This window comes from Brienomyrus brachyistius, chromosome 3 (assembly GCF_023856365.1).
Source record: "Brienomyrus brachyistius isolate T26 chromosome 3, BBRACH_0.4, whole genome shotgun sequence".
NCBI classification, from domain to species: Eukaryota; Metazoa; Chordata; class Actinopteri; order Osteoglossiformes; family Mormyridae; genus Brienomyrus; species Brienomyrus brachyistius.
This window is the reverse complement of record NC_064535.1, coordinates 9,514,399-9,586,487: the sequence shown is the minus strand read 5'-3', so window position 1 is coordinate 9,586,487 and position 72,089 is coordinate 9,514,399. Positions and strand designations below refer to the sequence as shown.

General features: G+C 39.7%; 2 protein-coding genes across 3 annotated transcripts; one reads left to right on the top strand and one right to left on the bottom strand.

The window, feature by feature from the left end:
* The first annotated feature begins 30,469 nt into the window (after nucleotides 1-30,469).
* Nucleotides 30,470-32,827, top strand: LOC125738606 (G-protein coupled receptor 26-like). The gene is made up of 3 exons (XM_049007764.1): nucleotides 30,470-31,134; nucleotides 31,779-31,892; nucleotides 32,596-32,827. The coding sequence occupies exons 1-3, from the start codon at nucleotides 30,470-30,472 to the stop codon at nucleotides 32,825-32,827; spliced, it is 1,011 nt and encodes a 336-aa protein (XP_048863721.1).
* A 4,527-nt stretch (nucleotides 32,828-37,354) lies between these two features.
* Nucleotides 37,355-59,508, bottom strand: LOC125739360 (inactive carboxypeptidase-like protein X2). Of its 2 annotated transcripts, XM_049009394.1 has the most exons (14): nucleotides 59,022-59,508; nucleotides 55,553-55,654; nucleotides 51,828-51,937; nucleotides 51,129-51,268; nucleotides 48,396-48,480; nucleotides 47,796-47,946; nucleotides 47,302-47,390; nucleotides 45,341-45,464; nucleotides 44,763-44,959; nucleotides 43,980-44,159; nucleotides 43,086-43,383; nucleotides 41,972-42,111; nucleotides 40,653-40,752; nucleotides 37,355-37,938 (listed from the first exon to the last, which is right to left on the bottom strand). In XM_049009394.1, exons 1-14 carry the CDS (start codon nucleotides 59,308-59,310, stop codon nucleotides 37,697-37,699), a joined length of 2,247 nt encoding a protein of 748 aa, XP_048865351.1. In that variant the 5' UTR covers nucleotides 59,311-59,508; the 3' UTR covers nucleotides 37,355-37,696. The 2 variants fall into 2 exon arrangements, with proteins under 2 accessions (XP_048865351.1, XP_048865352.1); XM_049009395.1 differs by lacking the exon at nucleotides 55,553-55,654.
* Nucleotides 59,509-72,089: the final 12,581 nt, after the last annotated feature.

Sequence of the window (72,089 nt, the reverse complement as noted above, 5' to 3'; positions counted from 1 at the left end):
GGGGTGGGGGGTGTGATAACAGGACATAAAAATCCCACCGTTAAATAGACCTTTGCCTTTATTCTACTTGTTTGTTCGATTGTTTGTTTGCTTGCTTTTTGCCTGTTTTATTTATTTGTTTGTCGCCTATATTATTATGCTGTGTCAACTCCAATATCAAAGTATCTCCCGCAGCATCGCTAACAGCAAACAGTTAGCAATCATGAACACTGAGGTTGCCTGTGATTTGTTATACAGTTAGTAGTGCTGAAGTGGTAATTATGCAGCTAAAGTTTAATTGTTAAATTACTATTTGGTATGTGAGGGGGCATAGCTGCCCCCCCGCCCCCCATGTTATTTGTAATAGTAAGCAATTATAAAAAGAACTCTTTCAGTAAGTTGTTTTTGGTGCTGCCTGGCATAATGAAACGCTTTTATTAGCCAGCCTGAAGCAGCTGTTATTAGGGAATAATAGGTCATTTTAGCCACCAAGAGCTTGACTGGCTGGCATTCATCAAGGGAAAAAAACTACATATATTATATGCTGAGCCACCCGGAAGAGGAAAGAGAATGAATCCACCAATGGAAATATTTCATGCATTGTGGTCTGAAAGAGAAAGAAAGGAGGACTTTGCTTGGAATGCATATCCATCCATCCATCCATCCATCCATCCATCCATCCATCTATTCATCTACCCATCTATCCATCCATCTCCTGAATCCACTTGGGCTGTTAAGAGTCACAGGGAGTGTGGAGCCTATGGACACCCAAGGCAGGGAACAACCCAGGATGGGGTAACCCCAATTAACCTCAGCATGTTTTTGGACTGTTGGGGTGGGGGGGGGGGGGGGGGGGGGACTGGAGGAGACCCTACAATGACACGGGGAGAACATGCAAACTCTGCACCCAGAGCCATGGTGGAGACTCAAACGCTGGTCCCAGATGTGTGAGGTAACAGTGCTAACCACTGTGTTACCGCTCTGCCCCTTATAATCCATATGATACATCCAATAGAATGGAACCAAAAATCAATATTATGGTTCTGAAGGTGTCCTGAATGCAGGCTCAGTTAGAATGACTAATTTGCTCATGCTCTATAATGGCCTTGAGTGAAAAATAATACAGAATTTTTTATTCAATAAAAATGTAAATAAATGCATTAACAAAATAGCAAAGGATACGTCAGTCTTTCCGCTATTTTAGTTTCTTTACAGTATGTTTCCTCTACAAAGGGAATTCTTAATGAACACATTTAAATATATTTTCTTAATAATATTGATTATGTCCTTGCATGCATAGCTACAGCAACAGTACAGTTAAACCTCTATTTCCTGGGCCTTCAGGAAAAATTATATTTTTTTACAGCCGGCTGTTCTGACGGACTCTTGGAAGGCCATGTGAGAATTCTGAGTATGGACAGTGCCTTTGCAAATTCCGCACGCTTTCCTCAGAGAGTCTTTCTCAGTGAATTTAACATTTTCTTCTTCGTAAAAAAGTAACAATACTTTGGCATTCGTCTTCCTGTAATTGATTGCAGCCAGACTGCCCTGTAACAAAAAAAAATAATTGAAAAAGCGAAAAGTGCACAGGATGTGCTTAGCCAGTGGGAGGGCCATTTATTAGTGAATCTGTAACAAATTTTATGGAATATTTTAAATGTCTAATACATTGTGTTACTGACATTGTGTCAGATTTTCTGGGGTTCTAGAATTTGTGTTTAACAGTTATTCATTGTAATTAAGCTGTAGGATAAATATACATCGGTTTGAGATCACTTCTTGCCGCCAGATTCCAGATGTTTGCTTGAAGTGTCTCTGCGAGTGGATATAGCTATTTTCTACGAGCAAACTATCTTTGTGCATGACTCAGCTTTGAGTGACCAGTCAGAATGAAAGCGCTAAGTATGAGAGAAAGTTCTAAGAACCCCATTCGCGCCATTCTGGATTTCACTAGTTAACAAGGTCACTTGAATCTGTAGACATCTGTCTCCCACGTGCAGAAGACACCTGGAAATGGTCCGACCTTCCTCTAGTCTGAGCACTTACAGTATGTTAATGTAATTGATTGAGTGAATCATAAGTATACGGAAATAGGGAATTTTGGTTCCACGTTTCCTAGCATTTTACTTTAACATTGTCATTGAACCTCTATAACAATCTTAGATTTTTGACTGTAAGGGAGTGAATTCTTCCACGCTGGCAGGCCTTTCAGTGTCTTTGGTCTTCAACATTGTACAAATGGCCAATTTTCATCAATCCGTTAGTATAGTCACCAGTCAGGTTGTCGATAATTACCTTCAAATACTGCTTATGCTAAGAAGAAGTAAACCAACAAATACATATTAATGCCAGTTGCTTGTCACTTCAACATGCTGTCTGTTGCAGTGAAAGGGCCTGAAACTGAGCTATTTCCAAAACTGAAGAAGCTATAATAAATGTATTATTGGAGAGCTGAGCAACAGATAAAGACACAGGAGATGGTTTCAGAAACGTATGTCTATTATATTATCCTATAGATAAATTATGTTATATTTAATCTTTGAAATATTAAATGTAATTCCAATAATATTCTTAAACATTTTAAAATATATATTCCAATGCACAGAATGACCCTGTATTAGGTATGTAGTTTGGACAGATGGATGTCCTTTATTAGAAATCTTAGAATCCTGTATGTGAATTATGGTTAACAATTGGTATTTTCAATTGGAAATGAGACAGGTGCTATCCAAATAAATAGCTCCACAGAAATGCTGCTTCTAGTAAATCATTGTTTTAAATGAGGGGTTTATAAATTCACAGTTAAAGTTAGACACAATACCAGCACTATTGAGAAGATGCTACAAACAAATGAGTTCGTTGATATTTAATTTGCGTAACGGATAATGTATACTATGTCCCCCTGTAACATACAGGGGGTAGGCAAATCTCAGGCAAATCTTCTCTTTTCAAGTAATACATGGTAGATTTTACCTTTTAATATCAACATCAAGACAGAAAAACTCTGTGCATTCATAGCTGTCATCATAGAATCATCAAGTATAATCATATATACATGCCCTTTGCACATTAATACAAATATTTTATTGCAAAGAGTGTAAAATACATCTATGCACATATCAATAAAAAGACATTTTGTGCAGTGCCTGTTTCTGGCCTTCCAGGTCTGATTTGCATTAAAACTGCAGCACAATTTCTAATCAGCTATACCAATCCTCCTTGTTTTCTATTTTTTTTTCAAACTTTATTACTGTTCTATTTAATTGCAGTGAAATATATGTAAGCTTACAGCATTAAAAAGCAAAGCGGTTTTCCATAGTTTCCGAACGTTAACATCATCATAGTCACTCGTGTAAAATTAGGCTTGCTACTTGTAATGCATATTTATTGTTTGTGTACGTTGCTTGAGTCACTAATTTTAAGCATATTCTCTTATTTTAAATTGCAGATTTCTAAAGGATTCTTAAATAATTCCACATCAGGGAATGAAGTTCAACAGTCCAAACAGAAATTTAATTTAGAGATTTGTGACCCTTACAATCACATTGGTACAAAATTGGTAAGAATATTGTGCATGAGTATCGTGCTCATAGTTGTGGCAATAATGAAGGCATCGTTTATGGGGTGTATTAGTTTGGTCCGACTGCCTCTGTGACCTGGTGGCAGCGCACAGTTAAAAATAAAGGCTTTAGATGGACTTTCATATGCTTTCTTTCATACTAAAGCTCAGTGGTTTCGCCATTGTAAACTGCTGATAAGCATCACACTCTGCAAGTAAGGCTTTGATTGTGGTCTGCATGTTGCTAAATGGCAGAAGAATGTATTGATGAATAAATAATGGACTGGGGTAGATGAAAAGACCTCTGCCATATCCCTGTTAGTTGTCTATTATCCTCAGTCTCCTGGGTGCTACTAAATGGGGGGCATGTGTTATATAGACATTTATCATGTAATTACCGCTTTAGGATCAGTTTCTGATGGTCTGTGATGATTACTAATAATTACTGCACATTTCACGCCTCTAAAAGGCCCAGATGGGGTTCCAGGGCAGAGGTACAAAGGGAGATTTTTTTTTTCACCTCAACCTTTAGAGGTGCTCATTAGCTAAATGAATTGAACCATATGTGTCCAGTACCTAATTAACAACACCGTGAAAGGATGAGGAGTGACGTTTCAGGCACGGCATGGGAGGTTACCCACTCTGCGACTATAACGCAGTGATAGTAGAATTTCTCAGGTATGAAACCCAGCAAATCCTGAACATGTTTGCTTATTTCAGTATAATCGTGCGTGGATGTTTATACACGATGCCTTTATATGCAGAAAATCATAATTGGATATTATGGTCATCAGCAGGTGGTCATGGAAATTCTTATAATATGTGTCTCTGTGGTACAGCAAAGCAGCTTATTACACTGCATTTAGATATCTTTTGCGAATTAGTAAGCAATATTTTGTGAGAATTAACATTTGTACAGTCGCTTTGTAGAATTTTCGCACAAAAGAATATACTCTTAGAAAATGTTTTGGTAACCCTAGGATACTTCAGAGTAGGATCTGTGTTGCTTTACTGAAGACCATTGTCACATTTACAATGGATTCATTGCTAGTTAATATACAAGTAGTATTATGATTTTAAATTTGGAAGCAAATATAACAATGACTTCCTTTTTTGATTAGATTAAGATTAATCCTTAATCTCTTAGATTTTCAAATGTATACAAATTTACTGACTGATATCTCTTTGTTCTAGAAACCTCCAGTTTGATAAACCTGACATTTGATCCTGGAGAGCAAATGCAGTCTGCTTTTGTCATCTAAGGTTCCTGGTATAGCCAGTCACAGGTCAGCAATCTTTTGAAACCTCGTGTCTGTTAAAGGTTTCTTTGAATCTAGTCCCATAGGGTAGTTATTTACATGTATATTAAATAAGGAGAAAGTCAAAGCATAAAGGAAGCACCGAACAAACATGCAGAGAAGCTAGAATTTTGCTAGGCGGGTTGCCTGCTCGTTCTGTAATTGACACATATCTGTCATTTTTCCCTAGTTCGGAAAAAATCTGAGACTACTGTAATGGGGCTCACCCTCAGACGCTCTCTCTAAGAAGCTGTTTTACTCACTCATATTTGCAAAAGGTGAGGTAAAGGCCAACTTAATGCAGGATTTAATAAATATCACAACAAAACATATCCTGCAACAGATGCTTAAATTCTTAAAATATACCACTCTGAACAAGCTTCTAAAATTGTGTATGCCGTTCTGAATTAATTCTGTGCAATATCATACAGATGTGACATAAAAATGATGAGCAAGTGGAAAAACAAAACAAGAGGAATAAATGAATGAAAATGAGTAGAAAATATCCCCTTGTGAAAACAAACCTCTTGTTTCTGTCAGGGTATATGAGCGTGCCAGTGCTTTGGGCTCGGCCAGTGGAATTATAGTGGGGTATCATTGTATTTCTGTTCGGTGGGGTCCAGTATAAATCAGAGAGGTCAAGCAGCCGCAGATGGGATCTCGCCAAACCGGGGGGGGGGAGCTGGGGGGGGGTTGCAGCCGGCAGGTCACAATGAGCCGCTGTGACCCTGCTATGAACTGGGGGGAAAACGAATCGCCAGCAGGTGCAGCCCGATAGTGCTCAATGTTGCATTCAAGTTTACTCTTTTTACAATTCTGAGAACGACGTGGTGTTGTGTTTTAATCCAACCCCCCCGGGGATCTCTCTCTCTCTCCCTCCACATTCTCACAATTACCTGAACAAGAAACAAGGAATTCTTCTCTGGGGCCTGCAAGCCTCCCGCTCTCCCAACCCGGTCAAGGGTAGTTCACATTAAAGACTCTGACTGACACAGGTTACCGTAGGACAAAAGCCAACAAAATAAAAAAAAATGGAACCGTCCTGTTTAATAGAAACAAATTGCTCTCCACTTCCCGGTGACACAGATAGCGGCCCATTTCTGCTTGCTGCCCTTTGTTGGGAACAACAGAAAGGAAATGTACTCATCCTGGGAAGGATAAAGTTCAGGCTTTTTGTTACACTTGGTTATCTTAGCCTCCCGAACAAGCACAGCGGTTAAGTAGTTCAGGTGCCTGGTACATTCTGCGAGATTAAAGGTCTGTAATTCTGGCCCAGGTAGGAGCAGCTCAGCTGTGGGCGAAGGTCCTGTGAATAGGAGTCTTGTTGGAACTCAGCGAGCGAGACGTGGTTTGAACCCGCCTATCTTCGGCGAGCCTGAAAAGAGCCCTGTTGAGCCTTAGATTCCCTTCTGTTGAGGAAGGACAAGAGCCAGTCCAATCTGGCAGGGGCCTCGTTTCAGGAGGTCCCTCTCAAAGGCATTTTGAAGGGAGGAAACTCGGCTCCTCTGGAACATACATCCAGTTGGACACTCTATATAGAGTGGCGGGAGGTATCTGCATTTCTTCTTAATGGACACCTTTCATCTTCCCATAGGGGAGGGTCACGCACTGAGGGACACTGACATCCAGCTCTGTTTTTCTCCTCATTTTTAATTAACCAAAAGCGAATTCTTTTCGTTTTCTAAGTCTTATCTCCGTTCTATTTAATTTCATACTTTGAGAGAAAATGCAGAACCGCTCTAACAAGGAAATTTATTCCATTCTCGCTGTAGGTCGCCATCAAGAAGATCTGAAATTCAATTGCAATTGAGCTTCTCAATAGAACATACTGCTGCAGCAGTGATTCACACATTGTCTATGCTTGCTTGCATGGATGTGTGTATGTGAGTAGGTCGGCCAGTTATCGCTACTGATATGTCATTATTATTGTATCTCATTCCTCAGCAGTTCACAGCTGAGCTGGAAGTTGGACCGTGCCCAGAGGTACAATCTGCCCTCTACCTGCCTTGTCCTTCTACTGAACCTGAGGCTGGTCAAGCAGAAATGTGGGTCAGAGACTGAGCAAGCTCTGCTACTGCCGGTTTATTCACAGGGTGAGAGGTCAAGTGTAAGTGTCAAAGGTCAGCTCTGAAGCTTCGATATCACTTTACAGTCCGGCGGTAAAGATGGGAAAAGGTTGGAGGGGGTAGAATCCAAGATCAGTCAAATTCTCCCAGACCTGAGAGAATACAGGAAAGAGAGGGAGAAGAATATGGGATTAGTGTTCTGTTGTCTGCATTTACATTTCCTAGGGCTGTGCCAGAATCGACCCTCTGTTACTCCCTGTACTGCAACTCTACGCTTTGATAAAAGTGATACCGATTACAAAGAGGAGTAGCTAAAATTACCGCCGCAATAAATAAATCCCAGCGTTATTTAAATATTCACAAATGGTTATTGTGACAGCACTTCTTTAAAAAAAATCACACGGAGAACACCTAAAGAAAAGTCTATTTGTCCAATATGATAAGTGCCTTTGTGGCATGGGGCACTCTCCACGCTCTGTATGACATGGAAGTAAATGTCCACTAATCCACATCTTAATCTTCCACCTGCGCCGCTTAGCTTAGAGACACTGATACTCCTGCGAGTGCCCCGGTGACCTATTGCGTTTCCTTTACAATCTGCCCCCCACCCCCCCTTCTGATATTGCAGTGGAATGTCAGATAAAGGCTATGCAAGCAAGAGAGGAGCAAAGTTTCTCTGGAAGAAAAGTTTGCTCATTCCATTCCGGCCATTTCCCCGAAAACGTTCATCTGCTCTTTTCACTGGTGATTGAAACACGAGAACATATCAGTGGTTAAATAAATACTCCTAATTTTCATATTAATAATTTTTTATAATTAAACTTTTAATTTGTATTACTTGAAGAAAAAAATATAGAAATAAAAAAAATTTATTTAGAGAGTTGGGCTGTAGCATGAGTATTGCCAAATGAAGCCTAGATTGGCTCTTATGAAACCAAAATAACCTTCATGTAACTTGATGTTTCAATACTCAATAATACATAATAAAATCACGTTGTTACCACTTTGTTATCATTACCATCAAAGCTTGTTAAATGACATACAATAGATAAATTATACCATGGTATTGCAACACTTAACAGAAAGTTTCCAGTCGATAATGTTTAGTGTTTTTGGAAAAGATTGACATAATAGCCTGGGTTTAAAAACAGGACGACTTTGCCAAGGGCAACAGATGCTGTTCATTATGCTAAAAGGCTAGAACAATGCTACCGTGCTGCCGATTAATCTGGTCTGAACACCTTTTGCAAAAGCAAAACAGAAATATGCAAAGTTCTTGATGACAGTCAATAGCAAAAAAAGTATAGTTGTAATCTACATAATCACCACCCGGCAGTTAATTAATTAGCCTGTATAAATGGAGTGTAAAAGAAGCTTCAAAATTTCAAGAGCAATCTTCCACACTCAGATGTGTGGATGCATCTTTTTTTAGACGTACAAAGCCTCTAAGGACTTCTTAATGAGCATGTTTAGTGGCTGTAAACACAGCTGCATACACTACACTGGGAATTAGCAAGTGCCTCAAAGATCACCAGAGCAACCGCCCTTTAAATGGAATGATCAGACATTTAAAGGGTGGTATCTTTATGCCTATGTAACAAATGCAATGTACATAAATGACACAAGATTCTACCCCATCAGCTTCATATCAACCAACTAAAACGGCTATGACTTAGTCTGTGGAGCTTATGGATGATATCTTGAAATTGTTTGTTTGTTTGTTTTTTTAAGTGACATTTACTGTTGACGCTTAGCTACTGAGTTGGCGATTCAAATTCCGTGTCATTTCCTGCCTCGTTCTTCCTGCAGCCCAATGACATGCAGCTGGGCTAGTTGGTGTTTCTAAATCGCCTGTAGTGTGGGGGTGCGTATTTGTGGCATGCTATGACCTGGCGTTTGACCCCGACCTGATCTACTCAGACTGGCTCCATGCAACTGTATCACTAAATAAACAACCAACTAAACAACCAAATAACAGCATGTCATTTAAAACAGTTACTAGAATTTGACGTAGATAAAATCTAGATGGTTGGAGATGGTTGGGCATTTGCTCTTTTCATGATTTCAGTGACTGTGACAGGTAAAGTATTGCAGAACGCTGCCACCTACAGGTCACAGTAACGCAGACATGTTGCTTACCACACCTGTGTAAGCAAAGGCTGTTTGTGAGATTTTCCAATAAAGTTAAACAGATGCTTAAAAGAGACACTCTGTTATGATCATGTGGAAAAGATTGATCTCATTGTTCGCACCGAACCATCAGTGATAATATTTGAGGACACGGACTTAAGATAATAAGAGATTCAAAAGGAGATAACAGAAGCAATATGAAAAAGGACAAACAAATAAGCAAGTGTCATCAACTCGCAAAAATATCAACTGTACAAATATGTTCACATTTTTATTAAAAAAATCCAGCTGCCTCCCCGTTCTCAGAAACAGTTACAATCAGACGAAATTAATTTGTATAATGTGACAGCACATATTACAGCGGGCCCAACTACTGGGTCTGCATAGCATACAGCACATAACAACGTTTAAACTCTGCGTCTATGAATAAGCACATATTAAGGGAACCTAACAAAGCCCTTTTTTATGTGTAAGACAAATATGCGTTTGTTCATGTTCTAAGTTACATCTGCATATACTTTGCATGAAAACTGCATTTGCATTGTCATAGACAATATTACTGCTTTATCTAGCATATTACTTAACGGTATCTGGAGACTATAGATTTATACAATAGAACACCAACAGCACATTTTTGTAGAACAATTGAAGCTTAAAAAATGCAAGTATATAAAAACAAAATTCTTCAAAATCATTTAATCGCCATGCTTTGAAATGGAAGGGGTTGGCGCAGCTGAGTAAGTTCTAACATTTCCTTGACGAGTATTCGTGGATCTTATATGTAATTGCAAGTATAACACAGTTGTTTCTGAGTGTTCTTATTAAGCTTATTAAGCTATTGATATATACTATTTTTATATCATTTGTAATATGCCAATCACAATTATCACACTGAAAAAATTGCAGTCTGAGCAACGATTTTCGGCCTTTAACATTTTATTAAAACTTGCAGCTCAATCATGAAAGAAACACATAGAATACAAAAATGACATTTCCCCTGGGGAAGACTCTAATAAAGGACTTAATACCAAAATCCATGAAGTATTTCAGACAAGCACCATGTTCATAAAATGCCCAAAAGCCCTTTCATGTGCATCTGACTCAAGCCTAACTTTTTTCCAGACAAGGCTGCGATTGTGGTTGTCACCAAACAATGACATATTTCTTTTCTTCCCTTAAATTCTCTGTATCATTCTGCATAGGCCAGCAATTTGTCTGTCATGGGCCTGAAGCAGCTAGCCCACTCGGGCCCCATTAAACTGACAGCACTCTTATTAACGGAAAACAGAGCCAGCGACCAATGAATTTAACCACTGTTCAGGAGCCCAACTGCCGCGGTTTGGGCTTTTTTTTTCAGTAATTAATTTGATAAATATATTAATTATGAATTGGGTTGACAGTACAATCAGATTGTCCGCCTTCCAGACAGCCTTTTGTGATAAGTCGCTTTGTGAAGAGACGCTCAGGTTTCGGGAGCTGTCATCCCCGAGCTCAGCCCCTTATCACCGCCTTGCCTATTCACTGGGTAATTTCCTGTGTGTTGTAATTAAATGGTGGCTTTCTGATTGCACGTTACTCCCTCTGACGGGCCCCTCTTCGGTTTCAAGCCGCGGACAGTAGGGCAAACTAACGCTCTCCTGGCCCCTACAGGAAGCATAAGGAAAAGACAGTCATTTCTTTGCAGAGATATAATACAATGACTGACGTGAACCATTTTCAAAATAGTCTGGCATAGCAGAATGCCAAATACAAATTCAGTATAATCTTAACCAGCATATTATATCTGTTGATTACCTTCAATAGACATTTTTAGCCTTTTTCCACTTTTATTACAAACAGTGTTAACTTGTGTACATTACAGATTTGAAAAACTTGCTAAAATCAGTTTTTTGGGTGAAATTATGCTGTTAGTGTCATAGGATCTGTGCAGTATAATTAGCACTGTGAGATTAAAAGGTTGACCTTCAAAATCACTCAATTTCCATATTTTTTCCTATAACCTTTGATGGGTTTAACTTAAGATGGGGGGGGGGGGGGGGGGGGGCGGGGTGATTTCGGGGAAAGTCAAGCCCCTCCGCACAAACTTAGGCGGCACGTCACTGGGTCTTGTCTGACAGAAGTCCAGTCCATGAAAAGACAGTGAACTTCATCTCTGCTCCTGTCAACAGCCCCGCAGGACCCAAGAGAAAACTGTAGGGCTACTGTTTGCCTGTCATATCGTCCACCTTATTACAACGGCAGGAATGGAAAGTATTTAAGTTCCTTTGATGTCTGTATCAAATTGAACTGTTTTGATGGCCCAGGTACAAATACTGAACAGAAAACCCATTTCAGTGCATTTCATATATCCCTTTTTTTAATACATTATCTTAAATACCCACTATATTACAGATATATTCTATTCACATTTGTAAATGTATAACTTAAATTTAAGCCCCATGCTTATATAATTTTATAGCAAAATTTTATATTTTCAAGCCCCCTATAAAATGCAGGGCTCCCTGAATCTTTCAGGGTATCCATGCCCTGATTATAGGTGTATAATCGTATATAATTTTGACAAAACTAATGATATAAGTTCCTTGCATTTTGTATGGGGCTAATAAAATGCTAATCTCACCATCTACAGCATCACATAAAATTCTAAATAAGAATTCATCAAACTCATATACTTTGCTTAAATTTTTTTTCCCCACTCAACCTAACAATCGTCAAAATTAACATTTCACTATTTTTGCTTGTCATTGTGAATTTCCCTCGTTAACTGAATTCATAAAGAATTGTATTCCTCAGACTGGGAATGCACATTCATTTTCAAAATAGAACCTAATGATTCTTAAATTACAACTTCTTTTAATGTCGAAGGCTCATTTAATTTCCTGCCAAACAAATCTGCTGGGAATCCTCTGAATCACCATCGTAAGGATTCTGGATTCACAGATAGTCAGAGCAAAGATGCACCAGCATCTTAACATCCCTCAAGAGGACCTGTGTGGTATGTTAATGCCGTCTAACCCTGCTCTCCCCAAGCATGTCCGGTGAGTGTAACCCTTTACCAGGTACAATGCCCAGACAAGTTTACCGCTGGCCAAGACCTGCTGAGTTTCATTTTCTCTGCTGCCACCTGTAACCTGTAAATAAAAGAGCCGAGGTCTGCGGGGGAGCCACAAGGCCGGCCGGCGATGACAGCAATTTCTATCTGTCAATCTCCCTCTGGATATTGTTGCAGAGCTGGCAGACAGACAGCCAAGGGTTTGTGAAGCGATGGATCTTTTCTCTCAGCAGGTTGTCATTTCCAATTAAATCAAGAGCCTTTCATGTAAATGTACAGTCTGCTCTACTCTGCCGAGTCAGTTAGCTATTATCTCAAATAAGAAATGAATGAAAACAAACAAAAAAAAAAGATCTTAGACTCTTTTCACTCTTTTTATGAAAACTGGAGTGGACAAAGTGTACATCCTTATTTAAGTTTATGAAACTGATGATAAAAACCATAGCCGTGGTCATTTGGCCCCTGAACACTGGTTAAGCAGTTAATTTATTTGAGTTTCACATGTATGAGATATTATATTTGGCAGAAAATGTTTGATCAAAAGATATTTTAAAGTTTGATTTACTGATTTGCAGTTCCCTGGACAAAGTTTCCATCATTTTTATTAAATATAAGAGCTAAAAGTATTTACACTTGAAGAAAAACCTTTAAAAATATTGACATCTAATGTCTTATTACAACAAAAAATAAAGAACCGCAACGCGCTGTAAGCCTCAATCAGTCAAGGGACTGTTTCGTAGTTTTGGCTGAATATTCTTTCTTCCTCTGAGGTGCTTTGTGAAAGTAGTGAAACCTTGCAATGCTTATCAAGTCTGCTAGATGCTTCAGGATTAGTTCACTTTAAAAACTCACCTACATTGCAGGTGAGCATTCAGATATCATGATACATATCCTGTGATTTTTGCATCAGTCATGGTCCAGTCTAAGTGAAATATGCAGCTACAGTACAGTGCAGCTATTGCTATACAGACCTGCAGCAGGTTTGATTTTGTATCATTCTCAAAATCAGGACCCAGTAAGTTACAGTAGAAGCTGCAACTGATACCCAGCAGCAAATCCGTTCTGACTGTTCTGGCATGCGAGCACACTTTGCGATCTATCTTGTTTTACAAAGAGAGGCTTTAAGTGCAATTCAACACACAATTTCCTCTTTTAGCCCTACATTAAGGTATTCTTTAACTTCTGTAAAGCAAACCCCACCTGTTTCCTGCTTAATGATACAAAAGTGTACACTATTAAACAGTCAAGAATTCAGATAAGCATAGCATTAGACTCAACTCCCCCCCCCCCCCCCCACCCCCCACCTTAATCCTCCTTAACCGGACAATAATACTTTATTTATTTGGTAGGAAGATAAAATTGTTCTTCGGTGAGACATGGTAGGGCTTTCCAGAATGCTTTCTTAGGTTAATCCCTAGACGGGGTGAAAAAGTATCCTTTGTGGGGAATGCAGTGCTAATCTCCTTACTTTTAATGGTTTTGAAATGGTATGAAAAATTAGATAAACACTGCTTGATTAATAGGAAAAGAAGTCAATTGGGCATAAAACAATTTCCAGATTCCCATGTGCCTTTCCTGCCTGTTTTATCCTTTGCTGGCTGCCAAAAGAGACGACAAACTTAAAATGCATTTCTGGCCTGCAAATCGAAATCAGAATTATGCGTGACGACAGTGAAACTCGTGGAGAAATGTGCATAGTTTTGTTAAGATTTATGTTCACTCCACTTTCCCATGAAGCAAGGCTAACTTAGAATGATAACTCGGAAACAAAATAAATGATTTTATTGTTTTTATTGTTCTGGGTATTGATAGATATTTGCCAAAATATTAAGGGAACCTAACAAAACCTTACCATAAGCAGACAGTACTGTATCGTGACAGCACTGCTGAAATGCATTGGCATTTAAAACATGGATAAAATTAATATTCACATAGTATTTTTGCCACTGTATTTTTACTACTGTAAAATAATATATGAGTATTGCTATTTACTGGATTTTAGGAGAAGAAATTGTAAAAAAAGAATAAAGTATTAATTTCAGGAGGTATTATAATACAAGTCAAACCCCACATTATTCCAAGTGACTGTGACTGTTATTACCTTTTGTCATTTTTTCTCAGTTCAGTTTAATTTTAAAGGTTTTGCATACTTGTCTAATTCTAATAAGCTTTAAGCAACCGTTTAATATCTTCAATGAAAACGAGGGGCCGAGAGTAATATATTGCGGTAGTATACTTTAACGACTTCATAGGAAATTTAAAATGTAGATTGTCGTAATGCAGGCAGGTCGCGGTGTGGGCCAGGTAAAACAAAACAAAAAAACAGATCATCTGATTAATTTGAAAGCTTCTCCTTTTCCTGTGGTCCAGTATTTTAATTATACCTGTAAACCTACTCATGATGCAGAGAGTGCTGAATTAGCATAAAACCGAAGCTCCATCTGAAACGCAAGGAAAATATATCGTTCGTTTTGTAAAAATTATATATGATTATACCCTTATAATCAGGACCTTTTCCTGTGATCCTGCATTTTATAGGGGGGGGGGCATGAAAATATAAAATTATGCTATTAAATTATAAACAAGATGGCCTAGAATGTCTAGCTAAGCCTCTGGTATAACTAGACTTCCGCCATGATTATAGCGAGATGACGTATAGCGACCAGTTCACTTCCTGTTACAGCCCAGGCCCCACTCACCACATCACCTGCTGCTCCACTGAGCCCTACCTGTTAATCCTGCCACAGTGATGCCCTTCTAGAGCGGGTAGTCCCATGGATGCCCCCCCCCCCCTCCCCCAGTTGACCCCTGCCTTCGTACTGCAGCTCGATTGGCTTCTCAGTGACCCATTCAAACTGTGTCATCTAGCTGAGATGATATCCCTTAAAACAGATAATCTGCCCCAGACTACAGCTGTGGGGGGGGGTGAAAGTACAGCAAGACTCCTTATGGGATCATGTCTCCCCCTTTGGCTAGGAATCGCAACCCCCTTCAGGTTTTAATCATATTAGGGAGGGCCCTTCGGTGTGCCCTGAATGTATTGTTGTGTCATGCTACTTTTGTGCATGAGGTGATACACAGATATAACACTAATGTCATATAAGTGCCAGCAATTCCCCTCTTAATTCTTTTAAAAGTAGAACTATGGCATGAAAGCTTAACATGCCACATTCATATCCAGTAGGGATGGTAAGATTCACCAATTAGCACTGGTGCACTGGCATAAAAGTCCATGATGCAGCTGCCCCGATAAAAAACAGCCTGCACTGGATCCAGTTTGATTTCTTATGACCAGATGCACTGATAGGTGATGAACACCGATGACTTTCTACCCATTCAGGATTTATTCTCTGCAGACACTTGACATGCAACACATAACAAACCTAAGTTTCTGAGAAAGCAAATAACAAAACTATATCTACTGCGACCGCCATATGCAGAACCCAGCCTGCACATATAACATGCAAATATCAGCCTATATGAAATATGAAATCGTGAGTCACGTGACGACTCATCATCCTTTTTAAACAAGGAAAGGCAGAAGTGTGGCAGCTAAGGTGATATGTTCCAGCCGAGGGGGGGGGGGGGGGGGGGATCTGTAGGGCACGTGATCTGAAAGTAAATGCAGCATTCGGAATCATTTCAATGGAGGGGTTACAAACGGAAGAGGTACGCAATGGCATAATAAAACAGGAGGCCTGCATGAGGAACAGTGCCCCCATAAAAGGCCAGTTCTCCTCCAGTGCCACAGGCAAATGAAGCGACGACTCCTTGGCGCTCATACCTGTCTGCTTGCTCTTTATTGTTGGGTCCACCGTAATGGAGAAAGAGGGGCTAAAGGCCAGATTAGCTGTCAGATTCATTCCAGCCCATTCATCCACCGCCCACCCTTCCTTTACCTCATCCCTTAATCCTCTTTAGGGATATTACTTGTTAATATATCCAGTCATAAGGTATTATCTCCAGCTACCTCTTCCTACCAGGTGCACTAGAAAGAAAATAATCCATTTCCGTCAGACAGCCGAGCTATTAATTCATCTTAAAATGTAATAGGGTTAACTGTGGTTTGTCATAATTGCTGGCTGATGCGAGATTGCAAGAGATGAGTAAGGAGACACTAAGGGCCCTGCAGTCGATGTTTAAAAAGCTTTGAAGGCAGAATATGGTCAATATAGCTTAACGTGTAAATCTGTTTTCATGTTTCCTGGCTCAAATCTTAGTGTCTTTTTTCAGAGATGTGTAGTTTAGGTAGGATTTGTGCCATGAAATTGTTGGTAAAATGTAATGTGACTGTTTGCCCTGTAATTGACTGGCGTCCAAGATAAACTGGCCTCCCTGCTGGCTGGCAAGGACCTGAGATTCGCTGCGGCTGGGTTTTGAATAAGGAAAAAGATGCAAAGTTAAGGAATCAAAGTTATGCACTGAAAATGTGTCTAATGGCATTCATGTGTCTGTATGAAGAGCAAACTGTGCATGCAACAGTTATATCGTTACAGCTGACAATGTAGCTAAAGTTTGCCCCCTAGAGTACTTTATCATACGTTTACATGTTCGTAATTTAAAAGTAATTTTATAAATATTTGTTTTGAATTTCTCCATAACCACTTACTCAGCAATTCAGGATTTATTCTCTGAAGGGAATTCTCTGCATTTATTTATGTTAGGAAAGCTAAACCAGTAAGGATGGTAAGATTCACCAATTAGCACTGGTGCACTGATAAAAAGGTCCCCGATGGTGAGCCAAGGTAAGGAACACAGGTCTGGGAATATATATATATATATATATCATATGAAAGTTTTTTTCTGATAGTATATGTCATAATTCAATTGGCATTGCTTTTTCTTAGGAACCATGCCTTAACAAGTTTAATTAGACATTATACTTGAGACATGAATTGTGATCAAATCAGGGCCATATGGCATCCTGTAATGCACAAAATACATGGAATATGATTAAAAAAAAATATATAAATTCATGATTGAACAAAATAGAACATACAGTATACGACAAAACTGAGTACACCCCTACTAACATCACTCAAATGGTAAGGAAAGTCCAGTGCAATTACAGTAATACATTTTTATTTGTAGTCAAAGCTCAACAAGAATGAAACCAATTAATGTGAAAAACATAAATATTTGACTAATTAAGCAATAAAGGTCCATAATTAAAAACCAACAAACAATAAAAGTTAGTAAATTCTCAATCAGTGACATTCCGTCCATCTCCTTCCTCTTATTTTTTAAAATATTTTGTATAATGACCTTTATTTTTGCTGACTGATTCAGTCCTCCTGGCTATGCATGATACTTGTCCTGCACACATCAGTGGAGAAACTGTCCTCCATTCTTTATGGATGATTCTTTTCAGCTGGTCTTTGCTGGGGGTGTTTTATTGCTCTACCTTTCAAATACCCTAAAGTTGTTCCATTTGATTCAAGTCATGAGACACATTGGCCAGATCAAAGTTTAATTTTTTTTTAACTAACTGCATTATTTGCAGTCTGTTTTGGATCATTGCCATGTTGAAAGATGACCCCTTTGCCAAGCTTCCTGAGACTGAGAGGTAGACCAAAGAGATTGACTTCATGTAATGTCGCTTATTTTCAGTGGCCTATCAATAATTTCTACCCTTTCCCGTCTTTATGAAGTCTTAATCAGATTTCTCATTTGTTCATTCCTTACCAAGTGGACACAAGTTGCATTATACACAAACCAGGCAACAATTGTGACAGCTGTGATGTTTGCAGGCTATTTTGCAAGCTTTTTCATGGAAATAAACTTTAAAAGGAAATCTCAGATGCAGTCACCTTTGTTGCAGTTCTTAAAGATTTACTTGGTTTGCTACATTGGATTTGTACTTTGTGGTCCGTATTTTCAACGTAGTCTATATAAGCTGTTTGTTTTTAAGTATACATGAAATGAGATATCCTAGACTTTAACTTAAAAATCCATCCATCCATTTTCCAAACCGCTTATCTTACTGGGTCATGGGGGGTCCAGAGCCTATCCCGGAAGCATTGGGTACGAGGCAGGGAATAACCCAGGACGGGGGGCCAGCCCATCGCAGGGCACACTCACACACCATTCACTCACACACACACACCTACGGGCAATTTAGCAACTCCAATTAGCCTCAGCATGTTTTTGGACTGTTGGGGGGAAACCGGAGTACCCGGAGGAAACCCCATGACGACATGGGGAGAACATGCAAACTCCACACGCATGTGACCCAGGCAGAGACTCGAACCTGGGTCCCAGAGGTGTGAGGCGACAGTGCTAACCACTGCACCACCATGCCGCCCCCCAGTGCTAACCACTGCACCACCATGCCACCCCCTAACTTAAAAATAATAGAATTATTGAAAGATGGTACAATTTCAAATCATTTACCATTTTAGTGATACTGACTATGGACATACTCAGTTTTGTTGTATACTCTATATACTGGGTTTATATCCATCCATCCATTCATCCATCCCATAATTGCTGGTGAGGGGTAATGGAGGGCCTAGAGACTATCCTAGGCAGCACAGGACATGGGGGTGAGGTACACCCTGGATGGGATGCCAGTTATGTGCATTGTCAAATTTAATATACATTGACTAATTATCTTTGCAGGTACTCTGACAAAAGACATCCTTTATCTCCCCTTTACCATTCAGCATTGATGGTTGTATAATTAAAAACAGACTTACTAATGAGTTCACCAAATACAGTTAATCCAAAAAGTGGCTCAATAATGAATGCCATTCCTCTGGAGACACTTCAGGAAGCCGTAATGGTGCTGAAAGGCTTTGGCCGCCGCATCCCTTAATGGCCCAGGTGTGCCTCGTTATTTATTACCGTGAGCAGGAGTGGATCTGCTGGAACTGGCCTCCAGCTTTCACTTCAGATGGGCTTCAGAAGGCAGTGCACCTAGGGCCCACCGCTGGTCGAAGTTCATGTGTCGACCAGCTTCACTGCCATCACCTCACGTCCAAGACGTAGAGACGCTGGCTTGCTGAGTCAGCTCCCCCCAGCAGATGGCGCCCTAGGCTGTGTCACCTAATGGTACTGATCGGCCTTGCTTGGACCCATCCCATTGATCTGCTTCTGCTTCTTTCTGTACCTGAATGATTATAACTCTCTAACAGCCAATATGTCTCTTCACCGACCTTCAGTCCTGTCATGGTATCCTAATCGTGACATTGTAGGATGGTCCTCAGACACACAGGCACATGGATTACTCCATATTGTATTTGACAGGCTTCCCATCCAGGGTACTCCTTCCTGCTGCCCTAAGCCGACAGCAATTGGCTCCTCTGCCACCCTGAACAGGACAAGCATCTGAAGGGCCAATTAGAATCGACATGCATGCTGTGGTTTCTGCTTCCTACATACAGACCGTATGTGACATTCAGAATCATCAGCATCATTCCCACAATAAATGTGACAATTTGCTGACAATTTCACAAAATACCATTCCATAAAGCACTGTGTGTGTGTGTGTGTGTGTGTGTGTGTGTGTGTGTGTGTGTGTGTGTGTTTGTGAGGTCCTCACAAGGATCTGTAAATGCAATCAAAAAATTAAAAATGCCAAAGGTCTTGTATTTTGTTTAGTTATTTATTGTTAATGGTAGGACTGGGTGGGGTTGGGTTGTCATACGGGTATTAGAATTTCCCCCATAGAAATGAATAAAGAGTCCCCACAAAGGGGACACAATGTCCCCATAACGTGATAAATATCCGTTTTTTTTCCCTTATAAAACTCTATTTTATAAAAATTGGTGACTGCTATGAAAAAACTAAAAATGCACAAACTCTTGTATTTTGCTTGGTTACTTATGGTTATGGTTAGGGCAGGGTGGGGGTTAAGGTTGTCATAGTTAGCGTTAGCATTTTTCCCATAGAAGTGAATGAGCGGGCCCCATAAGGATAGGTATACCCTACACGTGCGTGTGTGTGTGTGTGTGTGTGGTCATGTATATGTTATATTGTGGGGGCAGCCCCACATACATGAAAACGTGTTATTTTTACGTCATGGGGACTATCTTTCCACTCCCCCAAAGGGGAATCTCATTTTATAAAGATCTATGAATGCATTTCAAAAACTAACTAATTAGAGATTAGGGTTATGCCCATCGAAATGAATGGAGAGTCCCGACAACGTGTGTCTGTGTCTGCATTGTGTAAAACAAATATGCTTGTACATTGCCTATCCATTTGAGTATAAACTAACCACAAAAAAGACCACATGAAATTAATAACAAGCTTCGAATATCAACACTAGAGGGTGGTGTTGTTTCACTGATGCGTTTCCCTGGAACCACGAAGCATCAAGTGAGCCTGCTTGCAGTACATGTACTGTTCAAGTACTGCTACATGAATGCCTGTGCATTTATACATGATTTTTGGATTTCTGTTACTATTTACCAAGGACAAAAAAGCCAATATTCAGATTTAATAATTTTTTTTACATGTGAGTGATCTGAGTTTTGCTGTTAATTTGGTTTAAAGATCAAAAAGTCCAGCCTATTCCATAAATGACCTCCTTAGTAGGACCTGCACTCTGTATTTAATGTTAGTAATCACCAGCATCAAGCTTCATTTCCCTTTTTAATGCATTTAGTGAAAAGGTAAAGAATGAACATTTCTGTTATATACAATAAATACTGTATGAAACACGCATAGTGTGCTATTGACCAATGTAGAAACACAGTTTAAAATCTGCATGATTAAGATGCAAACGTGAATTATGAATTAAACTATTACAAATTCATTTACACATGATACACTATTGGGCTCCTAATGCATGACTAATATTTTCTATTGATTTACCTTATGACAGCACTCACAATTTGGGAATAACTTTTATGGTTTGGCTCTCTCCAAAGTTTGTTTTAGGGCCAGTGTTTGGAGTTCTGCTTCTGCAATTACTTCATGTCAGAAAATTATGATGTTTTTTCCTTGCCTCTGTTTGCCAGTTCTCCTGACCATACCAGCATCTCCACAGCATTCTAATTACACTTCTAGAACAATATTTCCCAAATAGACTGCCAAACTTCGCCTCGATAAGTGACAGTGATTGGCGTATCCACTCCTCTGCCCTATTTATTCTGTCCATGTTAACAATAACATGTTATGTTATTGGTTTCTCTAAAATACCTGTTTTCACTATAAAATACAGTACATTTCCATAGACATAATATTCTACTAATGTGATCCTATTCAATTCAATCAATTAGATTATTGAAAATACACGGTCTCATTCATTCATTCATTTTTTTAAACTATAATAAAGTGTCTCAGTCCCACTAATAACTGTAGGAATACTTTCTAAGCTGAAACAAAATAGGAGGTTCAATACCAAGATTGGGGATTTACTTGACTGATCCTAAGAAGATGCCATATATTGTTGACTGGGGCTGTGCATCAATCTTCATTGTAACAAGGCAAAATATAAGCAAAAGCACAGTATTCATAATAAATCAGAGAAGTTGGACTATGTAATCGCCATTAAAACAAATCATTAAGTATGATGTGCTCATTCAGGTTAAATATAAGATTAAAGCACTCATTATTAATTCATATCTGACATCTACTTCTTAAACTTATGTGCATTGGCGGGCAGGTATGTTCTAGTAATTGTGAGCTGGCATTTCTATGTACGTATACATTACTCCTTACAGAATGTAATAGCTGTGTCACAATGTCTTCTGTATTTCATCAAATGAGCATGGCGAGTGGCGCATAATTAAAAGCTGAGCTCTGAGTATTCGCAGGTGTATCGTATGTCTGACAGAACATGCGGGGGGGGGGGGGGGGGGGGGGGGGGGATTGTTGCTGGGCTAAACGGAAAAGCAAAGTTATGTCACCCTGAACAGAAATCTGAGCAGCGAAATACAATCTGAGGCTATTCTTCCTTTTTCGACTCGTAGCCTTTTCAGTGCTTACCATTCCGAATCCATGCCGACCATAAACACATAAACACCAAGGATCCAGTTGGCAGTGTTGATGATGCCATGCATGATGATTACTTATAGCTATTTCACTTTAACACACACACCGTCATTTTCTGAGGAATAAAGTACATCTACGCTTTCAATCCGGCAGATGCGAACCAGTTTTTTCTGCCTGCATGTGTCACTAATGGGAACTTGATGAGCATCAGGCTGTAGGGATAATATTATTTCAAACATTTTCTTTGGGAAATAATCAACTTGCATAAATTAGGAGTGTAAAGCTGTAGGACATAATACCGTAAGTCACTTGCAAGAAAAAGGCTTCTAAAAAGACTGAAAGTGTTGCCCAGTTACTGTAGCAGCTGCATGGATTGATCTTGGATCTTCCCACCGTTAGTGGTGTCACTGTGCACTCAGGGCATAGTCAAGGAAAATAGCAGCACGTCTGCATTCTACATTAAGGTCCAAGTAACCGTGACCCACCTACATAGCAAAGCCAGTGCATGGGAACGAAAGAAGGTTTAACTTACACTAACTGTACTCACCTGCTGCTTAAAGACTTCTTATTAAACTGAATGCCAAATGCTAAAATGGTGACACAGTGTATTTAACGAGTGGCATCTTTGATGGTAGTAGCTGCTTTGCGTGTTCAGCAGAGGTCGTTTTGGGAAATCATGCACATGTTGGCAGGTGCTGCCAGACCATCTTGAACAGAATATTGCCTTCAGATGCAACAAAAAGGCTTGGAATTCTCTCGCCCCGAGACAATGGCTGTTGTGCTCTTTAAATAATAGGCGCATTGTGATTCTCAACACAAGTATGGTGACTGTTTATTGCACAATGTTTATTCTTTAATAAACTTCGGATTGTTCAGCTCTGGTTTCCACCTGGCTGTGCAAAAGTTTATGTAAATTGGGGCTGCACTCCACAGCTGAGACGGCCACTCTGGTCAGAATAGATGGAATAATGACCAGCTCCAAGATATTTTGGCAGTAAAAAAAAAACTGCTGACATTCTGTCAGAATGCTGAAGACAGAGGAATTTCTCCTTTCACCTTCACACAAAATTGTTGACTTCCGAATGCGCATGTCCATCGAGCTTGAAATCACTGTCACATTTACAAAGATATTGGGATTTTTAAAGAGGAACAGCGTAAATAAAAAAGTTTGCACATTTATGAATGGTCCAAAGCAGTTTGGTATTATAAGATGATTTAATCAGAACCTGGGGAGTTCGGTCTAATTCATTCCATCTATTCGTGCTGCTGTCCTTGTCAGCCACTGTAAGTAAGTCACTTCGGTGACATTGCAGGATGGCAAAATGTCCATTTTCATTAGTAACTTTGACCAGACATTCATTTCTCCAGTGGATGAGATGTGACGCTTTCATTTCAGTCCCATGTTTTTGAATCTTGACCTGTTTCGTTTGCTGCACTGCTGCAAAATATTACTTACAAACCACTCAGCTAGAGATAAGACCTGTGTAAGACAAAAAATTGTTAATAAATTGATGTTGTAATGCATTTTCATAGAGAAATTACGAATTAATAAACAAGAAAATTATTTGTAAGGATAAGCCGTTTTGATGCATTTTTAAATTTCAATTACGTGATCTATCCATCCACCTTCTTCCTCTTATTCGGGTCCAGTTCACCAGGGCAGTAGTTTAAGCAGGGTTGCCCAGACCTCCCTCTCCCCACCCACCTAACTTCAGCCCCTCCAAGGGAATACCAAGGTGCTTATAATCTCTCCAGCATGTCCTGGGTTTGCCCTGGGGTCATGTCAGAAGTGCCTCCCCAGAGAGACATCCAGGAAGCATTCTAGAAAGATGCCTGAACCACCTCACCTGGCTTCTTTCAATGCGGAGGACCAGCAGCTCCACTCTGAACCCCTTTCAAATGTCTGTCCCAGTTCCTCACCCAGCCTCTAAGGCTAAGCCCAGGCACTCTGTAAAGGTACCTCACTTCAGCCGCTTGTATGCATGATCTCATTCTTTTGGTCTTAAAGGGTAAGAAGGTAGATCGACCAACAAATCGATAACTTCGTTTTTTTAATTCCCGGCTACCAAAAATGGCTGTAGGGAGATGGAATGTAGCCTCTCTGGTGGGAAAGGGGCCTTAGCTAGTACAGGAGGTAAGGATATGATCTAGATAGTCTAGATAAATTCAGGCTCACCTCAATAAACAGCATGGGCTCCGGAACAAAACCAGTAGGGATTGGGCTCTATTCCATTCGATGCCTCCCATCGACCAAGTTGGGGGATGGGCTCTGACTGATGTCTGTGCTCATGCACTAAACACACTTTTTTTTTTTTTCCATCAATCCATCTATGTTTAAGATAATCATAAACAGAGTCAGACATTTCAGGTCCAGAAAATAAAAATCCAAACCAGGATTTTGTTTCAACCAACCAGTTGATTTTAATGTGCTGAGTTGCTGCTTTATTGGCTGATTAGATACTTGCATACACCATGCATACATTTTGAAGACAACAGCCTCTTGGGAGGCATCTATGCACCAGTCTCGGGAAATCTGCATCACGCGGGCTGACAGTAACTGTGGTTCCCTCCTCCAGATTTTAAACCATAAAGTAAACGAATACCAGTGTGAATGGGTGAACATAGCTCAGTCCAATTCCCAGGCATATTTACCATGCTGAGATAACATGTTTATTTACAGAGCTGGCTAATAGCGGCCCTGCCGAAACTGTGAGAACAGCTTGCTGTGATGGAAGGCATCGCTTTCGAAGTGAGAATCTCATTGGAATGTCATTTCTTACTCACTGCTGCCAACATGATTAATTTTGCATTGGACACTCTGATTAACACAGAACACATAATAATGGTTCAAATCTTGGCAAGAAATTGTCCCCCGACTGTGTGGTGTCTTTTCATGTAAAAAAATTAAATTAAATTTTTAAAAAATGCACATATATATTGGTCTATGTTTAGGCGTTATATAACGGCGAGAAGCATGCCCAGCACTAATCAAATACATAATGTTTCTTTGGTAAATTTAGCAGTTTGTCTAGCATTTGACTACTGCCGATCCCCTTGAACTTGACGGGCCTTCTTAACATACAAACCTTAATTATTTACAATATATTTATTCTCCTGTGAAAATGCACCTTAACTTATAAATGTCAACAATGTGCTTCTGTGAATTAGAAGATTTTTCTTGGTTGTTCAAAGAAAGTGCATGATCACTTGACGTATCCTGATGTTTATGATTACATTGATATTCTGAACTGCATATCATACGCTGCCATGTACGCAAAAAACATTGTTATATCGGGATGTGAAGTGATATACTGTACATTACTGTACTCATTGGCAGATCTTGGCAATATGGGTGTTTGCCTGGGGTGGCACCTCTGAGGGACCAGTCTACCCCCCCCCCACCCACCCCACACACACACACACACACACACACACACACACAGACACACCACCCACCCCCCTCTGCCCCAGCTGGCATCCTATACCATCCACTCCCCTCCCCCCATCCCCGGCATGGATGTATTCCTGGATTCACTGAATATTTACTGTTTGGTGACTCAGTTTCCTTTGTTTTCTCTTATTAAGGCCAAAGGACAGCCCTTACTACTCGGCAGGTGCGACAGCTGCGATATCATTAACATGTCGGGTAAACACAGCAACTAACTCATGATATTTCAAAGGCTTATTCAAAGGCTGAAAAGCAGCAGGAATAATTTACCGGTGGAGTTCACATTTACTTTTTATGCAATCGACATCCATGCGAGGGAATCTGGGGCTCGGGGATCAGGTTCAGCCCGAGTCTCTAGAGCTGCTGCGATTAAAGGTCTTTCTTCGGGACCCAAGGATGATGCGAACTCACAACCTTCTGGACAAGGGTGCATATCCCTGTGTTACACACCTCCCCCAGTTGCATTAGTGTTACTATATGTATTCCTGTCTCTTGTGTGTTTCGGAGAATTGCTATAGCACTTTGGACGAAAGGAGAAAAGAAAAAATCTCATTTTCAGGGAACTAAACTATACTATATTCTATACTATAACTATACTAAAGGTCTGTTAAAGTGTAAAGACATTTGTCTGTCATTTCTTAATAAACTAAAATAAAAACTTAAACACATACAGACAAGGACATTCATTCATTCATTTATTCTCACTTTTATTCAAACTCAGGGTTTAGATAAAGGACAAGACATGATATAATAAAAGGCATTTAAAAATAAATGTATACATTTATATAAATCAGATAAAAAGACGCAATTTAACTAAAGAAATTTAAGAAAATTGTAATTTTAACAAAACATAGTTCAGTAGCCAACAAGGAGACAACTATACCAATGTATCCACAGCTGGGATTGATAACTTGCGGGACCGAACCTTATATTCATTAATATTTCGTAACACAGCAATGAAAGCATACAGGCTCACAGTCTCAAACACCTCACTTGCATTAAATCATCTAAGCTGCTTAAGAAATATTCTCATGCCATCATTATATGCTACTTGAATTCTCCGCATGCTTGCTTTCGTATAATTTGCCCACAAATGCATGGTATATAGATCGGTGTACAATATACTCTGAATAGACGCACCTTCACTCCATCTGTTTATGCACTAAACTTGCGTAGGAGACTATTAGCTTGAGCATACATCATGTGGCAGTGCCTATAAATGTCTTCATCATCCGTCCTCTCATAAAATGTCCAAGATATTTTACCTTATTACAGACGCTAAGATTATTATTAGGTAATACAGGATTATTGTTAGATAATCAGGAAATTTGAGACATACATTCTCTTTGGTTCTACAGACCACGATGACACTCTTACTGCCATTACATTTGATGTCGGTTCCACGGCACATGAAGAACATGTAGTGAGGAGTTGCTGGAGACCAGCGCTACTTGGGCTAAAGACCACAAAGTCATTTGCATAGATAATATGGTTTAATAATGCATTGGCACTCATGCACTCATTATTACAGGCTTTCAATTACTTGGACAAATCATCAACATAAAGATATAAAGAACTGGTGACAAAATGCCCCCTTGTCTGACCCCATTGCTGACCCCAAATAGAGGGTGGGACACTATCGCCCCATTTTACTTCTATAGTCTGGTGGGCAAACAACTAAAACAACTACGCCAGAATTCTCACTATACACTTAGGCACCCCTCTTTGACTCAACTTAAAAAAACAATTTTCTATGATATACACGATGAACACTTCAGAAGCATTAATAAAACATATAAGAACTGATGAGTTTTTACCTCTATATCTGTTTATAATTTTCTTCAAGGCCAATCAGTACCATTTGATTAGCTTTAAAACTAAACTGGTTATCTATGGAATTAATAAAATCATTTAATCGATCCAGCAGAATTCCTTGTAGGACTTTTAATATATGCTGGCTCAAGCTAATTACCTTAGCTGCCTACTTTACTAGCTTAGCCCTTAATGAATAGAAGTACCTATTTATTATTTTATGGCAAAAAAAACTATTACACAACAATAGAAACCTGTATCTTTTTAAAATGATTTTTAAAATTTAAATCTTTAATGTTATTCTTATAAAATAAAACTATGAAATCATTCTACAGATTAATCATGGAATCAATTTCTAAGAACTACTCATTAGAATAAAATGTAAAAAAATTGTCTTATAACTGACAGAATTTTCCATTAAGCTCCACAATTTACACACACATATATATTAATTTACCATTTACATATATGTGTGTGTGTGTGCGTATGTGTATATATATATTTATATAAATTTCTTAGTAATTATATTAATTACGCAGAAGTAAATATTATCTTTTTTTAAATTTATACCTATTAACCTAATTTAAAAATTAGCCTAAATATTATAATGTGAATAAAATTATTAAAGAAAAACAAATATAATCTACATAAAAGTTACTTAATTACTTAACGTTCATTGTTCCACTTTCATGTTTCTGCGGAAAAAATTGTATGTGTAAATGTTTCTATGGAAACAAGCAGTATTGTTTCCATGGAAACAACACAGAAAACAGGTATAACATAGCGTCTGATTCAGCTCCTTATCCAAAGTGTACTCTTCGCTAATCTTTGTAAAAATAGGTGACTTAATACAATTTCAGAACCCTTTTAAAAATTAAGGTAGTCTGAAAGATATCCCATGAAGAATTAAGCAAAATACGGAGCTGCATGCTGGGTAGCAGAGGAAACTTTTTATCCCGTTTTTACTATCCGTATATTATTATTAATACGGACTGAATTTGTTGTTTGAACTACAGTTTTATACAATTTTGTCACCTGACTGATTTCTTGCTGTGAATATTTGTAAACTTCCTTTTCGTGCATGACCATTTTTGAAAAGCAACTAAACCTTGCTCAGTGTCAGTCATTTTCTCAAGTCTTAGTAAATCTACCATGACACAGTTTTTTTATTTCAGTTCATAAACCTGATTGAATTACTAGAATAATTTTGGAGATTTTGGTTGTTCCTGAGGGGTGGCATGGTGGTGCAGTGGTTAGCACTGTTGCCTCACACCTCTGGGACCCAGATTCAAGTCTCCGCCTGGGACACATGTGTGTGGAGTTTGCATGTTCTCCCCATGTCGTCGTCGGGTTTCCTCCGGGTACTCCGGTTTCCCCCCACAGTCCAAAAACATGCTGAGGCTAATTGGAGTTGCTAAATTGCCCATAGGTGTGCATGTGTGAGTGACTGGTGTGTGAGTGTGCCCTGCGATGGGCTGGCCCCCCATCCTGGGTTGTTCCCTGCCTCGTATCCAATGCTTCCGGGATAGGCTCCGGACCCCCCGCTACCCAGTAGGATAAGCGGTTTGGAAAATGGATGGATGGAGGAAGTAATACAAAAAGCTGTCAGCAGTGAACTTAATGTAACGAATTACATAAATACCATTAAAACAGCAAAAGGACTGAGACTGAATGAAGAAGTAAAGAAAAAAGAGAGCTTTTCAATAATCCATAAAACGAAAGAATGTCATAAAGTCTGCATGCCCCCACAGTCAACATCATACATGTACTGTATTTAAATCACCTTTTAATCTTGAGTTTTCCTGTATTCTTCAAACTGTGGTCCATCCATCAATGGCAGCTGGAGCTGCTTCCTTGCCTTGTTCCACATGACAGTGGGTGGAACAAGGCAAGGAAGCCCCCAGTATATGGGATGCCCATAGTCACACACTAAGATCAGTTTTGAGACTTTTGTACCATCAGCAGAAGCAAATGTAAAAAATAAGACACTCCATCACGCAGTTAGGGCTGGCTCCGCATGGTCCGCCCAACGCTGCCGCCCCCCCCTCCACGCAGCAGAAGACAAATTTCAGCAATTCGTTTTTTTACTAAAAACATTTCAATGGCACAGTAGCACAATGTATTTGACTGCTAAAAAGTAGCGAAATATTAAAATTAGTGTAAATAACTGTAATGTCAAGGGATGTAGCCAGACATATTTCTACTGATCCTTCTCATCCCTTCGTTACATCCCCTTAATCATCTCGCACTGTCAGACCGGCAGACCCAATTAACAGCATATGTCACTTTAGAGATTAGCTTTTGCATAAAGCACAACTAGTTCATATTTAAATATATGTCAATTACCTGCGCTGTTTGAATATTTATAGTTTATTGCAGAAATGTTGCCAGTTGCAACAACGAGTTAGGAATCCTTATGATACACATAGGCACACACACGCAAACAGGCGGGCGCACACACACACACACACACACACAACTTCGTCAGTTGTGCTATGACACCCATGCAACACAGCCATTTGACTGACATTAACTTCTAGGTGTCTGATATTTAAATATTAAAATAATATACAAATATTTTTCTCTGCATGGAATCACACATGCTTACACATGGTGAGACAAACCATATCCTTCACACAAATCCGAGTGGTCTCACAATGATTCAACTGTATTATATGTGTTTGTATAAAACTTGTAAATCACTATGAATTAATTTTCCTAGCTTTCATTTTAATTCCGTTTTACTCATATTTTCTCTTCGCAGTTCCTTGGCGGGCAATAATTGTTGTATAATGTAGCCGATGCGTTAATGTTTGTTTAATTCGTATTTTGATTTATGCGGTATTAATTTGCAATGCACAAAACCTGTCACTTGACACATGCATTTATTATTATTGTTGTCGTTATCTTATTTTTTTATGCACATAACGTTGTGATATTGAGTTTTACACATACGTAGCTGGGTCATTATAGACATCATAAACTGCCGACGAAACCGACAAACTCCGACGCTGCTTCTTGTCTATTATGCATAAAGCCGACAACAGTGACGTGGAAAGGAGTAACCTGCGAATCTCTTTGGGAAATATCCAGACATACCTAGCTATAACCATGCCGTTTTGGAAAGGTGGTTGCTTGCTGGTTAAAATTATTGAATTCTTGGATATTTAATTTGAACACACCATGGACACTGTGGAAGCAATTCTCTCTTTCTTGGTAGTTGTGATAATAATCGTGTCGTTGCTGTCCAACTTGCTGGTGCTGATCTGCTTTCTGTACAGCCCGGAGATCCGGAAACAAGTGCCGGGTTTGTTCATCCTCAACTTGACATTTTGCAACTTGTTGCTCACCATTTCCAACATGCCTTTGACTTTGATTGGCGTTATCAACAAGGGGCAGCCCGGCAATGGGGGGTTGTGTCAGATAGCTGGTTTTTTGGACACATTTTTAACCACAAATTCTATGTTGAGTATGGCAGCACTGAGCATCGACAGATGGATCGCTGTTGTCTTTCCCCTGAGCTACCGTTCAAAAATGCGCTATAAAGATGCTGTTTTAGCTCTGACTTACACGTGGATGCACTCGGTGTCTTTCTCAGCAGTACCTACTTCTCTATCATGGGTGGAATACCACCAACTTTATGCCTCCTGCACTCTCTGCAACGGGAAAGCAAATACCAGCCAGTTTATTATATTTACTGTGGTTTTTCATTCCCTTACTTTCCTTTTGTCTTTGGTAGTGCTGTGCTTTACTTATCTCAAAGTTCTCAAAGTAGCGCGCTTCCACTGCAAACGGATTGACATTATTACAATGCAGACGCTGGTGCTTTTAGTGGACATACATCCAAGGTAAGCCTGCCTTCCATTCCTTTAAATGATTCTTATTTCTATAGGTTGGTGTATTCAGAGTGAGTCGTATTGTCTATTGCATTGTCGGAGAAGCAAGATTTGTTAGAGAATTGTACTTCACTTTGACAGGATGAATAACGGGTACTGTAGTCAGGTGGTTCACTGTAAGTGTTATTTTGACGTGTCTCATAAACGTCAGAAGTGTTGTGTAAAAAGTCAAACGAATTAGGCTACAAACGATCTTTTTGGCGCAGGTTATTTTAACAAGCATGATATGATAGTGATAAATGGACTGGCATTTTATTACAGCAGTGAGAAATTATTCTTTATATCTAATATGTTGTTAACCTCTTTAATGGATCTTCCGCCTTATTCATAAATATGATGTATCTTTTTTATCCGGCACCATTGGTTTTGGAACCGTTTGATAATTACTTAAGAGATTATTTGCCCTTCATTAGAAATCAGATTTTTTTTTAACAATAAAAATCATAACTGATCCATTTCACCGAAATGAATTTTAATATTTTTACCAAAAATGGTTACTATCTTTGTATATTAACCAATGATTTCAGCACATAACAACAAACAATAATAAAAACATTCTTCTTCTTATCATTATCATTATTATTTTGTTTCCACAGTGTTCGGCAACGTTGTTTAGAGGAGCAGAAACAGCGAAGGCAGAGAGCCACGAGGAAAATCAGCACTTTTATTGGCACATTCGTTCTGTGCTTTGCACCCTATGTGATAACAAGGTCAGTCGCGGTGTGACAAGAGTGTCTGGCTCAGCTCTCAGCACTGCAGTTGGATGCTTGTGAAATTGCTGCTGTCATATGGCCAGTATTGTGTCATTCAGTATAATAGTGCTTCACCTACAGAGAGATTTTGGGGCTTTCAGTGTCTGCTAGGACACTGATGAAGTATGGTACAGTGTGTGTGTGTGTGTGTGTGTGTGGGGGGGGGTCCAGGCATACCTTACCTTATGGGGGACGACAATGGGGTTCCTGGTTCCCATATGGGAGAACTCTATTTTATTTTATATAAAAAAGTTGGATATATTTTATTAAAAAATTCTGTGACTGCAATGAAAAAAACTAAAAATGCAAAAACTTGTGTTTTTTTTGGTTACAATAAGTCATTGAATGAGATAAATATTTTTGTTTTAGCTAGTTAAGAGACTTATATTGGTCAAGTTGGAAGGTTTTTTTGTGTTGTGGTTGGTGTGTTACAGGCGCGTTCCCCTTTTACCTGAACGTTTGACGGTTCCTTCCTTCTAGGTCCTGAGTGTCCCATTTCATTCACTGAAATTTACTGGGAGGGACCCCTTCCCCTAGTTGGAAATTTTTACCGGGACCTCCCTCCGAGTGGAGAAACTTCGAAATGTCTTTGCAGCCATGGAATTTTATAATTTGTCTTGTATCGAAGTGCTAACAATGCCTCTCTCTGTTCTCATGTTAGAATGGTGGAACTATTCCTGGTGCCCCCCATTGACCCCCACTGGGGAATCGTTTCCAAGTGCCTCGTTTACAGCAAGGCGGCCTGTGACCCCTTTGTATACTCGCTGCTGCGACGTCAGTACAGGAAGACGTGCGCTGACATCATTAACCGGATCCGGAAACGAAGCTCTCTCGACACATATGGAAACTGGGATGAGAATCGGAGGACCTGTGTAATCCCCACTGTGGAGTGAAGGCCTCACAAGGGCAGGGGGAGCTGTGAAGTACACCTGGCTTAGCACCTGCTAGACTCAAAGACTACGGTACAGTGGTGCTGAAGAAGAGAGGAAAGGATTTTTCGCTTCATTTACATTTGTACGTACACTTTTTGTACTTGAAATACTAAATGTAATGAGAAATAGATCATTTCATCAATTCTGCATCCCTAGATAACAGAAATACACAATATGAAATAGTAAAACCCACAGAGTACAGTAGAAATTAAAATTCTCCCACTGGCAGTCTTATTTCGTGGCCAAAAAAAACTTTGAATTGAGTTGTACTGTCTGTAATGTAAAGAAAAAATTCCTTTTCTATTGAACAAAAGACAGGTGGAAAGTTCTGGACCAGAAAATAAAAATCCTGACCAAGATTTTGTTTCAACCAACCAGTTGAACATAGAGAGTCACAGTCACAAGGTACTCAACTGTTTGGCTGAAACGAAATCTTGGTCTGGATTTGTACTTTTGGGACCTGAACTTTCCAACTGTGTCAAAAAATGTATGGTAATGTAACTGGTTCAGTTTTAGTGTCTCATTAACTTGCCCAGCTGAGGCATTGATTTTATATCATTCATGCCTTCTAACTTTATTCCCTCTAACAACACGATTCATTTGCCTTACATGCGTATTGTTGCTTTTATGAAGGTGTGGACATGTTTTTTCACAATGTAAAAATTGGCATGACCTTAGGTTTGTTAGTATAATAGTGCTCAGATTCAGCTGCAAAGCCTAAAGCACTTCTTTAGATTTTTCCTCATATCAAAAGTGGTCATTTCGGTATACAAGGAGTGTATTTACTACACGTAGTGGTGTATTTACTACAACCCAGCACCCATTAGTGAATTTTATAGGATATGTCCCTTGTATCCAAATGCGTTTGCTTTCCTTCGGTGTATGAGCTGAGAGTTTTAAAATGAATTGAGTTGAATGAGTAAGACTTTATAGAGGAAAAAACAATTATAATTGGGACAGTTTCCTCTCCCTGTGAAGTTCTACACTTGGTAGGGAGGTCTGCCCCCCCCCCTCCACCAACTGCAGCATAAACAAGGTGATTGGCTTGGCTTGATAATGGATGTTCGGCACTGGATGTATACTGTACTTGTATGCTCAGTATCGCAGACCTGCAACATTCGATGTTCACGTCGTTAATTTATTTGTTCCTTGATAAGAGGCTGCATACATGTGAAAATACCTGAATAAATGGGACAAATAAATCTTGAGCTGCTGACTGTAGTTGCCTTGAGTGGGTGTTAAGGCTGGAAGTATCTGTTGATAAAACCTGACCTCTCACAGAGGCCCCAAGACACCAATAAGAAAAAAAAATCACATTGCCATTCATGTTTTCAGAATGTGATTGTGAATCCTGTGAAAAGGAAAACATATAAACGCAAATGCATCAAAATAGCTTTGTACGCCTTCTGTGAAATATCATAGCACATAAAATGTATCATTGATTTTTCATTATATGACCCAAAATGAACTGGATATTTTTGTGTGTGCACCTCTTGCACCTTTGAAATTGAAGTGCTTCACAGTATAGCATCTGCATGCTGTTTGCCTTTACTGTGCAATAACAGACCCTACTGTGCTGGCAATATGTGTGGCCCAGTTTGCCAAAGGGATCTGTGTTTCACTGTCTGCTTAGTTCAGGAATAATATAAAATGCATATATTTGTTTACAAGACATTCAACGTTTGTTGTTTACTTCTGTTGTTTTGTTTTGTCCTACTTGCATTACTTTTATTTTACTTATTTGCTTGTTTGTTCATTTTTCTTATGATTTCTGTTTGTTTCTTACTTTTTCATTTGCTGATTTTCCCGTGTTGTGCTAATCGATTTTGTGACCTTTTGCCTGAGTTTGGAGTACAGAATTAGATCATGATTTATATTTGGTTTTCTTTGGTTACCAATATTTACTTTTTGACCTACTGGAAACTTCAGGACTACGAGTATTTTACAGCTACTTTGGAAAGAGACCCGTGTTTCCACAAGTGGATTATTTTTTTTGTTACGAGAGAAACAATGTTTCAGTGAATTTTGTTCCTCTGCCAATCGCTGTCATTCCCTTGAATCTTTTTTTAATGTACTGACTTACCCTGTATTCGTTTTTTGTTTGCTGGGATTCATTTTGCTGAACTCTAATTCAGCCGATCCATCTCATTGTTTTCCGTTTCATATCTGACTAGCCCTCCATCAAGTCCTGAAGAAAGAAACTTCTCTAAATTAACCTATTCATTGTTGCCAAGTCTCCGGCGATATTATTTTAATCGCCATCTCACTGTGCTCGCAGGATAAGGAGTGAATCTTTTATTAATTAATTAATTAATTAATTAGAAAAACTGAAGACTTATTATTCACTCTTGTTAAAATGATGGAGAAGAGATACCTCGTTCATCATTCCCAGAAGGACTACAGCTGTCCATTCTAAGATGAATTCCTATGTGATTCTATAATTATATGTGATTATAAGATGAATCACATCCGTTATCGTTCCTTCACAAGCCTAGTACATCCAGAGCTTTACACTTTGTTTCAGATTTTCACTAACCTATCACAGATGGAAGATCTCACTAAGCAGACATAATATTTTGTTATTAGCTCCTTTTACGATTTGGGGACTCGGTGGGTGGTGCTGTTGCTTCACACCTCCATCATACCCCTGCTCTGTGCATGTGTGGAATTACCATATTCTGCCAGTGTAGTAAAGGATCACTCTGGAATACAGTTGGGTGAACTGGTGTTCCTAAATTTCCCGTTGTGTGTATGTGTGCCCTGCGATGGGCAAAGACGTCATCCTGGGTGTTCCCCTTTGTGGAATTAATTATTTTACTTTTATTTTTTTCCGCACATATTTTGTTGCTTTCACATTGACCCCTTAAGACCATCTAGGAGGTACTTGGATTTTGTCACATAACAATAAGAAGTGCTACCATGTTGTCTGTCAAGGTTAGATAACAGATCTGGTAATAATGCTTAAACTTTTTAGTTCGCAGGAAATGACGAAAAGCATTTTCTTACTTTACTGATATTCTTGTTGTTGGATTTGTCTTTTTTGGTGAATGAAGGGTTTTTACAGAGGCAGTAAAATGACGGAAGAAGTGAGATGGAACTGTAAGCAGTTGTGGAAGCTAGTTGTTAGTGATCTTTCAGTTGAGATTGATGCAGGGGATACTGGTCAGTGTCTGAAGGCCTTTGTTTACTGTAATTGTCCTTTAGTTTCCTTTAATGGATGAAATGAGCAGTGTACTCCTTAGCTGTTTTTCTTTAATCACTACGAGCTTTACACTCAGTGGCCACTTCATTAGGTATGCTAGGCTAGTAACATATGGAGGACCCACTTTTGCCTCCAGAACCACTTTAAGAATATAGAAGTGGCGAGAAGCCATTGTGCACAGGGTAGTTTGTACGTGGTTGTTAATTTAGCACTTGTAGCTTCCATGTTACCTTTAACATGTTTTGCCAGGCTCCACTCATCTGATTCCACTCTTAAAACTACAGCTGACCGCATGGGCGTAGCCACCCTTAAATTGAATAATTATTTGTTCGAACCCCCCCACATTTAGCATAAAATATTAGTTTTATACCAGTGTGCCCCCCCCCCACATTCAAAATGCTTCTGACGCCCCTAGCTGACCAGATGTATTGTGTGTGTGTGTGTGTGTGTGTGTGTGTGTGTGTGTGTGTGTGTGTGTGTGTGTGTGTGTGTGGGTATTGCACCATTCTCTGTAAACTTGAAACACCGTAGTGTGTGAAAATTCCAGGGTGGGCTGGAAAAGCTGAGACCACTGTGTATGGCAGTGACAGTCACAACACGCAGATCTCAGGTCAGCTGTCTTTGCCAAGCAGTAAGTGATTCCCTGTCAGCAAGCTAAGTTACACCAACAGGATTTACTCTTTGGATGAGCAAGCAGGTGTCCCAAGTAAATTGGCTAATGAGTGCATATTTTAATAGAGTCTACATTTATATTATCTATAGAAATTGCTCCACTATTTAAAAATTTACTGTTTATATATATCTAGAGTATATTTACTCTTGTAATTCATTTACCACCAGAGAAGCAGGAGAATCACAGGATACATGAGTTTTTACACATGTGCAGAATTCCAGTCAGGTAGGTTTTTATAGCTTGCAGTTTAGTTTTAGATGCTGGAAGAGTTTCAGAGAGAGTTTTGCCCTTTGTAGTGCTGCCAAGGTCAGATGCTGCTGCTCTCCTCCTTAGACGTATGCAGTCTGGTCTTCATTCCACAAATGCCACATCTGGGTTTTCATACATGGGGCAGAAATCACAAAATATTGTAGCACCGTGCTCTACAAGTTTAATTTGATTTTCTGAGCATATCGATGTACACTTGTTACTTTTTGCTTTAGTGGTGTCATTATGAAAATCGTGTTTATTGTTAGTTTATTGTAGTAGATAAGCAATTTAATCAGGATACAGTACCCTGTCAGGTTAATTGAGATACGTGTTTAAGATGGCTTTCAAAGAACAAACTAGCTGGTTACTATTCATTTCCAGATTTATTGTGAATTGACATAGTATATTTCACTTCATGAAATGATGATGGATGGTTACATTTTGAAATCAATCTATTTTCATTTTATTTTTCTTACTCTGTATATTAAAACAAAAGGAAAAAACATCTAATAAGCCACTAGTTCTAATTTAAAATTAACTAAAAGTAAGGCACTAAAATATGGAAAAAGTGCTTCAAATACTGATCCCTCTTAGAAATGTCCACCCACAGGCTAATCCATTCCAGAACTCTCCATGTCCAGTTGTCGGCATAAAAGGTCTGAGAAAGGTCTTCATATCACCTGCTTGTCCTCACTGCTCTGCATCCTTATGTCTGAGTCTGCCTGTGCCTGACTTGTTGCTGCAGAGGCTTGATGGGGCGCTTGCCAAACTTCTCCATGATCTCCTTGATCCGCGACAGGTTGGTACGGCTGAGGACAAAGTCGCACTGGGTGGCGCCCATGTCATAGCCCACCTCACACACTTTGCTGGCGGGATTGTACCCCTGGGCCCTCACTGTCACCCTGTACTCCCCGGGGTTTAAAAGTCGCCAATAGTCGCCATCTGCCGCTAAAACGAATGAAAGGAAACCTGTTGTTTGTGTCATGATTATAACGAGAAGCAAATCAAATAATGAATCCATTGCATTTTGTCTTCACTTCACTGTAATAACTGTAGAAAAATGACATTACATTTATTTATATAAATACTGTATTTACCATGAAAAATTGACAAACCGCAGAATAGAGGCTGGCATGGTGCTGCAGTGGTTAGCACTGTTACCTCATACCTCTGGAGTCCAGTCCAGTCCCTTCCCCCCCCCCCCATGATCCAAAAACTTGCTAATGTAAAATGGATTTGCCACTTTGTCCCTAGGTGTGAAAGTGTGAGTGTATGGTGTGTGTGCCCTTCTAAGGGTTGGCACCCCATCCTGGGTTATTCCCTGTCGTGTGCCCAGTGTGTCTGGGAGAGACCCTGGACTCTGCATAGGACAAACAAGCATGTAAGATAGGTGGATGGATGGATGGATGGATGGATGGATGGATGGATGGATGGATGGATGGATGGATGGATTTGACAGAGATTCAGATAATCCCATGTTATAAAATATAATTAAAGCTTTCTAAACTTAAAGGATGTTCTTAAGGAACAGCATGTATAATTTTTCTCCAAAAGGCATAAAGAAACATTCATTTCAACATTTTAAGCAAGATTAGTGTATTACTTTTGTTTTATACAATTTTAGAGTGGAATAAAGCGAAAGAGCAACATGTAAAAGTTTGTCCCCCCAAGAGACTGAACTCTCAGACAAGTTTTACCAAAGTCTCCTTAAATAGCTCATTAGGGCTATGGATTGTAACAGTTATCATGAGCAAAGGCCAGATTATGCAAATGCAAAAGCTTTATAAATGCTTTATAAATACTCCTCAGACCTTGTACCAACAATCAGGTCCTCTTAGCAGCTGCTTAGCACTCTGAAAATGAAAAGAATTTATGCTTATAAAGCAGAACAAGGCTATAAGAAGATAGCAGAGTGCTTCCAGGTAGCAGTTTCCTCAGTTCATAATGTATTGAAGAAATGGCAGTTAACAGGAATGGCGGAGGCAAAGTTGAGGCCAAGAAGACCAAAAAAAACATTCTGAGAGAACTGTTTGTAAGATTGTGAGAAAAGCAAATCAAAACCTCTCTTTGACTGGAAAAAGACCTTCAGCAAGATTATGCAGAGTGGTGGCAGACTCTAAAAAACCTTCGTGGATAAGTCACCAAAAGAGAACCTCTCTTGCATCCTCACCACAAAATTCTGCATCAGAAGCTTACAAAACTGGCAGGATTATTAAAAAAAGAAAGAAATGCATCATATTTGCACCTTTTAGAAATCAGGTCATCTTTTACTTGCTAACAGAAATTTTGACCAAGGGTGCACATACATTAGTATACCACTGTACTCTAAAGGCAATTTGGAGACACTAGCTCACTTAACCATATGGTTTTGGACACGCGGCATGACACAGGGGCACCCTGGGGATATAGTAGAAGAATCCAACTCCACACACACTGACGCAGGGACAGGAAATGAATCCCCATTAGGCAGCGCTGACTTTAATGAGGTCTTTTACCAGTAGCCAGTCTCATTATGAAGTCTCACTTTTAGGTAGCGCGCTCCAAGCTTTTAAGATCTGCCAAACGTTAGCATGGTCTTCATACCGCTCACTACCGTAACCATTTTGAAATCTCATACTCATTACCAGTGTAACTAATATGAGGATATGAAAGAATTTTGGTTATGACATTTGCGCAGTGGGATGAGTGATAATAGAAGGTGTATTTTCCCTGCATGTCTAGAAATATTCCTTCCCAGTCATTGCTGACAGCCAAAGCTCCCCCTCCTCCCCATACTTAGAAAATACCACCGATCATTTTCATGCCAGATGTCAGTAGTTTTATCTCCCAAAGCAAGGCAGCGTGTGGGCTAGAGGCTTGTGGCTGACAATGTCAATGCAATGTCTGTGATTTAGCCGCAGAGCTGATGCAGAACAGGGTCCCTATCTTCACAGGGCCCTGCACAGGGAGAGACCCCAGCATTTCCAATTAAAGCTACAGTAATACATCTGCTGAAACTGGAATCTGACATAAGACTGCACCCTCCAGAAAGAAAAGAAGATCCTGCTACACGGAATGAAAAGCCAGTACTGGTGTCTCCCTGCAGAAAAACAATTCATGTTTAGATGCCCTCATCTAGAAGGACACGCTTACCCATACAGCCATGTTGTATCTCTGAATTTCACCTCCTGAGCTCGGAGATATATGAAAAATACTCCAAGATTTCACGGATAATCTGATTTTAATTGCCAATTAATTCCATCTGTGTTGGGTGCATTGTGCTTGATTTGTTGGGGAGAGGACATTTTATATCTATGCTACTCCATCCTGAGGCAGCACATGTCAAGTATGGAAAAGCTCTTCCTCTGTATCACAAGGGAAATTCCGACTGAAGTAGCCATCCACAGTGACAGAAGGAAATGATGAAAGCATTTTGTTGACAATGATAAAAAAGTATCAATTTTCCCAATTTCTATGGAAAGAAATTAAAAAAATCACACTTTCCTATTCTTCATATATAAAAAGTACATTTTAAATATTCTAAAAATGTTAATGGTACTAGACATAGTATTACAAAAATGACTCAGTTTGTCTGACCTGTGTGAATATAGTATTACAAAAATGACTCAGTTTGTCTGACCTGTGTGAATATAGTATTACAAAAATGACTCAGTTTGTCTAACCTGTGTGAATATCGTGGTTGATGCCTTCCACAGAAATGGTGCCGTTGGCAATTCCCCGGCCCTGCATGTCCCTAACGACACCTTTGATCCCACGATGCACCTGGACAGGCAAGAGGATAACATAATCAATCACTACATTCTGCTTCATTTAACAAGGGCGAACGTGCACCGCGTGTCCATAAAACGCCTGGCCATTTGTGCATATCTCTAGGTACATATATTACATATTTTACAGCTGCCATTATGATGTCAGGTTGTCAGTTGCAATTTGATGTAGAGGCTGGATATAGAGTAGAGGTTTCCGCAAGCAGCAGGACATAGGCAATGAAGGGCCCTAATGAAAATGGGCAAAGGAAACACGCGAGAACATACAAGCCCCACAGACAGGGTCCAACCCTGGAGCCACTGCGGTCATAATGTAACTGAATGCTATTAAGCAAGAATTAGTTCAGGTCTACAATATTTCAAATTAAATATAAATGGAATGTGCTAAAAAGTGCTACCACACCATTTATCCATCATCATCCATCTTCTGACTACGTATCCAGGTCGGCACAGTACACTGTTCATCATTTTAATATACATATACTATATAATATGTAACATACAGTATAATGTAATAATTATATAATCATTTATAATGTATTCAGACAAATGTTGTGTTTTAATGTATTTTATAATTGTATGGGTTTATAATTAATACATTCTAATTGGAATTATGTAGTTCAAATTGTACTTCACCAAAGTTTGGTATAATTTCTCCGTCAGTTCATACTCTAGTTAATGTTATTACCCTGAATCAATAAGAAATAGAACAGCCAACTGGAAGAAGATGTGTGGGAGGAAGATGTGAAGTTTCTGCTTAGTGTTTAGGACACTGCAGTGCTCTGGTCAGTCCCATTGTGACATTTGATGAAGAAACCTGATTAAATAAGGTTAAATAAGGTCGAACGGCTAGGATAGATAATGTAATTCCACATTAGGCCTGGCACTCACTAAGTGAAAACAATCGATAAAGCCAATAATTATCAGTGCAGGCCAGCCAGCACTCAAAAGCGATCCCGGAGTAAACATTTGTTCATCTTAACAGAATCAAGTTCTTTAAAGGGTGCCAGATGATAGTGATTTTGGCTAAAGTTAAGCTTTTGTCCAATATACAGACAAATACTATCCATAGTGTGTTGACATTCAGCCGTTTAAATGCATAAACTATTGACATACTGTAGCTACTGTATAGTATTCACTTTCTTTCCATTAGTGCACGAACTTGGGCGTGTGTATACATGCATTCGCACTCGTGTGTTTCCTGCCGTCCTCACCTGTTCCATGAAGACGAGCAGAGACTCACGGTTGTTCTCCCACTCTGCAGCCAGCTCACTCTCATGGGGGAATTTGTCACAGCCCACATACATGGAGAGCTCAAAGCAGTCAGTGTGCAAGTAGCTAAAGTCATTCATGCCTGCAAAACAACAGCGGTTTATAGGTCAGCTATTTAATGGAACGATCTGAACGAGGCGGGGTGGCACATTAAGTAATGTTCACGTGTCTGTTTGCCTTTAAAAAGCTCAAATAGAACCTTTTTTTAAAAAAAAAAAACAGACTTTTTAAAAATGAAATTTTATCGGTTTTAATTCTTGAATTCTGGGTGATTAATTCATGATTGTTCATCGCTGCATTATTAATGACGCTCCAGAAGTTTGCTGGGTACTGGGGGTGGGTGACCCCCGGTTCCAAGGTGCATAAAACAGGCCTTTCGATTTTGAAACACTCATTCTCTGAGCTTTTCGTTGAAAGTGACACGGAAATAATCCGAAAAACATAATAATCAAGAAAACGTAATGAACAGCTTTGGAAGCCTGGTGTAGAGAAGCATGTGATACGTTAAGTTTGGTCCAGGCTTTTTCTTTATAGGGAAATTCCCTTTTCAAATATGGGAACACAGGAAACAAAATAATAAAGAGCAATAAAAATGCTAATTTTGGGGGGGGGGGGGGACACGAATACATGCGAGCACCACACAGCACAGATGTTCAGGCCTAACACAAAGGGTGGGCCCTGGTCTGTGGTTACTGTCAAAACAAAAGCAAAATATGCTAATATATAGGGGCACTGGGAATGAGGAACAGATGGGACCAATCAGTGCAAACGATTCCAGTCATCTGATTCATTTCCCTAAAAAAAATGGTGGCCCAGATCGCATGCCCCTCACAATGGGCTTTGAATCTGTTCTGGTATTTAAACTAAATTCATTTTAAATAATAGCTGAGAACACCTTCGAAAAGAAAGAAAAGAGAAAGCTGAAAGGTGAATGGAAAAATAAATTAGGAGTAAATAATTTGTAATACGCTCTTCAACTGAAATACAGTCGAGACGAAATGTCAGGTCTAGATTTATTTTTGAAAGAGAGGTAGAGGCATTTGGAAATGGACTGACTTCCAGGAGCTGTGTGCCAAGAAGCTCCATTGATTGTGCCTTCCTCCTTAGCAAAGTCTTCCGTGTGACACACTCTCCGGCCGGCATCTGTCATCAGCCGGTGGGTGGAGGCGTAAGAAAAGGCCAGCCAGCGGAACACTGGGTCATCGGCCGTTGGGCTCTGCTCCTGCACTTTCCACTGGGAGCGGGCTTTGTCATAGGGGAACGTCACCACCAGTTCACCCCCCTGTAGATTCCCACCCAGCACAAAGGGAATCTTTTCCATCCAGGAAATAAGTGCTCGTGTCTCCACGGCAACCTGTGTGAGAAAGGATTATTCTATTGATTATGCTAGAGATTTATAAATGGCATTGATGTTTCTATTGTGTTTTAAATCAGGCATGTTTCTACAGGTGAATAAATTGGGATTTTCTTGAACATGAAATTCTGATAAACGTTGTTGCCCTGTTGCAATCCCTAGGACTGTTTAGGAGGGGTTTTGTCCTACTTCTACACTGATCAAACAGTGTGTTCTCATTCATCATCATTAAAATCAGATCCCCTTATTCATAAATCTCTAATGACGCTCTTGCCATTCCGCAGAAGGTAAAAGAGTAATTTTGAGACCAGATTGAGGACCAGTTTGACAAAGTTGCATGTGTAGGCAAGAATTAAAATTTTCTGATTGAATCTTTCAAAGTTTAGGCAGTCAGGAGGAATATAGCAAAGTTTCACCATTATATTCAATTATTATTCAGTTGAGAGGGTGGGTGATTTTTGAATCTGTGCTCTGAGAAGGTCTGAAAACAGTAAGCCAATGGATGGATGGATAGATGGATGGATGGATGGATGGATGGATGGATGGATGGATGGATGGATTTTTATCGTATTTTTAAATATTTCTCTTTGACTGACCGTATGATTTTTAGAGTAATACCACTCTGGAATAGGCAGATGGTGGTTGAGAACTTTCCGTGACACCCACTTCCTGCTCTCCGCCTCCCAGAGGACAGAGTTAAGATCTGGGAAGTTGTGGTGAATATCCAGGCCATCCTGAGTCCAGCGGCCAAGGGACCAGCCCCCAAGCTCCGAGCCCTAAATGAAAGATTAAAAAAGAAAAAAAACTTTAACCAAGCAACGTTATTTTGACTATTACATCGCCAAAATATGATTTAATTTTCATTATCTGCCATACAAAGTATGCTGAATGATCTATTGGCTTTACACGTTGATTTATTTTTTTAAATTTATGTATGAATAAGACAGGGCAGGAGTTGGATGACCCGTTGTGGAACAAAGTCAGGTGACAAGCCCAATTACTTAATTCATCTGACTCTTAACGATCGTGCCAAGACCATGATGACATGATGCTCCATTCCCCGGAATCCGTTTTTTGTTTTATTTCGCCCATGATGCACCTGAAACATGTTTTCCCTCCTTCCCACTGCTTTACTAATTCCCATCCCCCAGTGAAGAGTCTTTTTTATCTCCCATCCTCATAACGTTTGGTACCCAGCCCAGAGTGTTACTGTACATCCAGAAAACCTACTAGTTGGAGAGTAAAAAAGACGCATAAAAATATTATGTGAAAAGTAGTTTGCCAACAGCTGCATACACAGCAAATTTATACCTTGTTATAAAAGGGAGCAACATGTAACATCTTAAAGCAGGTCAGCAGTGGAGAATCACTCCACCTACCAACTCAAAGACTTTCTCGTAGCCATCTGGGTTTACGGAGGGCAGCAGATGGATGCGGGTCTCCTCGACCAGGTGGCGTACCCGCAGGTTACCCACCAAGTACTCCTGACACATAAACTGCATCAGTAGCAGCAGTAGCTCCCGACCCAGTACCTCGTTACCATGGGAACCAGCAGTGTAGCGGAACTCTGGCTCACCTGGATGAAAACATGCATCTCAGGCAAATACATGTAGCAAATAAATGCATTTTTATAGGGGCAATTCAAAGATTTTTTTTACGTCGGGGCAAAATAGGGGCCATAATTCATGCAAAGAATATTATTAGTCAATGACGTATTTTGAATCTGTAAGTAGCTAGGGAGGGGGCACTCCAGGCTAATCAGCGTATAAACAATTAAACTTTATTTATATAGCACATTTCATACAACTCAAATGCAATTCAAAGGACTGCTGCTTAACCTTAATGGCATTAAAAAATTTTGATTTTACTTTGTTTAATAATAACAAATGGTAAGTAATCTGTCCTGCTCTTCTTACATTCCTTTCTTCTAGCTAAATATTTTGCCGACTTTACTCACCCTGTTCATGCTGTCCGGGGTTGTCTGTAATCTCAATGGCGTAAAGTTTCAAACCATTGTAGCTCTTCCCAATATTGTAAATTCTTGTGATGTCTGGACACATTTCATTAACTGTCTTCATAAGCTGTCAGAGAAGTGGCATAGCAGGTATCATATAAAAAATATGAGTTGCACTTGAGTAGTGACTGAGTTACTTGTAACTTACTAAGGAACCATATTGTAAAGTGTTAACCTGCCACGTGAATCTCTCAAAAAAACTGTCTCACATTCTGCACCCTGGAAATCAACGGGACACCCAGCACTGCATGCTCGATGACTACAGTAGCAGCTGGTCCCAGGCACAGTTATAATTTACAATATGGTTTCTTAGTAACTTAGTATTAACTTAGTAGTAACTTAGCACAAATCATGAACAAATTCAGACACTCCTCACTTAACGACCAAGTTACGTTCCTACGACTAGGTCATTTAACAAATTGGTCGATAATAGATTTAGTATATTTATAAATATACAAGCATATACTGTAATAAACAGAAAGAGAAAATTAGCTCAATAAATCACGATAAAATGCAAATTTATAGGCAAAATATATAGTCTTGGAGATTGTGAATGATCAAGTAGTGAATACTGGCCAACTGCGGGAACAACACTGAGATTGAGAAGGTGATGGAAGATGAGATACTAGGCTCTGAGACCAGGGACGGATTATGGGTTGTGTGGGCCCCTGTGCAAAACGTTCACGAGCCCCCCCCCCCCCTCCACCACCACCACCAGCACCACCACCACAACCACCACAATTCAAGGGCCCTTGGCAGCCAAACGCCCTCCCTATAGGGTCAGGGGCCCTTGTAGGCAGAGGATCAAAGAATGTAGGCCCTCTAAAATAGACAAACGAAAATACATTGTTGATAAGTGTTGCAAATTGTTTTGGGCTAGGGGCCCCACAGGCCCCCTGCACCCCAAGGGCCCCTGGGCAGCGGCCCCGCTGGCCCGGTCCGTAATCCATCCCTGTCTGAGACGCCATGCTGGCATTTCCACGACCAAAGTTCTCGTACAATGCACAATCCCGACCTAGAGGAAAGCTTATCGTAAGCCCGGGTGGTCGTTAAACAGGTCGTTAAGTGAGGAGTGTCTGTATAATTGGTGATTAATTAATACATTTTGCACGAGTTTAAAAACTGCTGCCATTATTTCTTTGAAAAGTACAGTGGTGATCAACACCTATTTGAAGAAAGTTATTTCATATGGTGAGATGCCCGGTATAAATCAGATATGTAAGTCAGCACAAATGCACAGTCAGAAAAGTTTTTGGAATGAAAAGACAGTCAATAAATACTGAGACACTTAATTATGCTGGCCTTTTATTTAGGATCATTACATTTTTGCTGGCAATAAGCAGTCAGGGCTCATTAGCACAACATTTTCATATATAAATATTTAGTGAAGGCTTCACTGAGGCTCAGTGAGTAGTGCTGTTGCTTCACACCTCCCGGGATGGGGGCTAGAATCCCCCACTGCGCTGTGTTTGGGGTTTGCATATTATCCCTGTATTTAGTGGGCTTCCTCCTTGTACTCTGGTTCCTCCTACTGTCCTGCCATATGCAATCAGAGTAATTGGTGTCTAAATATCCCAAAGTGTGTGATTCTTTGTGTGTGTCCTGCAATGGACTGACAACCCCTCCAGTGTGAAACCCAGCTTCGTGCCATGTGCGGACTGGGATGGGCTCCAGGCCTGCCCCCAGCATTCTTGACCAGTTGGGAAATAGATGGATGGGCAGATGGGAAAAATGTAGAAACTTAGTAAATAATATCATTCAATGCAAAAAAAACTGAGTAAAATTAGTAGTTTCATACTTCCCTGTTGATAATCTGGTGACTGTGATAGTCAAACGCGGTGTTCGGGGTCCTGGGTCATGCCTTTCTCTTCAGGCCTTTATGTGGCCACCGGCTATTGACCCACCTGTCTCATCTCTTTATAACCGTGGTGCTTGAAGTCCAGCTTGTCTGTGGTTGTGATCTCATTCCTTCTATGGTAATAATTATTGGGATCTGGAAAAATAGGTTTCACAGATATTCACTCTGTACATAAAATATTTATAACACAGCTAAGAATTCGGTAAGATTTAAGAGTTTATTGCTTTTGGAGAATTGCTTGAAATCTAACTAGATGAATAAATTAACGGTAAATACTGTATTTCCCTCCCCCCTCGCTGGACCTGAGACGTTACTGGAGCAAATGTTGGAAATTAATGCTAAATGGGCGAGATGAAGATTTAGCAGGAAAATCTGAAAACTAAGCAATGGTACATTGGATGTTACTCATGTCAGGCTGAGGCAAAAAAAATGCTTTAGCCAGTAGCAGAGCAGACAGGACAGGCGGGGGCCCATATGTGACACGTGTCCCTGTGCCATCAGACTTGGTGTATCTTCTCCTGGACTCCAGGTGTTCCTCACCTGGCATCGGACAACCAAGGATTTCAACTCGCATACAAATGCAGCCCCTGGGGTACCATGAGTGCGGGCTCACGCGGATGTACCGGCCAATCACAGGCGTGGGCAGGCTGTTCAGCACAGGAAGCTCCTTCTCGCTGTTTGCACTGAAAACCTGTGGTACAGAAATACAGCTTTTTTAGCATTTTGCAAAAGTAAAAAAAATACTGAAGTACTTTGTATTTTCTAGCTTTTTTTAATTATACTAATCAGATGTTCATTAGTCAGATTAATAAAATGTCATTTATGTAATTACTAGCTAAATATAAAGTACTGTTTAAAAGTCTTAAGTAGTCCAAGGAAATGATTGTGCACCCCCCCCCCCCGAACACACACACACACACACGTGATACTGTCCAAGATAAACAATTGGAAGATGGATGGATGGATGGATGGATGGATGGATGGATGGATGGATGGATGGATGGATGGATGGATGGAGTGATTTGGAAAGCATTGCTTTGCGCATGTCAAGTAATTATGGACTACATCAACAATGATGAGAAGGGGAATCTAGGAATTCTCTACATGGTCAGAACACGCACGCCTCAACCGGTCACTCACCACATCCCGCGTGCCGTTCTTAATGGTCGTCCACGTGTGGCTGTCGTTGCTGACTCGGACTTTGTATGATGTCACCCAGTCACTTCTGGAAAGAATCCAAGCCAAGGTTATGTTATTCGAGGCAGCGTTAATGCAATAATTATTCTGTTATCAGATATCGGAATGTTAAATTTCACATGCTACCAGCTTTATTCCAGTTGCTTGTCATTAATTATTCAATTTCATACCATTGTCACACAGGTAACGTTTCATTAATATACATTTTGTAGAACTGTCGTTCATTGGAGACTATAGGATGTTAATGGTAACAGGTAACAGCTTATAGTTTAAATACAGTACTAGTCAAAAATTTGACCAAACCTACCCACAGAAAATTTTATTATTCTCTACATTTTAGAATAATTATAAAACTATAAAATAGCATACATGAAATGATGCCTTGAAAAAAGTAGCTTAAAAAAATATTTTTTTGGGGTCGGGGGTGCAGTTCTGTGGGTTGGGATTCAGAAGGATACCAGTTCAAATCATGTGGTTGGCAGAGTGATCACCACTAGACCCTTGAGCAAGGCCCTTAACCCCAACTGCTCCAGGAACTGGCCGGCTTTACTGTGTCACCCATGGCAGGTTCATGAGGTGGCCTCCTGGGATGCTTTCCCATCTGTCCCGGAGGGGTTCCTACATATGCTGACCATTCATTGGCCACTTTTCCTTCAATCTCTGGTCAAACTCCTCCAAGACTACTCTGTTTAGGTCAGGTGGCCAGGTCATGTGACACAACATTCTATCACTTCCTTTGCTGGTGGCTTGATAAGACCAAACTGGTGCCGCATGCATGCTGAATTTCCATATGATTAACATATCTGCTTGATTGTTTGTGCCAAATGAGAATCCGTAAAATATGATACGTTTGTTCATCTTTTCTCAAAATTTCATTTTTCTATTAAAATATCTGCTTGTGGTCAGTAAATCATTGTTTACATGTTCTAATAATGGACAATTAACTTGGGAAAAACATAAAAATCGACTAGTATTTTTGCTAGTGTAGTTAATGACTGCATAGGAAGTCACCTCAGGACAAGACAAATTATGGCAAAAGTAGCAAAAATGTGTAGTTGATCTCCCAGTCAGAGGAAAAGCACAGAGCTCAGTGCGATAGACTCGGAGCCATTGTGTGCGATTCAGAATCTTGGGACTAATTTCTCCATGTTACAGCATCAAGGCTGTCAGAGTTTCCTTTCTGGGCTGATGTACAGGGATACAGGGAGCCATTTTTCTTTAAGATTGCTGCCCCAGTCATTGCTGATCTTTTTAATTTGTCTTTTTGTACAGCTGAATTTCCATGGAAATCTGCTGTGGTACGTCTACTTATTAAGGGTGGAGATCAAGCTGATACGGACTCCTATAGGCCAATTTCAATTCTGCACTGCTTATCAAAGATTTTAAGAATGACTTGTTAATAAGTAACTTACAGAGTATCTGGCTGGGTCTGGAGTCCAATCTGGTTTTCAAACTGGGGTTGGTTGTGTCCCAGCAACTCTTAAGCTTTTAAATGCACAAATCACTGCCACTCCAGATTCTAAAAAAATATTGCGCAGCTATTTTTATAGTGCTTTTGATACCATTGATCATACTGTTCTTCTTGACAGATTTAGCAGCACTGCAGTCTCGGGTCCTTCATTAACATGGTTCTCAGATTAACCTAGGATACAACAGATAAAATCTAATCTCCAAACCCTTATTTGTCACTAATTGGGTTCCACAGGGCTCAATCCTTGGTCCCATATTTTTTTCTATTTACATAAATGCTGTTACTAGTTTTATTGGAGATTCATCTATTTATCTTTATGCCTTAGGGGTCATATTGGTGTTTGGGAAGATACAGTCGCAGATGGTGTTGGAAAACCCAGTCCACGGGAATCAAATCCCACTGTGGAGGGCAAGGAGCTGTACAAAGTCAGCTATACGAAATGAATACACTCAGTTAAACCCATAGTTCCTTGGTATTTCAGAGCAATAGAAAGATGAGAGGTATACATGTTTAAAGAGGTATGGGTAAAATTCACTGCTTTCTCAGTGAGATTGAAAATATTATGAAATACCTGCATCCAGGTTTTTTTTGGTTTTCTTTGTGTGTGACTCTACTATTGACAACTGACATTGTACCAACAACTGACCTAGAGAGTAGCATTCTGTTGTATTTTATGACCATTAACCAATCGGCAACCTCCATTTTCCCATCATCACTACCTCAATATATGATGCTGTCACAAAAAAAATAAAAAATAAAAAAATATATATATACATATATATATATTAAATATGAAGATTCCTATAATGTATCCGATTCTACAATATTGCGTTATACTTCATTAGCTGAGGGATGGTGAGCCTCTGGTCAAGAAGGTCACTGGTTCGAATCTTGTCCTTGGAAGAACAGTCACATGTCCATTGGACCCTTGGCCAAAGCCGTTAGCCCCTCCCTAAAATACTCCAGGGGGATAGCAGGTCAAACTCCAAGCGTTACTCTCACCCTGCACTCCTGTGTAACTGTACTTCCACAGCTGGCAAATAAAGCATTCATGTTTTTAAAGACATTGGTCCAACCTGAATAAATAATAACGTTATAAATAACGTTATAAATGTACATAAAATTTCAGTTGCATGGGTCAGTGTTGTTGGGCAAAGAGGTGACAGAGAGAAGCTGGTAACAGATGGATGTGTGGCTTTACTCACGACCACAGGGAGTTGCGGCCTTGTGTGATGACACCGGTGAACTTAGTCAGCCTCCTGGCATCCACTTCAAACCACTGCAGAGGGTCGTTCCTCCCTGCGCACCAGCCTCCATCAAAGAAATCGTCCTCAAGAAGTCCAGCCTTCCCAGCCACACATTATTTATCATCATATATATAATGGGCCATGTAATTTAAGACAGAATACAAATTTTCAAATATCCTAACAATCTTCTCTAACCGGTTATGCGATGAATTGAAATTAAATACTAGCAGGACATTACTTGAGTATTTCATCCATAAGCCCGATGCTGAAACCCAGAGGAATTTTGAATCCTCTTGCAAGCACATACTTACAATATGAATACCAGACATCATGTTTGCTAAAAATATTCCGTATTAAACGCTTTATCTATAGGCGTGTCATCATTTCTGAACCAAATAGGCCATTAGGACATCAAAGTTATTTTGGGGAAATCATTTTTTTGTTGTAGATTAAAGCTATATAATTTATATATAAAAACAGAAATGCATACCTGTGGTTAGGATTTGTCTTAAAATAAACATACTGCAACACTGCTATTGTGTTATTTTTAGGGTAAATAACAAAAGCACAAGGTTTACGGGTAGATGACATCACTCCATGTTTCAACATAAATTAGTGGAATTCAGGTCATTTTGGAAGCTTCACCAAAGGTCTGACCTGGATATTAAGCCGTCCTCTGTGGGCTCCCAGACCATAGCGTTTGATTGAAGATGCATGGAGCTGGAAGTCATCAATTTTCAGGTTCTCCAAACCAAGAGGAGGACATTCTGTCAGGATGACATAACAGTTCCTAATGGATTGGGTCTTTCATCATTAATCCATCCACAGACCCATCAACTCATATCCCACAACTGCTTATGCAAGACAGATTACAGACCGGGCCAGCGGGTCCGCTGCCCAGGGGCCCTTGGGGTGCAGGGGGCCCGTGGGGCCCCTAGCCCAAAACAATTTGCAACGCTTATCAACAATGTATTTTCGTTTGTCTATTTTAGAGGGCCTACATTCTTTGATCCTCTGCCTACAAGGGCCCCTGACCCTATAGGGAGGGCGTTTGGCTGCCAAGGGCCCTTGAATTGTGGTGGTTGTGGTGGTGGGGGGGGGGGGGGGCCCTCGCGAAACCCACACAACCCATAATCCGTCCCTTGGTGCAGTGAGTCTTATTTGGCTATATATATATATATATATATATATATATATATATGTGTGTGTGTGTGTGTGTGTGTGTGTGTTTGTGTGTGTGTGTGTGTGTGCGTATGTATGCATTTATAAATAAATACATACCAAAATCAAAGCAGTGTTCCAAAAAAAGAAAATTACCTTGAAATTAATTAAACTGGTACTAAATTTACTGCTGAGAAATTTAAAAACTGATGTCTAATAATACATATTTAAATCCAAAATAATAAAGTGAAGTATATGTAATTACATTCTGTAATTTTCATGGTTTATGCTTTTAGAATGTCACTTACACGCTCATATTTGATCCCCCAGCGGTTTAACAGACCTTAAAAATCAACAGCCCATGACTCATCACTTCCCTTCTCCCAAAATGCTCATAGCTCTGCTCCCTGTCTGAGTCTCCAGTAAGACTGACCCAAGAAGGATTCACTTGTCAGTTGTAACTACTAGGCTATGCTCTGTGTTTATCATCAGTGGGAATAACTTGCTGGTAGTTTGCATAAAAGAAGGGAGAGCAGGTATCCAAAAATAACCATGCATGACTCATGCTATTAGTCATTGCTATTTAATTCAAGGTGTTGAAAAAAAATACAAGCTTTAAATGAGGTGGATAATTTTTAAGGTAAATTGAATATGACATAACACCTACTTTTACTATATTTTCAAAGTATTCAGTTCATGTTTTGACCTAGCAGCCAGTATTAACATATTCATATCCACCTTTATACATATATATATATATATATATATATGCTGTTCAGGTCACATATTGTCATGCCCGGCTCGTCCGCTCCTCGTGTGTGCCACGCCCCCTGATTACCCACATGTATTTCCCTGATCGTCTCCAGCTTTGTCTAGTTACTTTGATTAGTCCTGTGTATTTAAGTCCTGGTCTCCCCGGTTTCCCTTGTCCGTCATTGATGTCAGTCAGTGTCCGATGTTCCCTGTTCCCCGAAACCAGAATAAACCCCGTATTTGCCCTGATTACGGCTTGTCTGCCCGTTCCTGCCTGCTTGCATGCACGATCGCCGCTTCGCCCGACCGCGTCCCGTGACACATATGTTCTAATACAGAAGGTCTTCAAGTCTTAAATAGCTATAAACTGCAACAGCAGCTTCATATAATGCAAGCAAAACCAGATATGTGGTATATCATGTGGTATATCGTGTGGTACAGTATATCATGTGGTATATCGTGTGGTACAGTATATCATGTGGTATATCATAAAAGTAACTTTATAGATTAAGGAGATTGTTTTCTCACTGTGTAGGCTGTGCAATTGGTATGTGGTTGTCAATCAGAAAACGCAAGTATATATAAAAACCTTTGTATGAATCTTGCAAACTCTTTAAGGAATATGTTTTAATAAGCTTCTCTAATCAAATCAGATGAATTCACATTACTAGTAAGTTCCTTTATGGACACTGACTATCTCTGGTTACCTTGATGCAGAAGTTATTATTTTTTTGAAAATAGTGTAGACCCTATTATGCTATGATGCTTTAAATTGAACCAGGTGTCTACAGACAGCTGAAAGGGTTTGGATGGCGAGATTAATGGAGGTGTTGTTAGAATATTTAATGTACTCATAGTGTTGTTTGTATGATGGGTATAAATGCTAGAGAAAATTATAAGAAAGTATAATCATATGGATAGAAAATAATATGCGGCATTCTCTCTCAGAACCAGGAACATTGAACATAAAAGTGCAGTGGATGATGTAGAGAAAAATGATGAAGAGGGACGCTGTTGTCCGCGGTTTTTGTAGCTTTTCACCAGGCCTCAGTTACAGCAGAAAAACATTTTTTTTACCAATTAAATTCAGATAAGGCAGGTGAAAATGGCTTATTTAGATTCTCTTCACATAAGAGCATTACAGATTTCTATACTGATACTAATTCACACTATAAGACATTACTTTGTATAAGATCCTGATTTAGTTTTGTTTAATAATAATAGTTCCCCATAAACCATGGTCTCTGTGTCTATTTTGAATTATTTCCCCTCCCCAACATCTGCCTGTTCAGTCAAAGAACATGTCTGGATTCTCTTATTCTTGTGTCACATGTGTTGAAGCTGCTATTTTATGTCACAGTGTTCCAGGGGCTGAAGTTAATCAGCAGCCTGACATGACTCCATGCTGTCAAGTTCTTGACGGTGAAGCATAGATTTTGCAGAAGACGCATGTTGTTGCTGCAAGTGGAAAGAATTTAATGGAAATATCACCAGCTACAAAAGACACTTGTATTTTTAAACTAACAGGCAAAGGCAGTTCTTTGGTGCACAAAGGTCCCAAGTAGATGGGAACATAAAGGGATGTTGCTCTTGTTTCAGCTGGTACTGTGCTGTGTCCCTCACAGTGTCCCTCATAGTGTCAGTAAAGGAATGACATGTGAAGGCAATTTTTTCTTCAAGGCTCAGGATTCTTAACACTCAGTATTTCTGTACATCAACAAGTACACAAGGCAATTATTGAAATTACAAAATGTACACGCTTATGTCCCACGATAACTGGACACCAAAAAATGATATCAAGTCTTGCCTCAATTAGTCAGTTCTTAACCCTGACGTTCAGTGATATCAACATTCAAAAGCAAACTATAGATAACACATCCCTAGTACTTCTAAAACAAAAAAGAAAAACGTGTGATCTACTGTGTTTCACTGGCCTGTAATATGATTGTTGCAGCTCTGCCTGAGGGTCGCAGTAATTGTGGATGCCCTCTGTAACCTACGATCTGACCCGCAAGTTATTTCAGTTAACAAGCCCTGCTGAGTATATAAACAGACTGTTTGTAGAGCTTAGTGTTCAGTCATATAGCTCCCTAGCATCAAGTTCTTAGTCTGGTCAAATGCTCAGTATTATTAATGAAAATGAATAGCATACAAATGAATCCATACAAAACAAGGCTTTTCCGTATGTATGAGATTGTTGATTTTTTATTTCTCTTACAGGTTTTGTTGCAGGGATTGTCTAATCCATTAACTCGAGAAGGCATTAACCACCCATAAAAGTGCACTACGTTACCTACAGTAATTATTTGAAGAGCGTTTTGGGTGTTTCTCGGTAGAGAGATGAGTACTGATACCCACCATCCTTTGTTACTAAAACATGAGTACAGGAATACTTTTTAAAACCCTTTGATTTTTACAGGCAGTTCCGCAGGTGCTCTAGAGTAAGCAAATGGTTATTATTTACATACCTTCTATACCAAATCCATAGTAACCAAATCCTTCGTTGCTGCCATTTGGAGATTTTAGGCTCCCCTTTTCATTCCTGTCCTTTTTTTTATTCCCATTTTTGACTGAAAAGGAACAAAACACACATGAAGACCCTGCATCTGAAGTACTTAACTGTAAGATTATTAAAATGGCCTTCTCTAGGTTACTCTCTTCTATCTGTTACATTTACCCTTGAGAGTACAGCCCCAATGATAAGCAAAGGTACAGTGTATTTTATCAATAAACCACAAACTAAGTTCTAGTTGCAAACAAATTGCTGATTATTTACTTTGCAGCGAGTCGTTGACTCAGTCTTAACTTAAAGTCTAGTTAACCATTACTTTATAATGTTCATAATCATTATCTACCTACTAGATACAGTTAATTATGATTATAACAAATCAATAAGTTGGTTTGCTCAAGTAAGGAGTGGACATGGGACCTTTCCGCTACTTATCTATTAGTTCCATGAATTAATGCACTTATACAGTATATTCATCTTATATTTTTTCATCATTAATGAATCATAGCGGATCATTTATTTCAAGCAGTTGTCACATTTGTTATTTGCTAATTTTATAAACCTTTGTGAACTATTAAAGGAACAGAAATGAATAACACAAAAAGTGAAATAGTGATGTGTTTGTTCATTATTCGTGAATCATAACGCATCTTTTTGCTCAAGTAGCTACCATATTTGTTCATGATTTGTTCCTGAGTAGTAACTGAGTTACTACTAAGTTACTAAGGAACCTTATTGTAAAATGTTACCATTTATTGCAACTTACGTCATATTTTTTCCAGGATAACATATGGATCATCATAGGCTGACTGAAAATAGAACAAAACCATCCAATTAGACCAATGGATGGTGATATATTACTTCCCTGAGTGGTAACAGCACCTCTGCAAACATATCACAGCTTTTTCGTGTCATTATATCCCGTATGCCTGCCATATGAAATCTGCTGGGCCTCTGACAATTAAACGTTCCAACTAAGGGCTAAGGCTTCTTATGAGAGTTTTTTTAGAAGCACTGCCAGCACATAAATTCCACTTTTTAAAGTCTGTGGACAGCAAGGCACTTATGAGTATGTGTGCTGAGATCCTTGTCCTGTATTTACTAGGATAGACTCTACACCCATTTTGACCCTCGACTGTATAAAAGCTGAAGAATGGAAACTTCCTTAGATGTTTCTGAAACTGATTGAGTGAATATTGTTGTGATCCTTCTTAGCTTCTTTGTTATTTGTGAAAATGCATGCATTCTAATTATGATTCACCCATTTTCCATAGCTGGTTGTCCTGTGCAGGGTGATAGAGACTATTCTGCAATTAGTGGGTGCAAGACAGAGAATAACCCAGGACGGGATGCGAACCCATCGCAGGGTTGCCTCTCAAAAAGCCTCTGCAGTGCACTGCATGCCAATCACAGTTTAGTAAGTCCAATTCACCATAGTATGGTTTTGGACTGTGGAACAAAAACTGGAGTTTCCGGAGGTGACCCCCTGATGGAGATGACCCCATTATGAAGGTGACCCCCTGATGAAAGTGACACCGTGACAGAGTTGACCCCGTGACGGAGTTGACCCCATGATGGAGATGACCCCGTGATGGAGGTGACCCCATGATGGAAGTGACCCCATGACGAAGGTGACCCCGTGATGGAGGTGACCCTGTGACAGAGGTGACCCCATAACAAAGGTGACCCCGTGATGGAGGTGACCCTGTGATGAAGGTGACCCCGTGACGGAACGACCCCGTGACAGAGGTGACCCTGTGACAGAGGTGACCCCGTAACAAAGGTGACCCCATGATGGAGGTGACCCTGTGATGAAGGTGACCCCGTGACGGAGATGACCCCGTGACAGAGGTGACCCTGTGACAGAGATGACCCTGTGACAGAGGTGACCCCGTAACAAAGGTGACCCCATGATGGAGGTGACCCTGTGATGAAGGTGACCCCGTGACGGAGGTGACCCTGTGACAGAGATGACCCCGTGACAGAGGTGACCCTGTGACAGAATGACCCCGTGAAAGAGGTGACCCTGTGACAGAGATGACCCCATGATGAAGGTGACCCCGTGACGGAATGACCCCGTAACGAAGGTGACCCCGTGACAGAGGTGACCCTGTGATGAAAATGTGCTTGAATGAGAGGTAGAGCTGAGATGGAGTCTCAAGCCCTAGACTCCTAGACAGAGGTGTGAGGCAGCAGTGCTAACCACTGCACCACTGTGCAAACCCCCCCCCCCCAATTTGTTTGTCCATTTGGTTCAAGTGTAAGAGACAGAAATCACAAGCATGATATAAAAATCAACCCAATTTCGCAAGTGAATGAAATGTACATCTGCTTCAGTATTATAAATATATGTTCCTGAAATAAGGCATGAATGAGGTACTACATGGAATCAATAGTAGCAACTCTTTCTAATGACCTTCTATAGAGTGAAAAAGTGTAATTATGTGCATCCATCATTTTTACAATAGATATCACCTAGTAGTCTGTGGGTCAGTAGTTCATATACATAGTGACCATTCCCCCAGACATCATTAAGGAGTAAAATTCACCTGTTTAAATGTGTTCTAGGGGCTTATTTTAAAAATACTTCCACCAAAAGACTACCTGTATATTCACAAAACAACAAAGAGCGTCCAATGCTTACAAGCCTTGCACTGTGGTCACGGGATCTCAGGCCACATACCCATGTGACAAATCAGATGTCAAACCTATTGATAATTGATAAGGATCAATGTGTATTGATGACACAGACAAATGCCTTAAAGAATGGCAATTCACGTCCCAGTCTTTAACAGTCACTTGCTGGCAGCCTGTCCAAAACAGTGCTCCTGAAATCTGACAAGTGGCAGCTGACCAAGGTGCTGCACCAATGTAAAGGTATTATTTAAGGATTGTATACTGTATACTACATATATTATTTACTATTTTAGTGTTTCAAATTTACAAATTACTTCTTGCCACATACAAAAAACTGCTTGCGCTAAACTACCAAAAGAACATCCTGTTACGTCAAATAGCGTGCATGTCTCCTTTAAATTGATCAAACATATCAGCATATTCGCAATGGTGGGCCACTAATTTATTTTGCTGGACTGCTACTTCCCCCTGGTGGCCAGCACCCTGTATTACAGGAAGCAGGTAGTAAAAGTACACTACTTCAGCTCAAGAAAATTCAGAAGGACGGATATTTTTTAATGCACATTATCATTAACATAACACCCAATAATTTAGCCTTCCATAACTGGAATCATTAGCATATTTGTCTTACTGATCTTATCGTTATTTGTGCAACCCTGATATTTCACTTTAAAAATTCACATTCCCAATGATTTCTGCACATATTTCTGCAAAGGGAAGAAATCAATTATTGATAGCAACTGCCTCAAGAATTACATCATAATCTCAGGCGACATAAACAGATGCGTTACCTGACTTGGAATTGGCAGCCGATTTCCCTAATTGCCTCGCTGTTTCCTTTGTAGCTCTGGGCTCTCTGTTGGTGTTCCTGGGGCTCCTGTCTTCTTGTGGATCCCCCAAGATATCAGTGTAGAACCATGGCTTCCCATGTCCCCAGTTACCATGGAGCGGCTCTGTACCACGTAGTTCCTGTAAGCGGTAATCTCTGTATTCCACAGCACGCCCATAAGTGACACCCAGCAGCACCTCCAGAAGTCTCAGCAAGGAGGGAAAGAGAACCACTGTGTGGTGATTCCTCATCCCTAGAGGGAACTCTTGTAATCAGAGTTTTATATCTCAGACGGTTGCTACCAACTTGCTATAGACAAATGGCAGTGCTGGTGGTACTGGACATTCCATCTGGCCCTTGCCTGCCACTCTCACACTCTAACTTTTCAAACTTCCTTTAAAAACACCCAGCAACTCATGAATACTGTAGAGCTAGGAGGTTCTTCTCACGGGATTTGTGCTGTGGAAACGAAAAGCAAGGAGAGAGAGAGAGGGGAAGTGAGGGGAAGCAGAAAAAGGAAAAAAGAAGATTGAGGGAGGGTGAGATATTTTCCACTTTGGTAGTTGGCAGGTGATTTAGTAACTGAAAACATTTTTTCTCTTATTTCGGCTAAAACACCAAACCGAACATTTATCACTGTAAACTTATATAGCATGTAAAGGTTTATTTAACAACATTAAGGGATATGCTTTCATCTGCACCTCCCTGCCCTCGGCCAAGACCTTGGTGCCTTTTTAACCTGAAGCAGATTTAATTCTCATTGGAAGAAGCTCATGCATTTTACCACATGGCATTTTATACCAAGTACTATATCCAGAGCACAGGAATCACCTTGCATGCACTGATACATTTGAACAAATTCATTTTAACAGCTCCAGAACTCATATAATATTTTGCAAACACTACTGCTACATTGTTGCACTAAACCCTGGAGGAGATGACAGTGGCGAGAGTAACAGCACAGTGACTAAGCGAGAAATGATCTGCACTCTGCGTTTGATTGACAGTTTCATGGGTGCTCATTCTAGGGGCCAGAGCTGTTCGTCTTTAGGCTGTAGTTTAAAAGACCCTTAGGGATGTCATCTGTTTAGCTGACATTCATCAGATTAGCCAAGTTGACAGTCCTGGTGGATTAGCAAACTAAGCTCTTCCTGTCTCATCTTTCCGATCTGCGTATTTTTGGCTTTGAATTTTTCAGCTGGAGTTTTTATGAAACAGCAGAGAACTGGTTATTCGGCGACCGTACAATACAAACATTTACTTTAGCAATATATTAAATCATTTGTATAAAAGTACAGTATATTTTGGGAATACAAGAAAAACTTTTCAGTTACAATATTTAGATTACTAAAAGATTCATTAATTGTACATTAGACCCAAAACAAATAATCGCTCCTCCAGTCATAATATTCTATTGCAGTGATTCCCAATCCGGTCCTCAGGGACCCACAGGCAGTTCAGGTTTTTGCTCCCTCCCAGTTCCAGTGGGAAACACTGGTTTACACAAATTAAAGGCAATTTCGGCACAATAAATCATCTAACTGCATGTCTATGGACTGGAGGAAATCAGAATGTGCAGTGGGAACACCCACACGATACTGAGGAGATGCAGGCTGTACATGCACAGGGCAGGGGGAATCAATTCTCAGCAGCATAAAAACGAGCGAGTGTGACGTGTGCATGGAGGAAATGGTGTATCGAGAGTATAGAGGAGGGAGTGGTGAAAAGTAGGTGGAGAATAGGAACAGACAGAGAAACTGGGAGTGTTGGCAGGCGTGGCTTGTTTAATGATTACTCATTCTGATTGGCCAGAGGTTTCACACCTGGTAAGGAAGACTGGAAAATCAGCAGGGCTCGGTCCTTGAGGACCCCGATTTGAATAACCCTGCTCTACAGGATGGGACATAGGAGATGCGCTGGGACACCTCACATGGGGAGTACTATGTTTTTCTATTTTTCTGCTCTTTGTCTTCAATACTATCTCGTCTCTCTGCTGGGAAACTAATTCAGGGTCTTGCAACTTCATCCCCCTCATATTTTGGAAGCTGTGAGTCTCCAGGACTGCGCCAGAGGTAGCAGGGGAGGGCAACATCGGGGCACCTCAGGGGACATTTCTGCTTCTGTTTACCCTGCATGCAGCAAACTTCCAATGCAACAGCAGCTCATGCCATCTACAGAAGTGTAAGACTCAGAGACTAGTAGAGGACTTGCAGCTCAAGATCAGCAAGACAAATGAGTTGGTGGTGGACCTCCAGGCATGCCAAGCAGTGCCTGAGACCAGTTACCACCCTGAGCGAAGTGGTATAATATTACAAAGACCTGGGGGTTCACTTGGGGTGGCTCTTCAGGCATTGCAGTGCCCCGCACCCCTACCATCACCAACCTCACCCCAGCCATAACACTCACCAGAACAGCAATTAAATATAAAGTATACCATTCATGACACCTTACATAACTATGTACAACCACCTCATTGAGCTTCATAGTTGATCTTTAGCCATCTAAAAGGGGAAGTGCAGAATCGATAAATATTAAACAAGGGAAAGCACAGACGCTCCATGGGTTACAATGGTCGTTGTTACGATATTTCGACTTGACGAAGGGTATTGCAGTTCCATTTTATTTTTCGCTTTCAGCACATTATTCAATAAATTACGTGATAATTCTTTATTATAAATTATGCTTTGTGTTAATTATTTTGCCCAACTGTGGCCTAATGTAAGATGCATAAGCATGTTTAAGGTAGGCTAGGCCATGATGTTTGTTAGGTGTAATGTATTTAAATGCATTTTCGGCTTACGATATTTTCACCTTATGACAGGTTTATCGGAACGTAGGCCTGTATCCCGTTCCTTATCAGCTACTGCTTTATATCGGTAATACTGAAATGTCTTAACCTCAGGCATATACAGATCTATATCAGACCACATCATTTTCCATGAAACTCTAATCTGTAAGTCTAATTTTAAATTAATTAATGGGTTTAATTCATTAATATGTTTAATTAAATTTTGACTTGACAGTTTTGGTTAGCGTTCAATAAGGTAAATGACTGGGAATCTGGCCTGCTAACTTTTTTTAGCCTCCATTCTAAGCCTGATTAGCTTCAGGGTGTGGATCTGTAACAGATCTTATCGAACAAAAAAAAGTTTAGATTAAAATATAACAAAGAGCAACAACAGCTCCAAGTATTTCTTAAATTGCTGTTAATGCGGTCAAGTAATAGGTATGTACATTTGTCTAAAAAAATATCCAAACTCTGACACCACATCAAGATCCAAAATGATAAGCAACTCTAAGCTGTGATACACTTGATCTGAAACCAACCTTTCCAGCTTAATTACCAGCAGCAGTCTGATTCACATGAATATAACGTTTTTGAAATACAGCCGTAAGCAGACATTTGAATTTCATTATGTAAAATTCATTTCCACAGCAACTCATAAACTGAGAGGAAATACCGAAGGGATGTTCTAACCCTGTGAAAAAGATAACAGCTGGTCTCGAAATGCACAGAAATGTGAAACAGAAAAGAGGTATATAACTGTCTGGGGACAGATCAGAAATCATAAAGCAAACCAAGAGGTTTACAAAATTCTAATTAAAGTGGTAAAAAAAATCTGCTATGCATGATGGTATAAGTTTTAAAAAGGTCCTATGGTTGCTTTGATTTTACTTCCGAATTATATGTTAATTCTCCCAAAATCTCAATTTTAAGACCATCCAGAACCAGTAAGCGGCCACATCACCCATAAACCTAGTATACAGATGGGCTGTTCAGCCATTTTTAACATATTAGGTGCGCTGTAAAAAAATAATACATTCATAAATGAAATAGTCTTAAGTACTAGCAACGCTTATAGATGTACTCTTTTCATTTGTTCGTCTTTCTCAGATTTGTTCCCTGTATTATACATCTATTTTCCTTTAAGCCAAATTTTCTTGCTTACTTTGGACTTTGTCCTTTAATGTTTGCTTTTAATGCTTCAGTTTCAAACCACACTCAAAAACTGCAAGGCAAGAAATTAATACTGTCATTTTCAAAACATTAGGCTTCAGAACCTTAATTCCATCATTTATTTTATTTTACTTAGACCATTCTTGGTGTACTTGCTTAAGTACCACACGCAGAATTTTTCATTTTGTCCAAAGATGTCCAAAGTAAGAAAAAACATCCATCCAGAAGCCTGAAATGTCATCCAGGAGGGTCTTTTACGTTTATAACACAATTAGCAATGCTGTGCTGACAGCAAAGGTTTCCTCTTGATTTACTGTTTCCAAACTGCTGACTTATGAACATGAAAGGAAGACGAATAGCTCCTTCGGTCGGGGTATGGGGTCATTTTGAAGGGCCTCCACATAAAAGTAGGATCACCATAGTTTTAAAATCTATTCATTTGTAAGCCACATGTGGATACATTCCAAAGATTTTTGCAATAGTTAAGTAATGAATTTACAGGGTTTTGAGGTCTGAGGTCACATAACATAACAGGGTGTATTACACAAACCTCTCTGTAAGCTCAAATGGACCAGGTTTTTGCCTTAACGTTGGATAATGACTAAATGATTTTTTCTATATTTGCTTAAAAATTACTTATATACCCGAATTATGCACATCGTTATACTTTCCAGGCTTAAAAATTGTGCCGATTCTACAATATAGAAAGTTGATTGAAAGTCCATCCATCCATTTTCCAAACTGCTTATCCTACTGGGTCGCGGGGGGTCCGGAGCCTATCCCGGAAGCAATGGACATGAGGCTGGGAACAACCCAGGATGGGGGGCCAGCCCATCGCAGGGCACACTCACACACCATTCACTCTCACATGCACACCTACGGGCAATTTAGCAAGTCCAATTAGCCTCAGCATGTCTTTGGACTGTGGGGGGAAACCGGAGTACCCGGAGTAAACCCCACGACAACATGGGGAGAACATGCAAACTCCGCACACATGTGACCCAGGCGGAGATTCAAACCCGGGTCCCAGAGGTGTGAGGCAACAGTGCTAACCACTGCACCACCATGCTGCCCTCTTACCATTATAATTATTAATAAAAAGAATACGAATATTAATAATAACAATATTATTAAGAATACTACTACAACTACTACTAATAATAATAATGATGATGATGATGATGATAATGCATGAGTATGTTCATTTTGCAAACAAAAATACATAGAGTATAACTATATTCTACAATATAGAATAAAATGTATTTTATTTACATAGACTCCTTTTAAATTGAACAGGTGTTTTACTGTAAAACTGTGAGATAAGAAAAATTTATACTGTGAGATATTTTTTTTTTTTTTCACCAAAAATCCCACAAAAGAAAAATGTAAATTCGTGAGTAAATAATAATTGAGACACTGCTGTCATCACGGAAGATCAATCAGTAAAAGGCTATGGGTGTGATGAAAGATAAAAATAATTATCCATATGTGGTATGTCATGCCCGGCTCGTCCGCTCCTCGTGTGTGCCACGCCCCCTGATTACCCACGTGTGCTTCCCGGATCGTCTCCAGCTGTGTCCGATTACTTTGATCAGTCTCGTCCATTTAAGTCTTAGTCTGCTTGTCTCCCTTGTCCGTCATTGTGGTTTGGTGATGGTAGTCTTCGTGTTACCTGTTCCAAGACCCGATCACCCAATAAACACTGAGTTTCGCCCCGATTCCTGCCTGCTTGCCTGCTCCTTACCTGCCTACCCGCACGATCGCCGCTCAGCACGCCCGCGATCGTGACATGGTATGTAACAAAATTTCAGAAGACAGTGGAGACCAATTTGGATTTTCATTATCTTGCCCTTTGAGTGTAATGACCATGTTATGAGACAAAGATCAAAGATTAACTTACCCCAAAGTTATTATTTAACTTTCTCATCAATTGTGAAAGGTTTATAAAACATATTGTTCTCTTTCTCTTCAGTTACATTTTGCCACCTTAAGTATTAAATGTGATTGGACCAGCCAGAGGGGAGGGGCCATGAGAGAATCCAGGTGGGAAGCTTTATGGGTCATGGGGGGCCAAGCTGAAATTATTGTGTCCCATGCCTATGAATTATGCACGGTGGACCTACATTCAAGTATGATGGCAAGAAGACTAGAGATAAACGGGGACTTGTTTACTACATGTCACAGGGAAAATGAATGAAACCACAAATATCTGGAATGCCTGTGATTGACTATAATGGCAGACAATATAAGTCAAAGTTAACAGCCTTAAAAATGTGCTTGATGAACTTGAGGATGAACTTAAACATCAGCACTATTTCATTCTGAAATGTTGCATTTCAGCCTAAGCAGAGGTTGGTACCTAGATTCAACTTTTTTAACTATGCAACATAAAAAAAATCCTAAACACAAATTTCATATAAATATTACATGTAGAAATGATTCATTAAGAATGCAACTACTGACATCCATCACAACGAGTTACCGCTAAAAATGTTTGCGCTTGTTTTTAACTTTGGTTTCCTTAATTTCATGGGCCCATGAACAATGCAACAAAGACATTGGTATTGTTGCCGACATTATGACAAAAGCACAAACACGTAGCTGATAGCGCATGAAATGAAAGACTAATATTCAGTATTTAATTATTAAATGTTAGCGGTGAAAAACAAGCACAAAATATCATATGGAAACTTGTGTGTGAAAGTATAAAAAATTAATAACTATTCCTTCATGAAATTAAACTAAAGCTTACACAGTATTTGCCCAGTGATCTTTTTCGTATGTCATGCTGCCCTCTAGTGAACAGAAGTTTATTGCAATGAATTCCTATGAATTTGTCAGCGCATTTCTGAACAAGATGCCACACACTGTACTATAGTGCTTATGGTTAACCCTCTGGGGTCTGGGGGTAGGAAACACACTTTCACTGACTGGGGCATAGTCACACATTTCATTCAATATCATAAACTTAGTTCATGGCAAATAAATGATTTCTTATACATTTGTTTTGGTATTAAACTCATCTGAATCTCTTTGTAAATATGTCACATTTATGTGAAGATTGTAATTCGGCATCAAAATATAGACGTTGTACATACAAGTACTGTAAATAGTAAGCAATGGTGGCAGTTTGTTTTGATCCCAGATATCTGATCACCAAAGTCTTGGCTACATGAAGATGACTAAATGGTGTAGTTGCAACATTCAGTTGGATAATTAAATAAGAAAAAAATAACTCATGTCACTAGTTCATGGGCACAAGTCAAGGGATTAAAACACTCCTTCGATATGCTGGCATGAATGAAACTGAGTTTAAGCCCCCCCTGTTTATTAATAGGCTCGCCCTATGAGCGCCTCCCTGTCTCTGCCCTTCTTTACCAAGTTCAGAGTTGGGAATGATCACTTCATCCAATCAGGGAAGGATTATGGGTTGTGTGGGCCCCTGGGCAAAACGTTCGCAAGGGCCCCCCCCACCACCACCACCACCACCACAATTCAAGGGCCCTTGGCAGTCAAACGCCCTCCCTATAGGGTCAGGGGCCCTTGTAGGCAGAGGATCAAAGAATGTAGGCCCTCTAAAATAGACAAACGAAAATACATTGTTGATAAGCGTTGCAAATTGTTTTGGGCTAGGGGCCCCACGGGCCCCCTGCACCCCAAGGGCCCCTGGGCAGCGGCCCCGCTGGCCCGGTCCGTAATCTGTCCCTGCATCCAATGTGTTTTTAGTCCCTCTGAACAGCGTGTCACCAATAACCCGCGGCATTATAGCAACCGAATGACGCATTTCCTTTACGCGGTACTTTATCTATCTATATAATCTGCCTTCCAGATGTGTTAGCACACTGGCAAACAGGGCTGTTTGTGTCAGCGAAGGCCTCGTTAGCGCGTCAGTCTCATAATCTGAAGGTCGTGAGTTCAATCCTCACATGGGCCAGTTCGTTTACTTGCTGAAACAGTTTCCATGCACAGCTTCAGAAGTAGATACCATTGCTCGTCTCATAGCGGATCCCCAAACCTTCCGATTTCAACATCTAGCCCAAACTGATCTCAGATGCAAGCATCTGTACAGTCATCCGCATCCCATGGCTAAAATTTCACCTGTAACAGAAGCCAATTAAACAACAACAAAATTCAGCAACAGCAAAACATATGACAAGACCCATATTACGACAAAAACTACGACATTAACTTCCTTCCAAAAAGCGAGCCGAAAAAGAGAAAAGTGAAGTAACTAAAATCCCAGTTCAATTCACAAATGCGTTATTTATCCCAAGGGGAAATTATTAGTAGTAATAATAATAATAAAGAATAATAATAGCGATAATAATAAGCAATAAATAATAATAAACAACAACAACAATAATAATAATAAATAAATTACTGAATGAATTACTAATGAATACTCAATATTTTTATATATAAATGTATGTTTTGCATTTTTTCCCAGTAGGCAGATCATTTTGACTTGTTCATTTATAAGTACTGTAGCTCGCAAGCTGAAAAAGTGCAGGGACAGCTGGTGGGTGTCATACTTCATCAAGACAGTAGATGGCAATGTTAGCACGTTTTACGTACCATTTCTACCGATACAGTCTTTCGCTTAGTGGCAATATTTTCAGAACAGTCGGCACGTTTAGCGAAACTTCTTACTGCGATCAGCAATTCACATAGCAATACGTAGCATTACAACTCTCACAAGTAGTTACTACATAATCACAGGCAAAACACTGAACATCCTTTTTCATGAATCGTTGAATCAGGTATCCAATGTATCTCAACGAATGCTTTGTAATATCAAAGATCTAAGCTTATAGTCAGTCATTTCTCGTTCGGGGAATTAGCTCACATGGTAGTGGGATCGATGCCCGCATTCTCCAAGCCCCCCGGAGTTTTACCGGGGAATCAATCAAATTTATCTTTAATATAATGATTACAACTGAAATTCAATGTAGTAAGATGCCATTATTAAACGCGCATTTCTTCTCTATAAATGACAGTCGCAACTTCTAAACCGCAGGTTCCGATTTAATCTGTTCAGCCTTGATTTGTGCTGTACACTTCTATGCATTGGTTCACCACACAGTTCTTGCACATGTCACGTTTTCGTCTACATGTTAAAGAATGTGTTCCCTAGAAATTACGTGAGGAAAAAAACCTTCTGGAATGTCTACTCCAACCTTTGCAGAACCACAGTCATTCTGAAACCTTCAGTTTAGCATTCATGAGCAGCTTTTGATCATGTAGACTTTCAATCTGAACTACCACACACACACGCACACACACACAAACACACACACACACGTGGCATGACACTAGACTCTGCCTCCGTAAACTTCTATGTGTGGAACACATGGAAAGTTTCATGACAACGAATTTAGTGTTTCCACGCAAACCATGACTTGCCTTTACACGAGGATGCGTCAGCTTCTTAGACTCGACATTTATTTATTTTTCTTAGCAAATGTCATTCTATATGTTTTTTTCCTGATGTGGTAACATTTCAACATTCAATCAATTGTCGGACTGAAGACCCTGGCTCATTCACCAGCTGAGGATTTGCCTTTCAGTTTTATGAAATAAGTTCAGTACAACAATCGATTGATACATGGGTATCAAACTCAGTTACATATTGTTCATGTGTAAGTTTCAGGTGTGGTGTCTTACCCTATATTATTATTATTTTTATTCTCAGTCCTGAATATCTGAAAATACCTAATGAATGTGAATGAGGCACATTAGGCCGCACTGTTCAGGTCACGCTTGAACATGGATGGACCGTGATTTATACATGCTCCTCCACAGCTGCTCCTACGTCCTGAGAGATTTACGTTCTTCAAAGTCGTCTCCCACTGGGATTTGCAGCACATGCTCAAACTCCGCTTTCTCTTTGGCTTGCAGGTCCTCCTTGGGATTGAGGACATCCTCTCCTTTCATTATACAACATTGCCACTTTTATGTGTATCGGCATACACTGTTTGGCAGTTTAAAAGATTTGCGAGAATTGGTTAATTACTTCAAAAACGGAGGCCCACTGAGTCAGTGATTTGGGATTGAATACTTCTGGCTGAGTGCAAATGAAATTCACAAATTAATTTGCCCTAATAGATTTAGTTTGAAGAACATTTCAGAGTTTCTGAGCAACAGGAATATGTTATATTGTTACTGGAGAAAAGGAAGTAGGGTTGATTAATCGTATAGGTGATACAGCCAGTCGCCTTGAGCGGCATCTCCAGTGGGGAGCAGTGATGCTCATCCACAGCACCAGGCTAGGACTTACAATTACTAAATGACATATTATATCTGTAGCATGATTATCTGCATACAAACATAAATAATGCTTTCCAAACGTAAGCAAACAAACACATGAATAACAAGCAAGCAAACAAACAAATAATTCCAACCGAAAATGAGAGATCGTGTCTTTATCATCATTTCCAGCATACAAGCAGAAATAGTATGCTCAAAACTAAAAAAAAAAAAGTAATAATAAACAAACAAATAAATTAAGCAATTAACCATCATCAAATTCATGCATTTTCAGGGACAATGTCTGATGGTATTGGAACAAATCGAAGAATACAACGAAAGCCATTAAAAAAAAATAACAAAGTTGTAGTTTCTCAGAAGGAACAGAGGTCCTGCTCAGAGTCTATGTGGAAAAATTCCAGTTAAAATTCTTCATGCTTAACCAAAATGCTATGTGCTATTCCTGAAAGACGAGAGGCCGGCTTCTGGCCGTGGTGCATATCACTCTGGATGTTCATGAAGCTGCAACACAAGATGTCACAGAAGCTATTAGAGCATTTAATGGAACAAAAAATAATGGTGATTCTTTCATGCAATGTCAAAACTTCCGGAGGAGTATTGATGTAACTGCTCTTACCCACTTGTTCTGCCTTCGATATTCCTATAGACGAGTCAGCACATACCTGCGCATTGCACCTAATATTGCACCTAATATTGGAAGGAAACTGCACCTTTTTATAAGCTGAGGATTGGGGCATCCAGCTCACCCCTTTGTGGGCCGTATGTCTACTGGTTTAATTTTTCAGTTATTAATATTATTTTTATACATGCATGTTCTGAATTAACCAACATTCACAAAAAAACACTAAAATTAAATCAAAATGTTTTTAGAAAGTCAAAAATATTAAAATGACTGCAAGCATATGTATTTGGTTGCTTTGCAGAAAAGTGTCAGTACAGCAAATAAACATTCAGAGTTGTTGGAGTAAATTGAGACCTGCTCCTGATTGTTTTTTTTCCGTATTGTTTTATTATTATACCAGCAAAGGTACAGTTTAAACAGAAAGAGAAGAAAAGGGTATTTTCATAAGATTTCCTCTAATTGTCACAGCAGGATGACCTGCAGAGAGAGAAGTAACTTTCATTCATATTTTCATATAAAATATGAAAGGTCATCAACCAAAAATGTACACAGCAAATTCCACTGTCACTCCACATGTTCATTTTGCCGACGAACCTCCACTTTCTTACTGGGCTTTTTCATAGGGCACAGTATCGTTGCTTGTTTCTCTGCCCTATACACTCAAGATTTAAGTCCATTAAGCACCTTCAGCTATTATCGCTAATCCCAATCCTGCTTTACAGACAGCAAAGCTGCAGATATCCCTGATATTAAATATCATATTCTTAAATATCGTACTTGTATGAGTTGGTTGGACGTTCCTGCAAAAGACAAATCTGACTATCAATCTCTTTAATATTTTCTATTATCCGCATGTAAAACCTAAGCTAATTTAAACTCTAGATATTGCAAAAATCTGAAACTTAGATTACATAGTAGATTCCCAATGCATTACAGAATGTGTATTTTGGTAAAGTAGGAGCCAATATTACTGTTCATACGGATGTCAATGAAAGACACTTTCGACGTTTTTATTAATACACTCAGTAGCTGACCTTTGATGCTGCAAACTAAACATCCACAAAAGTACATTTTTTTCCATAATAATTTATAATTTTAAGGTTTGTGTTCACCGTTTCAATTCCGATAAAAATGCCTTACAAAATTTACTTACAATGTACAGGGTTTTATTTACATCTTTTGTTAAAGTTTGTTCATTTTCTTGGTCTCACAGTCATGTACAAACGTGGGAAGAATATTTCAGATGTGAGCATAAATTTATGCCATTTATTGTTCTTTAAGCAGTATTTCTAAGATACAACTTTGATACCAAAACCGAATAGAGCGCACTAGCTGTCTATAGCTATATCTACTGATTTTTCATACTTTCAAATACAAGCCATGGCAGGTATCTGTACAATTTTATTGCATTTATTTGTGACTGGTTCACAGAGAGAGTTTCTAAACATGCATGTACAATCTGCAGGACTGAAAATTCTTAAAATGTATTGGAAATCATTTCTTGTAAAATTATATTATTTCGAATTTGTTTATTTATTTGAATTACAATAAGCAACCTTTCTTGTTTCATAACATTTAACAGAGTTTCCCTTCACCGTTGTTTTATAAGAGATGCCCAGAAATCATAAAGAACTCTGTGGAAGTTCTGCCTTTTATAAATGTGGGGTGTAGTACGCTGACTGCAGGTAACCGCTGTGCATGAAGGGATTCAGGAGGCCTCTGCTAGAATTTAATGGAAAAGCACTAGTTGGATGGAGGACCATGTTGCCAGAAGTGAACGTATGAAAAGACTGGTAATTGATAGAATTTATCCCACACGGGCCAGGACTTCCACTGGCTCTGGACAGTGTGCTTGATCCAGGCTGCATTGCACCATCGGTGCCTGGATTTTGTTTTTTCCATTTAGTTCTTCTGTTCTGAAACCAAATCTTCACCTGTGTTTCGGTCAGACTTAGCGACAGGGCGAGATTTAGACGCTCGCACACCGATAAGTACCTCGTGGCCCGGAATTTGTTCTCTAGCGCCACCAGCTGTTCATACGTGAAGGCTGTCCTTGCGCGCCGCGGCTTGGTGCAGCCGTGCTCGGATCGGCGCCTCTTCTGCCGCGAGGAGTCGTCGGCTCCCGGCGTGTCAGTGTAGCACCTGTGCGTATCACTCGCTTCACGTATTCCTTCAAAAGAACA

Excerpts from the sequence above, each read along its gene's own strand:
- LOC125738606 (XM_049007764.1), top strand. The coding sequence starts at position 30,470 with ATGGACACTGTGGAAGCAATTCTCTCTTTCTTGGTAGTTGTGATAATA. Across the intron at positions 31,135-31,778 it reads TTAGTGGACATACATCCAAG|TGTTCGGCAACGTTGTTTAG; the intron begins GTAAGCCTGCCT and ends TTGTTTCCACAG. Across the intron at positions 31,893-32,595 it reads GCACCCTATGTGATAACAAG|AATGGTGGAACTATTCCTGG; the intron begins GTCAGTCGCGGT and ends TTCTCATGTTAG.
- LOC125739360 (XM_049009394.1), bottom strand. The coding sequence starts at position 59,310 with ATGAGGAATCACCACACAGTGGTTCTCTTTCCCTCCTTGCTGAGACTT. Across the intron at positions 47,391-47,795 it reads CCTTGGTTGTCCGATGCCAG|ATCCCAATAATTATTACCAT; the intron begins GTGAGGAACACC and ends CTATTTTTCCAG. Across the intron at positions 45,465-47,301 it reads GTTATAAAGAGATGAGACAG|CTTATGAAGACAGTTAATGA; the intron begins GTGGGTCAATAG and ends CTTCTCTGACAG.